This window comes from Drosophila elegans, unplaced genomic scaffold (genome assembly GCF_018152505.1).
Source record: "Drosophila elegans isolate 14027-0461.03 unplaced genomic scaffold, ASM1815250v1 contig_402, whole genome shotgun sequence".
In the NCBI taxonomy this organism is placed as follows: domain Eukaryota; kingdom Metazoa; phylum Arthropoda; class Insecta; order Diptera; family Drosophilidae; genus Drosophila; species Drosophila elegans.
The window spans coordinates 100,526-172,614 of NW_024545789.1; the positions used below are offsets into that span (position 1 = coordinate 100,526).

General features: G+C 38.8%; 1 protein-coding gene, 2 long non-coding RNA genes and 1 pseudogene across 8 annotated transcripts; all 4 read right to left on the reverse strand.

Annotated features, from left to right (window-relative positions):
- Nucleotides 1-1,823: 1,823 nt before the first annotated feature.
- LOC108149200 (transmembrane protein 65) lies at nucleotides 1,824-38,690 on the reverse strand. Of its 5 annotated transcripts, none has more exons than XM_017276625.2 (6): nucleotides 38,241-38,690; nucleotides 3,378-3,500; nucleotides 3,220-3,261; nucleotides 3,093-3,160; nucleotides 2,834-3,037; nucleotides 1,824-2,771 (listed from the first exon to the last, which is right to left on the reverse strand). In XM_017276625.2, the coding sequence occupies exons 1-6, from the start codon at nucleotides 38,533-38,535 to the stop codon at nucleotides 2,676-2,678; spliced, it is 828 nt and encodes a 275-aa protein (XP_017132114.1). In that variant the 5' UTR covers nucleotides 38,536-38,690; the 3' UTR covers nucleotides 1,824-2,675. The 5 variants fall into 5 exon arrangements, with proteins under 5 accessions (XP_017132114.1, XP_017132120.1, XP_017132118.1 ...); XM_017276631.2 differs by lacking the exon at nucleotides 38,241-38,690 and adding an exon at nucleotides 4,766-5,058 and having other exon boundaries at nucleotides 3,216-3,261; XM_017276629.2 differs by lacking the exon at nucleotides 38,241-38,690 and adding an exon at nucleotides 4,766-5,049.
- LOC121467446 lies at nucleotides 24,711-33,232 on the reverse strand. 2 transcript variants are annotated; one of them, XR_005977505.1, is made up of 4 exons: nucleotides 26,175-33,232; nucleotides 25,709-26,102; nucleotides 25,489-25,648; nucleotides 24,711-25,411 (listed from the first exon to the last, which is right to left on the reverse strand). It is a non-coding gene; the product is annotated as an uncharacterized LOC121467446 (long non-coding RNA). The 2 variants fall into 2 exon arrangements; XR_005977504.1 differs by having other exon boundaries at nucleotides 25,709-33,230.
- A 1,451-nt stretch (nucleotides 38,691-40,141) lies between the features above and the next one.
- Nucleotides 40,142-44,533, reverse strand: LOC121467448 (annotated as a pseudogene).
- Nucleotides 44,534-49,618: 5,085 nt separating this feature from the next.
- Nucleotides 49,619-51,026, reverse strand: LOC121467449. The gene is made up of 3 exons (XR_005977507.1): nucleotides 50,311-51,026; nucleotides 49,962-50,245; nucleotides 49,619-49,811 (listed from the first exon to the last, which is right to left on the reverse strand). It is a non-coding gene; the product is annotated as an uncharacterized LOC121467449 (long non-coding RNA).
- Between the last annotated feature and the right edge of the window lie 21,063 nt (nucleotides 51,027-72,089).

A 72,089-nucleotide genomic window follows, 5' to 3' on the forward strand; every position in this document is an offset into this window, starting at 1 on the left:
TAAAAAATAATCGAGGCTGTTTAATTCTTTATAAACTTTTCTTCTTATTACTTATATTTTCTGCGAGGTGCGATGCTTGGCATCGTTTTTTTTTAGAAAGACCACCCACTTTTTAGATTAAAATACTTTTAAATTAAATCTGGTATTCTGATTCCATTTCCACATTTTTGATTCGTAGTATTGTTATGGACTGTAGTTCAAGGTGTCAGTGTCAAATTCTCGATCCGACTCTAAGGACCACTCTGTTAAAAAATAATCGAGGCTGTTTAATTCTTTATAAACTTTTCTTCTTATTACTTATATTTTCTGCGAGGTGCGATGCTTGGCATCTTTTTTTTTTAGAGAGACCACCCACTTTTTAGATTAAAATACTTTTAAATTAAATCTGGTATTCTTTTATCAGAGGTATTCATACAAATATAAAATAAAGAAACATAAATTGACACCGTTATACTTACCGTACGGTACGTACTGATGACGTTTAATAATCTTGCCGATTGGAAATGATGTAGCCAAAAATTTCTATAAAAATAGCCAATAAATAATGTATAATATAAAGCAAAAAAAATATTTTTTTAATTCAGCTCAACTGACTTTAAGTTTGAGCAAAGCATATATAAAAATTATATTATGAGTTTTAATATTGTATTGTTAAGTGTCATAGCTACGGTTCAATGTTTTTAAAGGGACTTAATTAATATGGGTATTTTTATACCCTTGCAGAGGGTATTATAATTTCAGTCAGAAGTTTGCAACGCAGTGAAGGAGACGTTTCCGACCCTATAAAGTATATATATTCTTGATCAGCATCACTAGTAGAGTCGATCTAGCCATGTCCGATTGTCCGTCCATCTGTCCGTCCGTCTGTCCGTCCGTTTATATGCAAACTAGTCTCTCAGCTTTAAAGCTATCTGCATGAAACTTTCTCAAAAGTTGTCTTTCTATTGCAGGTAGTTTATAAGTCGGAACGAGCCGGATCGGAGGACTATAGCATATAGCTCCCATAGGAACAATCGGAAAAATAAATTTAAAATAATTATAACTTTGCTGTTTTTTAATTTTTTGTTTAGTTCTTCGACATATAGTAATGGTTAAATATTTCCGATTTACGGTTTAAATTTCATCAAAATCGGTCGACTATAGCATATAGCTCCCATAGGAACAATCGGAAAAATAAATGAAAAAAAATTATAACTTTGCTGTTTTTTAATTTTTTGTTTAGTTCTTCGAGATATAGTAATGGTTAAATATTTCAGAATTATGTTTTAAATTTCATCAGAATCGGACGACTATAGAATATAGCTCCCATAGGAACAATCGGAAAAATAAATGTAAAAAAATTATAACTTTTCTGTTTTTTAATTATTTGTTCAGTTCTTCGACATATAGTAATGGTTAAATATTTCAGAATTATGGTTTAAATTTAATCAAAATCGGACGTCTATAGCATATAGCTCCCATAGAAATAATAAAAATATATAAAATAACTATTTAATAATTGAGCTGCAAATCATCATAGTTTCAATGTTTTTCAGCATATACTCAAGTAAATCATAATTTAAATGTTTTCAAAAGTATTTAATTCATGCAATAGCTGCAAGGGTATATGAACTTCGGCTTGCCAAAGTTTGCTTTCTTTCTTGTTTTTATCAGAATTTAGTTTTTAAAACAATGTTCAAGTGTAGCTGGGACACTTAACAATAAAATATTAAAAACAACAAATTTACCTTTAGCTTTAATAATTAATTACAACGCATTTGTTTAAACCTATTTGGATTTGGTTTATTTTTTAAATAAGCTCGCTGCAATTTTCACATTTATAATTAGTTCTGTAGAATATATTTATATTTATTTCAATACCAATGGAAAAGTTTAAGCCCAAGGCTGGGCATTTTTAAGCATGTTTACAGGCACATTTCAGTGTGATTTTATGAACATTATACATACATTTTTTTCCCCTTTTTTTAAAATTATTTTTAAGATTTAGTATACATTAACAAATTTTCTAAAATTTTGAAAATGGTGTTAGCCCTTTGTCCAAAATATTATGTTGTTGCCAATAATGCTACAGTTGAAATACAATAAAAGCAAGAAAAGTTAAATGAATTTCGTCAGATGTCCAAAAAAGTGCAATATTAAAACTAAAAGCAGTCTGTCAAATTTGAATACAGAAAACAATTTTACCTGCGACATTATAGCTCACGCCTATAAACTAGGGAGCTTGTGTCGCAACAACTTTTTGGAATATTGACGAAATATGTTTTATGAGATTTCTTAGACAGGGCCGAATCATTGACATGCTAGGAAAAGTAAAATGTTTGAAAAAGCAGAATATCTAGACTATAAGAGCTAGGCAGTTGGGATTAAACAGAACTTGTGATGCAGGGGCAGGTTATGGAACATAAGTTTTAATTTGAATTTTACTCAAGAGCATCGAAATATCATGGAAAAGTTCAAATAATTAGTTTAACATTATAAAAAACATTTAAAATATATTTTGATACTTTGCTCGCATATTACCAATTATTTGATATGTGTTTTGTATTTGAGCCGCGATTCAACAAAATTTGGAACTTGTTTTCTAAGGAAGTTAGTAATTCGTTGCTCTGAATATAAAATCAGAACCAAATGTAACATATATTAAAATCGATAATTTTGTTGAGAAGACAGTTTTTTTAGTCAGCCACGTCTGCTTTATCTTCTTTTTCATCAATTAACCACAGAGGGCACATTCCAAGCAGGCAGCCCACAGTGATGCCAACAATACGTCCCTATAATGTTAAACGTTTTTTTAAGTCAAATATCTATTTTATGGGTTCTTCAGGTCACATACATAACTGGATGACCGCTTACTAGACTTCAGTTCGAATTGCGCTGGAGTTAACTTGGGCTGCTTCAGACCCAATATCTGGCATCCGTTCTCCACGTAAGTGGCCATTGTGATGCCCAGAATATCACTAATGGTGTTGCCAAGGCCAGCTGCTGCCATCGTAGATAGTGTTATAAAGTGGCCCAAATAATATTCAATATATTCGCCCTGCAAGTTCCATTAGCTAGAAGTAGGATTGTTCTTAGTCTGAAGACAAACTTACCGCCATAATCATGATAAAATTGTCAAGAAATCCGAAGGCTATAAAAGGTACTGCATTTACAAAGAAAACTAATAATAAATGACGATTTATTTGTTATTAGGTTAAAAGTACTTGATCCCTTACTTACTGCTGTACAATTGACCTGCGGAGGGTGGTGCTGCTGATTCAACTGAGAATGAGAAAGAAGAAAAAATGTATGTATAAGCCACTGACAAAAGTGATGTTGGGCCAAGTACGTTGTTATTTTCTGCGCACATCAGAGCTAGTAGCTGATTTAGTTATTACCCATTTTTTTTCGCAGCCAATCATCTGGCACAGCACAATAAGTGCCTGCAATGACCTGACCCAATGCCGCTTTATGAGAGAGTCGTCCGAAGCGAGTGCGCCAACTGCCAACGGCCAGCTGGCCTGCAAACCCGATGAAAAATTCAAGTGTCACGGTGGTGTAGATGGGACGGTTGCGTGTTTTTTGTTCCAGTGTTGTTTGTCGAAAGTGTGTAGCCGATTAGAAATATATCGAAGATGGAAATCAAAAGAAATATTAAATTAAAAAATATTAATTTATAAATGGATTAAAAAAAAAATAAAGTTGTTTAATAACATGAAGGTTATGATATTGTGGCAGCCGTTTAAAATTATATTTAAAATAAAAGAAAGAGCTCTAAAGTCGAGTTTCAGTTCTAAGCAGTGGGATAGCTAGACAGGCAAGTGCCCTAAAGCAAAACGATATTCAGAGCCAAGGAGGAATGGTTTCAAAAAAAATCAGCAGGAGCACATTAACGGAGCATTGCCTAATTGGAGTTAAGTTATTATCGATCATCTGCCTTAAGAATCTCAAGACAAAACATTAAAGTCCGTGATTCTGAATAATTAATGATACTGAGCTTGTCCATTACAATCTCTTACTCGGCCTAACGGTAGACTCCTTTCTCCTCGCTCTCATCCAGACGCGGCGGAGTGCAGTACCTTGAAACTTGGTTGATCTGGTGAAGTAAGGCCTTAGAAAAGGAATTGATGTCGTCTGCGGTAGGAAGAGAAGGATGGCCCTGGACCAGGGCAGAAAGTCGGGCACCGAAACATTTTTATCTGAATCACGAGGCAAAAAACTGATTTTGGCGTTTAATATATTTATATAAGCATATATGTTTGCTTACAAATGAAATGGGTCCAATTACTCGTTCGAAACAGCTAACCTCGAATTGCTCTCAAATAAATATCTTAACGTAAAAAACTGGGAGCTGAACAATTTATTTTGTTGATCGTCTCCTTAGGCAGACTTACAACAATGTAACTATCCTAATTAACAGTCATGATGACTGCCTAATCCGCTATGTCGTTTCGATTTAACAGGTTTTTGTTTGAAAACCGAGTTAAACCCCTTTCCAGATTTCTGTCAAAAATAAAAGCCACTAAATAAAAACCTTCGAGTAGCTCCTATACACACACTTCCCTCCTTATCCTTAGGAGGTAATGACTTTCAACATTTAGGACTCCCTTGGCGAACACTGAATACTCGACATCTCAACTCCTTTAGGCCTTTTAAATCCCCAGGACTAGACTTTTTATTTTCAGCACAACAGCAAACACCCCTCTTATAACACCTTTCGAAAAGACAATTTCCCCTTTTTACTTAAAATATAGAAAAACAATGAATAATAATAATAAATAAATACCTTTTCTTAACATGCACCCAACATGCTTGTTAAAAGTTGAGCAACCGTTAGTGGGACTCATTCACTCGATGGTTGTGGCAGAGTTGTGACCTCAAGCTAATAGAAGCGTTAGCCGAAGAACTCAAGGGGTAGTCCTCTTCCATTTACTATGGCTCATGGAAAGCAGCCCTATCAACACTCTCGCAGGTAAGTGGCCTAGTAGTCTTCCCAAATAAAACGGAACTGGTCCTGTCCACTATTAAATAGAGAATACCACCCATTATACAACAAACACGCTCTATCTTTAGCGGCAAAGATCAATACCTAGAGTTTATACTTGAGAAAAACAACTCTGCAAGAAAGGAGCTGGGCGCATCCTTTTCATTTCAAAATTGTATATGATGTTGTTCCAGCTTCATTGTGTGAGCTTCGTTTAGACACATGGTATACTTTTCGTTATAATACCAGCACGCTGCAAAATATTTTACTGCTGCTGATAAATCTTCGCTCTTTTAAGTCTGTCAATTCTTTCTGTCTATTCTCCACTTCATCATTACTCGGATTGCGCTTTCATATCGCATGCTATTATTAAGATCGCCTTTCCTTCCACCAGGTTATTCGGCAATGCATTTTTTTCCCATAGAATGCCACTCTTCTTTGGCTTCTACAAAGGTCGATAATCCCGGACTGGAAAACAATATTTTTTTAAATATTTCTGGTATGCAGCTTAAGGCTGCTCCTGTAAGAATACAAAAAATATAGGTATTGTGTTTACACCCAATGCTCTAAAGGTGGAAGCGTAATTCTAAAAGACCTCCATTAAGCTTTGATGACTCAAACAACTTATATGTTACTTATCTGCTTTGTCTGGTACTTTCTACTAGTTTATCGAAATATCTGTCAATAGGATTCTTTATTAACAAATAGAAAATGTTTTCTTTGAATTACGTAAATCCGTTTCAGCATAAGTTCGTTCAATTTCGGCCCACCATTATAAACTTAGCTGTGTTTTGCAATAACAGTTCCGGTCTTGTAAGAATTGCTCTCAGGCTTTTATTATTGATTTTTTTCTTTCTAGAGAGTAGTGAATACAGTGTGATGGTTAATGCAAAATTCTCCAGCGCCTATATTGCTACTTATTTTCTACCTCAAGTGCTCTTGTGGTGCTGTACATGATACAATCTCATGTGTTTTACATTCCCATAGTATCCATAATGTTCGTACGGGATCTTGTCGTTGGATGCCCTATTTTACTTGGACTAGCAAGCCCTGCTTAAATAAAGACCCAAATGAATTTTAAAAGGCAACAAATTATTATAAGGGAGATAGGCATAATTTGTTCTATAACAAAACAGTGCTGGCTTATTTCTAACTTATTATTAGGTTCATTTAATTTCATGTAAAACTAGCCATATATGGACTTGTGAACAATCCGTTGGCTTAACTGAAATAAATAAATAAATTTAGATTTAATTTAATGTAAAACTAGCCATATTACGTTTTATGAATAATCCATTGGCCAAACTAAATACAAATAATAATATCGTAGGTAATATAACAACTTAACCAGTAAAATTGAATATGGCAATTTTTATGGACTTCAGTGTGTGGAACGGGTCTAAGCTGAACACACAAACAAGAGGCGAAGTCTACCTCACCGAATTGGATATTAAAAATACCTCATTAATTAGGATTTTAGATGGTGCCATCTGTCGAAATATTTGCATTTTTCGCTAATAGCTTTTTTATTAATGATCCAATTTCGAAAAGTATTTTGTTATAAGTATATATATATTGACCGAATAAACATATACAGCTTTACAACTCTACAATGACTTAGAGGGACATGACAGACTTTCACGATTTGTGAGCGTTAGTTTTTCATCAGTTTTTCTAAATATCTGGAAAGATTATTTTAATATTCCACTCCATAACAAAATGGAAACGGATGTCCAATATTGTAGAGGTTTTTTCTCATTTACAACACTAGTGTTCCTCGCTTATATCACCTTATCAAAATAGTTTTATTAAATGAAGGGCACGAACCTACTTGAATTGACATCTATTGTAGTTCCATTGCAGTCAAAGGTTTTTATTACACAGATTTTAGTAAATCGGGTTTCTGAATGATCTATTAACGATTAAAAAAAATCGGTGCGTCCTGGCTGACATGATTACAAGCCTTGTAGAGATCAGAAAACAAAAAATTAACAAATTCTTCATTAATAAATTTGACGCTTTTGAGTTGACAACTTAAAAAAATAATAATAAAAATTACAAAATGGTGTCGACTTGAAACCAATAAAATTTTTTTACCCAAATTTTTTGAATATTTTAAAAATACTTTTAATCAAAATTATGTTTAGATCCGGAGCAGACGCGATAAAGTTTTATAAACAATATACATACCAAATAACGCTTGACTTGAAGGTTTTATTTTTTTGATTAAAAAATAAAACTCGAACTTCAATTTTTTTGAATATATAACCTATTTTTGAAAAAAGGTTCCATTCCTAAGTGGACTACGACCAACATTAAAAATTTTCTTTTGGTTTCTACAAAAACCGAAACCTGCATTAATATTTATGTTTAAATCTCTCCATAACTTGCCGAACTGGAAACTAACACAAGCCAGAAACTAATTGTTAAAAAAGCACAAGATTGGCCCAGCTGATGTTTGCCTGATCAATTCAATGGTTCAATCCATTTTTGTCTGAAGTTTGCAACGCAGTGAAGGAGACATTTTCGACCCTATAAAGTATATATATTCTTGATCAGCATCCGTCTGTCTGTCCGTCCGCTCCTACGCAAACTAGTCTCTCAGTTGTCTTCCTATTGCAGGTTGTTGAACGATCGGGACCGGACGACTATATCATTAAGCTCCCATAGGAACAACCGTAAAAAAAATTAGAACTTTGACGTTTTTTAATTTTTTTTTAAGTTTTTCGATATTTAGTAATGATTTATAATTTTGGAATTACGGTTAAAATTTGATCAAAATTAAAAAATTTGATCAAACAAGACATTTGCAAGAACAGAATAATACCCCGTACAAAACTCCAATGACCCAGCAAACAGAAAAAATTAAATTTTTAGCAAGCATAAGTATCGAAACCCTTTATATCTGAACGTCTCCTATACCCAACAATAGCTGATGAGTTTGAGCTGACGTGCAAACAATCATAGCTAGTCCAATCACTACTTCCAAGGTAGTGCAAGTGTGATGAAAGTTACCAAAACATTTTGTGTTATAGAACTACGACCTTCGAGTGTTTCACGGTTGAAGACGGAATTATTTTTTATAATAGATTTATAGACCTAGATTTATTACCCTAGATTTAGGGTTTTTTTGACAGTCTAAAGGGACTTTTATGGGGAAAGTTTATTGTTTTTTTTTTAAGAATTTTACTATTCAGCTCTGTGTTCTTTATTTAAAAAATTTACCAAATAGAGAAATTGACTTATTTGTAAACAAGACTACAAAATATCGAACACCAACTTTAATTTTCATTTCCGACCCTATGAAGTATATATATCGCTAGGAGAGAATGACGGTTTAAATTTGATCAAAATCAGACGACTTTATCATGTAACAAAAACTGAAACTTCCCTGATTTTTATTTTGTATACCCGTTACTTGTAACTGTAACTTCCCTAATTTTTAGTTTGTATACCCGTTACTTGTATCTGTACCTTCCCTAATTTTTATTTTGTATACCCGTTACTTGTAGAGTAAAAGGGTATACTGTAATCGTTTAAATTATGTAACAGGAATAAGCAAGCCTTTCCGAGCATATTAAGTATATATATTCTTAATATGTTGATGTTGAAAAGCTTTTCAATTATCATTGATAGAGACGTCAGAAGGCTGACTGGCCTGGATGACAATGGCTGTGTCTTGTCCTTTCCGGACTTGTGGATCATTGTAATGACAAACTTTTTTCATTGTTGAGGATAAAAGCACCATTTCAACATGCTGTTAAATATTACAATGGGAAAATAAACTGCACAACCCGGCGCTTTTTTATATCTTGACATTTTATGACTCTGGTCACTTCTTCTGGTTGGAATATGATATGTGTGGTTGCTTAGTGATTGCTGATTATTGGGTGCATAAAGCTATTTGTAGCTAAAAGTGGTTTGAAGACGTTTTTAGGCGAACGGCAAATGTATTTGCCTTCTCTTCGTTGCTGCGATCCCATTCACTGTTTCTGAATGTAAAGGAGATCCACTCTCGATTAGTGGGCATATGCCTGATTTAGCTTTTCAAAGTGGGTATCGTTTACTGTTTGGAGAGATTCGATCCATAAAGCATAATTGAGCTCGATATCTCAAATCCTTTAAAGCTTTAAGTAGTAGGTTCTTGAATAGTTTTAAACGCTCCTTCGAGACTCGTGATCTATAAGATTGCCACTCTCGCCGAAGCCTTCTCTTATTACGATCTTTAATAAATTTAGAAACACAACTGCTGTGACAAGCAAACACTAATGCTTCTACTGAGCTGTCGTTGTCTTCTTTACCAAAAGTGATTAGACAGTCTTACAGGCTTACATACTTTCTGTATTTTAGCCAATCTGTGTTACTAAAAGTTAGAAAGTGTGGGTGAAGTAAGATTGAAGAGTGCTTTGATGATAGATCTGATAAGTGCTCTACGCGTGTACGAGACTGCTGCACTCTTCTGGTAACAGCAAAATCAATGAAATCAGGCTTCTTTTTAGGATCTGTTGGCCAGTATGTAGGCTTGCCCGGAGAGATAAAGTTAAGCTTGTTTCGTATTGTTATTAGCGTTGTACAGCTGTCTTCCTTTAGGGTTGGTGATTCGTGATCCCCAGTGTGCGTGTTTTGTGTTATAGGCACCAGCAGCTATAATGGGTCACGTAGTAAATTAAAAAAATTCTGCTTCGGAAATGAAGAAGCGCGGTGGACTTTATACGGCGGCTATGTTTATGTAGCCGCTTTTGAGTGTCTATATGTATTGATGTTGCTTATAAATAAGTTATTGCCAATGATGGTAATTGGTAAAGCCTAATGCGATTCTTGATTAGAATGTCAGTACATTCATGTGCTTTTACCATGCTGCGAAATTCCATTTGCATTCCAGAATGATAATAGCGTTTTCTGCATTGCTTCCATTGATTTTAACCCATTTGACAAGTGAGCGGTAATTTCAGGACCTTGGTTCGATGTCTGTTACTGCGTTATTCCTGCAGTGGCTTGGGAAGGTGTCGGCCTAGGCCTAGGCATATGAAACGTTGTTATAGCCTAAACAAGAGAAACTCCCGGCGTCGTGGTTCCGTTAGTGCGAATTACTTCCAGGACGAAGTAGTTTTATTATTGTGATGCTTTATTTAGTATTATATAATTGACTTAATTAACAAACTGAGTGTTGTGTGGTGTTTTAAACTTTAATGAGTGTGTCTCTGTGGACTGCTTAGCGTGAGATTTCGGCATCGAGTGACTTTATTAGAGTTTTTCGTTCCTGATCTGTTACCCTCACGCATACATTACCGATCTCTGTCTGTGTTGTCAGAACCGACGTCCACTCCGTGTGTTTCTCTCTTCTTGCTCTTCTGGTTTGTTTCTGATTCCTACATTTGGCCCTTCATAAAATCAGATATTGTGGATGTTTTCAAAGGTCCTTCGCTATCGCCCACTTTCTCCGCATCATACCTGCCATGCTTGTGAACTTTGACGACCTTATAGGGACCAAGATGCTTTCCTTTCAACTTTAAACCCACCCCATACTGAGTACACTTAATCGCAACTAAGTCATTATACCCTTGCAGAGGGTATTATAATTACAGTCAGAAATTTGCAACGCAGTGAAGGAGACATCTCTGACCCTATAAAGTATATATATTCTTGATCAGCATCACTAGGCGAGTCGATCTAGCCATGTCCGTCTGTCCGTCCGTTTATATGCAAACTAGTCTCTCAGTTTTAAAGCTATCTGCATGAAACTTTCCCAAAAGTTGTCTTTCTATTGCAGGTAGTATATAAGTCGGAACGAGCCGGATCGGACGACTATAGCATATAGCTCCCATAGGAACAATCGAAAAAAAAAATAAAAAATTATACCTTTGCTGTTTTTTAATTTTTTGTTTAGTTCTTCGACATATAGTAATGGTTAAATATTTCAGAATTACGGTTTAAATTTCATCAAAATCGGACGTTTATATCATATAGCTCCCATAGGAACAATCGGAAAAAAAAAATACAAAATAAAATATAATTTGCTGTTTTTTAATGAACTTCGGATTGCCGAAGTTTGCTTCCTTTTTTGTTGACTTTCCTTTTTCTTTTTCCTTTTTGAATCGATTGCTTTTCTGTTCTCCCCCTGTCAAGCTTGAATGTTGTCCCTGGCTTGTTTGCGTATCTCTTCACGCTCTTCGTCCAACAGGCTTTCTTTGAGTTGTTAGCACCTGTTAGCAACTTGAACGGCGTTACCTTTGTGCTCCTATGCTCGATATTGTTTATTTGCTGCTGCACTCTACTCACGTGTTTTTACCAATTTCCTTGATTTTCTAGGCTCATCTTTGACAAAATTGGTCCCACGATCTTATGCATTCTCTCAACCTTCCCATTGCCTCGAGGTACACCTGTAGCGATCAATAAATGCTGGATCTTTTCTTTGTCGCAGTATTCCTTGAATAAGTGCGATGTGAAAGCTGCACCCCGATCTTACACGATCCTGAAGGGATTTCCAAATATTATGGCCTGCCTGTCTAGCACCTCCTCAACTCCAGTACTACGCGTCGGATACAACCAAACGTATTTCGAAAATGCATCGACAACTACTAAGATATGATTTTATCTTTTCTTGGTGATCTCCATCTATGTGATAAGTGACTAAAGGTTTGTCCCCCTTATCGATAGGATTTAGATATCCCTTCTGTTTTCCGGATTTTGCGTTAACCAAGATGCACTCCACACAGCTCCTCCTCTCCTGTGTTTCCTTTGCCGAAAAATTACCTTGCTTATGAGCAATCTGTACATTCTCAGTCTCCATTTGAGATGGAACTACCATCAACTCTCTGTCTGGTTTTTTAAACAATATTTGATTGGCGATGTAATAATTCTCATGTCCCTATGTTTCAACTAGATTCCTAATTACATTTGTCCACTCGTCTGCCACCTGAGCTTCCTTCAACTTGTGCACTGTCAGTCAACACAAAACAAGCTACTCGACTCAGTGCGTCTACATGCCTCATATTTCTAAATGATCGATGTTCTATCTCGTAATCGTAGTCTTGTAGATACATTGCCAACCTAGCCACCCGCAACGGACGGGGTTCATCGTCATGGCGAACGCGTTACCATCTGTGATGATTTTGAACTTCGTTACCAAAACATAAATTCGCCATTTTGTTAACGCTCTTATGACTACTTGGTTTTTCTACTAATGTACATGACAGTGTGTAACTGTCCATCGTCTGTATCCTTTTGCAGAAGAACTGCCTCAAAACCAAACTTCGATACATCCGTGTGTATTTCCGTAGCCAATCTAGGATTGTACAGTTTCAAAACTGGTTTGCTAGTCAACACTGCCTTTAATTGCTCGAGTGCTATCTGCTGTAACTCCTTGAACTCAAACTTTACATGCTTTCTCAGCAAATCGAACAATGGCTTAGCTATTACTGCGTATCCATCCACAAACTTTCGAAAATATGATGTCAAACCAAGAAATCGCTGGAATGTTTGATACGGCCTGTGTTTTCTAATCGCTGGGTGTGATCGAACCATTTTCGATAATATATCCTAGAAAATCTACCCTGTTCTGCAAAACTTGGCACTTGGTCCAATTGATTTTCAATTCGTTCTGTTCTGCGACCTCAAGAACTCTTTGCAGCTTTTGTATTCCCTCTACGACATCACTGCTTGCAGCTTTCAGTAAGCTCCAATTGCCAATATCACGCTCCGCTGAGCAATTGTTCTGCATATATATACACTTTCAACTGACTCCATTCAACCGTAAGTGCACACTCTTCAAGTTCCTCGATCCACTGATTAATGTCAGGTAAACCAGTTCCCGGAAACTGAGACACACTCCCCTCTACATCCTTTAATGTAAGCCAAGATCTACCTGTGTTCGCATTTCCTATTTGACTGTTCTGTTCGCTTACAATCCGCTTTTCCCTGGGCGCACCATTCCCTGCACCTGCCTGGTAATTGTCTGAATTCACTTATGCAAAAGATCCATCCTCATCATCATCCACTAATTGTTCTAAGACCTAGCTCTGACAAGTTAGCGCACAATCCTGCCACGAGCAGTGCCAAAATATCTTGCCTGTTCATTTTTACTTAAATATAATTATAGAATATAAGGATATAAAATATAGTGCTTATACAATACAAAAATGTTTATCAAATCCGCCTACACGGCAAAATTAAGTTTGTTATATATACTGGACTTTCAAACTGTGAACTTTACTTTACTTTACTCTACGTTAATGTGAAATGAATGTCAAACCTTAACACTATGTTCTTTAGCTGTTGACACAACGCACAGGTTCGCACTCTGTTAAATTTTAAATTATTTCCTACTCTCCAATAAGACCAACAATAGGTCTCCAAAACGAAATTAGTAAGTGCTGCTCTCCAATTTTCTTTTCTGGCAAAGCGCGTTCTGCCAGCCAAGTTAAAAAAAAACTTGTCTCGCCTCTCGATGTTTTCATTGTCATCCACCAATATTTCTTCAACCGTTTCTTTCGCCAGTTCAGCAGTACAGCCTTGAATTTGTACCGCTGCCTCACCAGAAGTTCTTCTCGCCGTGTCACCAATACAGTTTAGAATTCGTCTCGCTGCCTCACCGGAAATGTTTTCGCCTTATCACCAATACTGATCCAAATGTTCTCGACGTCACATTGGCTGCATCACTAATACTGACTCAGAATATTGGCAGGATCTAGTGATCTAGTGATACTGCTTCATAAATATTTCGAGCTGCAGTTATTTATTGGGTTAGACGTTATTTTAGCTCTTTATAGACAGATCAGCCTTTGTACTTGGCAGTTTCCCCCACAGTTGCTACATTTTTTGGCAGAATGGTCCTCCTTATTTACAGGGCAGGCCTCAGTTGAATGTGCATCCCCACAGGCAACGCAATTCGTGCACTGGGCGGGTCTGTTCCGTTTGCGAGGTTCCACAATGTTGATTTTGCGGTGCAGTAGGTATTGAAGTTTGTAAATTGGGTGAACTTCATTTTTTTTTTTCAAATGCATATTATCAGGCTCATGTTCTACTTTGAACATTGATGGGGAATTTTATTTATGTTTATTATATTCATGGCCGTTTTGACGTCACAGCCCTTGTCTTTAAGTCTCGCTTTTATCTCATCGATCGGAACTCTTGATTCGATTCCTTTAATTACCACTTGAAGTCCTTTGCTACTTTTCAGTTGGTAGGTGTAGTAATTTATTTTGCCGTTGTCCAAGAATAAAGCCACTGTTTGATGGCCCTGTTCAATTTTTACTTGAATCTTGATTTTATTTATATTGCCCCTTTTAATAGACGTGACGTAAAATTTGTTTACGCCAATTTGATCCGTTATATTTTTAACCAATTCAGCACAATTTGCCTGGAAAACTTGTAGCGTTAGGATGAAATTTTATAATAAATACAAATACAAAATACAAATACAAAACATATAGGGGTTGCGGCCTTTCTGGCTTGGACTAAGGTGTGTGGGCGAGACCATCATCGTCGTTTGGGTCGATGCAATATTTTTCTTTTTCGATTGTGGGCTTAATTTCCTTATAAACTGCATATAGCGACCGATTCCAGTTTTTTATAACGATCCGTCTGCATTTATGCCATCTTTTGTTTGGGTAGGTTGGAGCTTGTCAGAAAAAAACTGACGTTACCGGGCGCAGAGTTATTGCAGTTGACGTGGTTGTTGTTAAATTTGCTGTCGTTGTAAAGGAACGATGTCACAGTTTTAAATAAGGGCATTGTGCTGGTAGTTGGTATCTGGTAGTTGTAATTAGCAAATTGTTGGTGTTGGTAAGGTTCTACGAGAGCCGACGTTCGTCATGTTGCTGTTTGCCGAGCGTTGCTCATTTAACTATGTTTTTAGAGCTTGCGCACTTACATGTCGTCCCTTACTTTTTTTACTCTTTTTAATATTTTTTTATTGAAAAAACTTGAAAATGATCATGCCTACCCTGAGTGTCTTTTCGCGAATTAAATTTCGGTTATTTTCACTATATATTCACTATATATATCACAAATCATTTTGGATTAAGTTTTCAGATCCACCCAGTTGGAATCTCATTCAGAAAACAGCGCAAGTTTTTATGTGCGTAAATTCAGGACATGTTTCGATTGGTCGTAAGCAGTTCCCAGTTGTTTCTGCTGAGGCTATAACCTTTCCCGAGCGCAAGAAAGCAACATATAGCACAGCAAAATCACAGTTCACCGTAACAGAGGCATTAAGCGAGCTTCGCTTAACGTATCGGGGGCTTTCCTTTTAGAAGAATTTTTTTTCCTCCAACTAGATTTTGAGCTACAAATGTTTAAGAAGAACTGATGCCATCTAATTGTGTTATCACAATGTTGAGTCTCTTTGTGCTCATCACGAAGATATTTCCAACAACAAAATTATTTGTTCTGCGAACTTTATGTTTTATGGAAACCTGGACACTTTCACACGAAGATATAACGGAATTTCGACATTAAAAGGACAATAAATATAAATCGTTTGAGTAGGAAAAACGGAATACTTATCTTTGCTAAGCTGAGTATTTCGCAAAATGTTTTATTTTTGTTCGAGAACGAGAAATCATAAAACCCGAAGAGCACCTAATAATCGATTGCATTTAAATTTCTTGACACGTAATTTTTAATTGTGTATAGGAATACTGGACGTCGAAAAAGTGCGCAGAATAGAAAATAATAAATTAATAATACTAGGAAATTTAAAGATTTGCAGATCCTTAAGGACCAATTCTCTGGGGGCAATTTGTAATGCATATATTTTATTTGGATTTAACAGCTCTCCAACAAGAAAACACCTTACGAATATTGATTGGAATTTTTGGCTTTCGAATTTGGGAAGCTCCAATTTGGTTAAACTGACAATTTTGTATGAATCTGACCTGTCAATTAGCCAATTTTTTTTCCATGAACATTGGCGGATTTCCTTTCAACATTATCAAAGTTCCCTTTCTTGCTAGCAAATAAAACAGCAAACTGCCGCTACTGCCCTTAACAAAAGCCTATGATTTGCCTAAATTTTCCAGGTAAATTTCTGATCATCATCTGGCCCGCTGCTTTTCCGAATCTTTGTGCATTACTGGTGCACACATTTAATGTCTAAAATCAGTCAAAAAATCATTGGTAGTCAAAAAAATTATACTTATTTAAAAGAGAGAGATGGAAACTGACCAACAAAAGTGTTGAACCACTGGTATGGAAATCAGCTGTGCTGCCCGAAATAATTCAAAGATTGTGGGTTTGATTTTAACAATGTTTTTGCAACTTTTGGCAAATAAAAAGTTGAGAAGACAACAACCCCGAGCAATGTCCACGTTCTTCTCCATAAACTTCATAAATATGACGTCTTGTTTGATGTTCTTATGTTTCCTCCTAATAAATTTAATTTTAACAAGAAAGGAAGCAAACTTTGGAAAGCCGAAGTTCATATACCCTTGCAGCAATTGCAAAAACTAAATATACTTAACAACAGTTGGATTATGATTTACTTGCTTATATGTTTAAAATCATTCAAACTATACTGATTTGTAGCTCAAATATTCGATAGTTCCTATGTCAGCTATATGATATCGTTTTTCGATTTGAACTGTCAAATTAATAATAAGACAAAAGGAATTGAAAAGAAAATTTCAAAATGGAAAAATTACATTTCAAATTTTTTTTTTTTATGGGAGCTATATGATATAGTCGTCCGATTTTAATGAAATTTAAACCGTAATTCTGAAATATTTTGTCATTACTATATGTCGAATAACTACAAAAAAAAAATTAAAAAACAGCAAAGTTATAATTTTTTTTATTTATTTTTCCGATTGTATCTATGGGAGCTATATGCTATAGTCGTCCGATATAGCTCGTTCCGACTTATATACTACCTGCAATAGAAGGACAACTTTTGGGAAAGTTTCATACAGATAACTTTAAAACTGAGAGACTAGTTTTTGTATAAACGGACGGACAGATGGACAGACGGACATGGCTAGATCGTCTAGCCTAGTGATGGTGATCAAGAATATATATACTTTATAGGGTCGGAAATGTCTCCTCCACTGCGTTGCAAACTTCTGACTGAAAATTTAATACTCTCTGCAAGGGTATAAAAAGAGAAAATATTCGTTAATCTTACTTACATTTTGTAGTTTAAATTTTGTGCGTGAATCATCTGCTGCACAAGTAGTGTTCGGAACCAAAGTGGCCAAAGACCATGAAAAAGGTCCCATCACAACACGCTTTTCACAATAAGTAAATTAATTTAAGGCGTAAAAGGAACAAAAACCCTTTTTAACTTAACTTAGATAATTTACACTTCAAACTATATAAAAAAAACCGTAAAGCGCTTGCTAAAAATAAGTCCCTTGCCTTGTTTCTATCAAAATTGGAAAAGGTCTGGGAAATTCGAATCCGTGTAAATCTTTCGGAAGTGAAAACTGGAACAGGGCTGATTGATAATATGGCACGATTATTTCTAAAGCATCTACTGTTTACAGCAGTCCCTTTGGAAATATTTTTTCAGTATAAAAGTCGCATACAAACTTATGTTCCAACATTTAAGGGTTCCGCGTTCCGTATACCCTAAATAACTGACACTATTTTTTTTTAGGTTAAATGCAAGTCAGAACATAAACTGCTTAAAACATGTTATTAAGTGTCATGACTCTTTTTTAAAATTAAAAAAACAAAATTGTAGAAATTATCAAAAAAAAAATATTGGGGTTTTCTAAAGTACTCTATATTATTATTAATTATTTTGTTAAATTAAAATTTTTTATTTTCATATTCGTCACATTAAAGTGATTTTCGTAGAGGGAGAGCTTTAAAGTTTCCATATTTGCTGGATAGCATGAACACTAGGATCCTTTATACTTTAAGCAGCAAAAAGAGTTTACTATAGCAATAAATTTACAAATTTTTCTTCCACAAGAAAAAACCTGGGCTGAACCTCGCAACATAGGCATTGGTAAGTCAAAACAACATAGTATTGTTAATGTTGATCTTAGTGAATTAAATTAAAAATTTGTGCAATCAGATGCTCGTTGTGTAATGAGTACCTGAACCTGCAACCTTTCTGTGATAATAGCTTTAACTTTGTGTGTATTAATAGTTGTGATGTCTTAAAATCTATTCTTAAAGTGAAATCAAATGCAGAAATATTATAATTTTTCTTCCTGGCATACTATGTATGGTACATAACTGACAAATGATAGATCACTTTCTTAGCACTCTTAAACCGTAGTAAAGCTTTCGACACGGTCGACCACAAGATTCTCTGTTCCAAGCTCAGTAACATCTACAACTTTAGTATCACAGCAGTTGCAATAATTAATACGAAAGGAAGCAAACTTCGGCAAGCCGAAGCTCATATACCCTTGCAGCTATTGCTAGAATTTAATTTTTGAAAACATTAAAATTATAATTTACTTGCGTATATGTTTAAAAACATTGAAGCTATGATGATTTGCAGCTCAATTATTAGATAGTTATTTTATATATTTTTATTATTTCTATGGGAGCTATATGATATAGTCGTCCGATTTTGATGAAATTTAAACCGTAATTCTGAACTATTTAGTCGAAGAACTAATAGAAAAATTTAAAAACAGCAAAGTTATAATTGTTTTTGTATTTTTTTCCGATTGTTCCTATGGGAGCTATATGATATAGACGTCCGATTTTGATGAAATTTAAAACGTAATTCTGAAATATTTAACCATTACTATATGTCCAAGAACTAATAGAAAAATTAAAAAACAGCAAAGTTATAATTTTGTTTGTATTTTTTTTCCGATTGTTCCTATGGGAGCTATATGATATAGCCGTCCGATTTTGATTAAATTTAAAACGTAATTCTGAAATATTTAACCATTACTATATGTCCAAGAACTAGTAGAAAAATTAAAAAAACAGCAAAGTTATAATTTATTTTTTTTTTTCGATTGTTGCTATGGGAGCTATATGCTATAGTCGTCCGATCCGGCTCGTTCCGACTTATATACTACCTGCAATAGAAAGACAACTTTTGGGAAATTTCATGCAGATAGCTTTAAAACTGAGAGACTAGTTTGCGTAAAAATGGACGGACAGACGGAGATGGCTAGATCGACTCGCCTAGTGATGCTGATCAAGAATACATATACTTTATAGGGTCGGAGATGTCTCCTTCACTGCGTTGCAAACTTCTGACTGAAATTATAATACCCTCTGCAAGGGTATAAAAACATTGTGCGTGGGGTGCCTCTGGGCTCTCTGTTAGGTACTTTCCTAATAATCTATTAAACTGTAATGTTCATTTGTATGCAGATGACGTTCAAATATATGTAAGTCGACCTTTATGTGATATGTGCCATTGTATATCTATATGTAATACTGAACTAAGAATGGGTAATAAATAAGCGCAAGACAATGGTTTGGAATTAAATCCTCTTAAATCAAAATGTCTTATAATATAATATATAATGTCTTATAATAAAAAGCCCCAGAAACTCACAACCACCCCTGTATTGTCATTAATAATATTTCCATTAAATAGGTACGAAATGCTGTTAACTTATAGCCTGATTCCATTGTCGCATTTAATGTACCTATTTTATGGAGTGGAAATATTTGGTCATTGTGATACTCGGAACTTTCAGAAATTAAAAGTAGGTTTTAACTCCACAGCCAGATATATATTAATTAAAAGAAGAGTCCAAAGCATCTCCAATCTGGCAGTCCTTTTATGACCTGAAGCTCGAACGATGTATAGGTTATAGAACTCTTATCGTTCTACACAAAATTATAATGACAAATGAACCCACTTACCTCGCTGACAAACTTGTGCGTGCCCTTTCAAAAAGAACTCATAATTTAATTTCTCAGAGGACAAGGTTTTGTGTTCTCAGAGACCATTTTATATCAATGCTGTTCGATTGTGGCTCGAACTGCCTCACTACCTCAAAACAATAAGAAGGGCTAATCAGTACAAAGTCAAATTCAAAGAATTTCTAAAACAACAATTAAAAGAACACTTATTAGTATTAAATTAAATTAGTTTTAAATATCATAAGTGAACAACTGTCTAGTGATTAAAGAAATATTGTCTGTTTTAAATTGTCTTGATTATAAACACATAGTGACTAGCGTAATCATTCATAAGCGTAATTCATTCATTCTTAAACTTGAAACGCTAGGGTACATCCAAATAAATAAATAAAATTAAATGATAATTGTCTGTCTTTCGGATTTCGGACGCGAGGTCCCCAATGAGTACGCTTCGCATTATTATCACCTGCTGCAAGGAACCGGTCTCCTAACTATTGAATTAGTGCTTTAATTGGTTTTTGGAGACGGAAAATCAGGGAGAAGAGTAAACAGCGGCAAGTGAGGTCATACCACAGTTTGTATTTATGTTTATTGTTGTAGCCTGCAAGCAGGTTGTTTCGTACGTTCAAAGAACCAATGACACATGGGTGTTGTGGCAGAGTGTGATGACGTTTCTGCGTTTGGGTGTCTGGGTGCCCTTTGAGTAGGGTAGTGAAGAATGTTGACAGATGAGACTGCTGAAATAGTCTTGTATACCGGGCATCCCTTATAGTTGGCATTATGGTTACCTCCGCAGTTACAACATTTTCGCCAATTTCAGCAACCATGGTTTTCCGCTTGTGTGGTTCTTCAACAGATATTTTACGATGCAGAAGGTATTGCAGATTATAGATGGAGTGAACTTTGTTTTTCTTGATTTGTTTCGTTTCGGGTTCAATTTTAAACATAGGCTGCGGAACAGATATTTTACGATGTAGAGGGTATTGCAGATTATAGATGGAGTGAACTTTGTTTTTCTTGATTTGCTTCGTTTCGGGTTCAATTTTAAACATAGACTGCGGAACTTTATTTCTGTTAATTATCATTATGGATCCTTTCACCGAAAAGCCTTCCGATTCCAAAACACGAACTGGTGCAAAAAAGCTTTTATTTTTGTGTTTTAATGCTTTGTCTACAATTCGGTAGTTCTCCTTATTCAGAATCTGAAGTTTGTCAGTGACTTTATGTTAAGCGTATGCTCGCCGATGAGGCAAATAACTGAGTTTATCAGCTCGTTGCTTATTGTTTCACGTAAGTATATGGGAGGCGGCTTGTTTAGACTATACTTCGTCGTCGTTGACAAGCAGTGCAAACTTATCTTCGTAAAGAAAGTTTTAAAACGTTCTCGTTTTTTTAGGTTGCGGGCTTACGCTTTACATTTATATACCTATCCAAACTGGTGGCACAGGGCGGTTTGGTGCATCCTCAATTTGTAATGACGGTACCAATATGCTCAAGTCGGCATTTGTAGGTGGTCGACAATGTGAAACCGAAATCGCGCGCCTTATATTCGAGCTTGTTTTATTGAGTTGGCTGTTTATAGCTGTTTGACTGTTTATAGCATACGGGCCAAATTTCATGTTAATGTCATTATCTGTAATTTATTTACGCTTGTGTTTACCAAACGACCAAGAGTGCGTTTTTCGATTTTTATAATGACTGATTAAATGTGTGATAAAATTGAGCAGAGAAGTGCAAATTTGGAGTGAAAATTCAGCTGAGGAAACGCTGAGGATGTTGTGGAAGACCTTTAGGGATTTTACCATGTCGCAGAAAAATTTTTATAGATGGTACAAAGACTTCAAGGAGGGTCGAACACGTGTTAATGACTTGGAGCACTCCGGACGACGAATAAGTGCACAAAAGTCGTCGGTTAAACTGTTAAGCCCTTACTGATTTGATCGGCATATCAGTAGGATCTGTGAAAACCATTTTGAAAGGCCATTTGGGCATACGAAAAGTCAAGTGATCAATTTCTTGCAAAAAGTCGTCGCGTTGATGTGTGTTAAAAAATGCTTTCTGACTATCAGGACAAGCTCAAATGCAAGTTTACGGGAGATAAGACTTGGATTTATGCTTACGATCCCGAAAAAAACGACCAATCAAGCGAGTATCGTGCTAAAGGCGGGGCCAGACCGAAAAGAGCACTTCAAGATCAAAACACATTTGGTAAACACAAGCGTACACAGTTGTATAACTTAGAGTATAGCCACAAGCGCAGAAATTATAAAAACAATAATTCAGCGCTTGAAAAACCATCCAGCCAATATTTTTTGGCATGCCCTGAATAGAGTCCGCGCCGAACTTGCAATTTTTCTGCTAACGATCGTGGGAAACCTACAACATTAACATTCCACCAACAATGATAATAGCCAAATTGCATCAGCCAATTATAACAAAGAATAGGCAACTGGAACAGCGATATCAGCGACAGGGACCAATAATAGTGAACGTCAGCAGAAGCAGCAACAGCATCAGAGACGGTGACAGCGATGGAGCGACGCGTAGTTATAAATTTTAGTTGTTTGTCATTAAGAAAATTAGTGTAACAAAGCTCAATATAATAAAGTTTAGTTTTTGTAACACAAAATTCTTAACTAAACTTTAGCTTATATATGAGGCAGAACTAAGCACAAGTGGTTATGAGTGGCTTATAGGCGTATTTTATTTTTAATAGTACTGGAATTATTCTAAAGGATTTGCACAGGGTGGCGTAACTTGAGCCGTTTGTATCACCACCAGTCAATACACCCGTTACTCGTAGAGTATAAGGGTGTATTTTTTCGTTAAAAAGTGTGTAGCACATTAATTCGATCACAGTCAAAAGACAAGTCGATCTAGCCATGTCCGTCTGTCTGCCCGTCGTTATAAACGTCGAGATCTCGCAAGCTATAAAAGTTAGAGACTTGGGATTTAACATGCAGATTATAGAATTCATACGCAGCGCAACTTTATTTCAAACCGGACCAACGCCCACAACTCGTGAAATCACTTTGAGACATGTTAGGACTTAGTATTAGGCTCTGTGTGTGTGTTTCGACAAAAGGTGGACACGAACAATTTTAAAATCAAGCTATAAATTTAAAAGTTTTAACAATTATGTTTTGTTATGACGTTAGTGCATATTTGAAAAATGGAGTTCGAGCATAGCAGCGAAGAGCACACACAGTCAACATTTTATAAAAATTCTGATCAAATTTGGGTCTTTTTTGAGTCCTCTTTCCGATCAAAATAGGCATAAATGCGCTTGTTTTCTGATCATCAAGGTTGCTTTGTTCGGGAGAAATTAATATGTTAGCCGGGAGAGTTTCAGAAGAGTCTTATACGGTTAATTATTCTGAAAAAACGCGACTTGTTTTGGAGTCATGCTTTACTCGATTTTGAATGTTTTTCGAGAAATTTTTATAGTTGTAAGCGACTCTTCATGAAGTCATTGCCTTTCAATTGCAGGTACATAATTCGGAGCGAGCCGGATCGGTTGACTTTATCATAAGCTCCCGAAGGAACAATCAGAAAAATTAATGAAAAATATTATAACTTTGCAGATGTTTATTTTTTTTTTTAGTTCGACAAGCCGAAGCTTATATACCATTGCAGCTATTGCAAAATTTAAATATTCTTGAAAACAGTTTAATTTCGGTTTGTATGCGTACATGTCTAACAATATTTAAGCTATGGTAATTTTCAGTTTAATTATTCGATCGTTCCTTTATGACAGCATTTTCCAATTTGAATTAAATTAAAATATTAAATCTGAACTATCAAATTAATATTTCTAAAAGAATTTTCAAAATAAAATTCAAAAATAGAGAAGTTATATTCTGATTGTTTCCAAGGGAGTTATATGATTTAGTCGTCGAACTTAAATAAAGTTTGAAGCGACATTCTGGTATATTTAGACTGTAGTATTGAACTAAAAAAAATGTTATAACAGCAGTTCCTAAGGGAGCTATATTATATAGTCTCCCGATCCGGCTAGTTCCGACTACCTGCAACAGGAAGATAACTTTTGGGAAAGTTTCATGCAGATAGCTTTTATTCTGTCTTCAGACTAACATATTAAAACACATTTTTTTCGGCAAAATTCCATTTTATTTATCATCATAGTCCTCTTTCAAAACGATAAAATCAATCCAACGCTTTTTCAATCTTTCTATACTGCTTTTATAGAACGATTTGTCGAGGCCCTTAAAATGCGTCAGTTTCGGCGATTACTTCCTTATTCGAGTCAAATTCTTACCACGGATTATATTTACGAGTTCTGCGAAGAGCGAGGAGTCGCTGGGGCCAGATCTGGAGAATACGATGGGTGCGGCAGCAATTCGTGACCCAATTCATGTATTTTTGCCATCGTTTTCATCGAGCAATCGCGGCACCCATTTCGAAAAAAGCTTTTTCATCAACAAATGTTCGTGTATTGTGCTGATATCCCTCACTTGTGCTTTACGGTTGTCTATAATGTTTATCCTATCATTTTTCTAAATTTTCTGGTGTAACTGCCTCATTTGGCCGTCCAACGCGCTCAGCATTATCGGTGCAAGTACGACCTCTTTTAAGCTCAGAATACGAACAACAAATGGTTGATTTTGTTGGTGCAGAGTCTGAATAATACTCTTCAAGCCATTTATGACATTGAACAGTATTTTTTTCACCAAATTTTCAATTTTTTGAATTCCGCAAAATTAGAGTCACTTACAGCACTGTAACTTGTAAACTATTGCTTGGATTGTTATGATATTTTGACAGTATGCCTAAAAAGGTTGTCTCTTTTGAATTGATTAAATACAAGTAGCGGAATCTAGGTAATTGAACGAAGTAATAAGCTTCGGCTTGCCGAAGTTTCTTTCCTATCTTGTCGAGTTATATTTGAATCGCATTTCGCTCTTTTTCGACCCAAAATAAAATAAATATTAAATTCTTCAATAATATAGTATTTAATTGATATGTAATTACTTCTTATTTAACGACATATAATATGTGAACTTAAATGATAATTTTGTAATTATTTTGTATTTAATATTATAATGAATTTCTGCCGCGCGGTGCGGCTGTCGCTACGGAAAGTAGAGCCGATACTTTTTTTATTAGTTGTGAAAGCCCTTACTATCAATCTCCCGCTTCACATTGAAGTCAAAACACAAACACCAGTGATTATTTTCCTTTGTGCCTTTATTCCCTAAGGTCAGCACGCGGTCGGGATGTCGACGACTGCCCACCGATAAATGAGAATTAGAGAGAGAAGTGATATGACAGCCGGACTGGCAACTGTTCGTAACTATCGCGAACTTTACAACGTTGTATCGTTATCCGAGTATTTAAAGCTCACTGAAAGGGTTTCCGTAGATCTGGTTACTTTCATTACAATATATAATATTTATAAAGTGCGTATATATTTATTCTAATATTTTACAACTAATATACAGTAGACTATTTTTAAAAACATGTAAACATGTTTTAGAAATTATTTCACATAAATAGTACGTTCTGTACGTTAGAAAATTATAAGAACATTAAATAAATTATTAAACCGCTTCATTTTGACCCACGTTGTTTTGCGCCCACAAAAAACTTTTGCAGAAGTTCATGTCCTTCTCATTACAAATGAATTTTGAGTACCTAAGATAAGAACAAAAAATATATATTTATAAGTTATATTATTATTTACATTTCCTATTACTATAATAATTACTTACTTTTAATAATTTTGACGAGGAAACACTTTTCGCCGCTTAGCTTAGTGCTAGTCCCCTTCCAGCTTTAAGATGAAGGCAATTCGTCTGTAAATATCCTTCGAATGGCTGCCCTTATAAATTGTTTTAGTTCTTCACCGACTGTTGTGACTATACATTTTTTCTGACAATTCATGTTATTAATAAACAAATTAAAATAGGGTCCAATATATATATTACTTACAAATTCCTTCTTAATCTTTTGTAGCTTTAAAATTTCCGCCTTGAAAGATCTATTTTCATTCTGTGAACTTGTGGTGTTTTTAATTAATTAATTAATTAATTATTATACACGCCACACAAGGATGGTCTTTGTTTTCGTATATGCGTAGGAGTTTTCAAAGATCCCAAACATTCGGGTATTAAGTGCAGGGCAGGTAAAAGCTTGTCAGTAGTGTAGTGTTGTTATAGGAGGCGTCCGTGTTAATCACGAACAATAATCCACAGGTTCGCTAGGTGCCGTCTGCGGAGACGTCGTCGACCCAATAGTGTAGCAAGCCGTCTAGCCAGGCGGTTCATGTGGTCCACAAGCGATCTCTGTATCGATTTGAGCAGCTAACCGTCGGCACTCCCGTGTCCTGAAACCACACACGATTTTCGACACGCGGTCGATTTGTCCTTTCCAACAAAGGCGTCGGTCCAATGCTCACCTAGGTAGGTAACCTTGTCTTTAAACTTATGCCCATTCCCATGACGGTAAAGGCTACGCGAACGGCCAGGGCGGAGAGTAAATGTGACGTGCTGCGTTTTGTCGACGTTCAGTGCAATGTTCCACTCAGAAGCCGCAAACTCGAGATTATGTAAAAGCGCCTGGACACGCCGGGAGGCAGGCGATGGGGTACTACAAACTGCAAGAAATACAGTGTCATCTGCATAGGTGGCCAGAAGTGTACCGCGTGCAACTGGGTTTTGAAAATCCGACGTATAAACTGTATACAGGACCGGACCCAGAACGCTTCCTTGCGGGACCCCAGCACGAATTGGGCGTAGTCCAGAACGATGCCCATGGATATCGACAGCAAACTCCTTTTTATCCAAGAATGACACGATTAGCTTCCATATTCCGTCAGGGAAAAGTGGAATTAGTTTGTAAAGGAGACCTTCGTGCCAAACCCTGTTCCAGGCCTTTCGAACATCAAGAAAGTCTGCTGAGCAGTATTTGCGATCTTCCAAAGCACCCAGTACATGATTTACTACTCAGTGCACTTGCTCAACAGAACAATGACGACTTCGAAAGCCAAACTGGTGGTCTGAAAGGGCTTCATCAAACGCAGCTATTGCTAAGAGCCTAGCATGATCCGCATGATCTCAGAACAAGATCGTCCTTTCCTCTTTTTTGGTACCATTGTGACTAGAACACGCTTCCAAGGGGCTGGAAAATGATCAAGGTCTAGGGAGGCATTAATGAGTTGGCAGAGCTGCGAAATGACTGAGCTAGGCAGAGCCTCTGCTACCTTTCCGTCAATCGCGTCTATGCCAAGAGCCATTGTGGAAACTATGATCACGAACCTCATCCTCGCCTACTGGACGCTTATCAACAGAAGGGCTAAAAGAGAGTTCTGACACAGCAGCCTTCCACCTTGCTTTGCCGATGGTATGCCTCGTCCTCTCCAGACGCGGCGGAGTGCATGACCTTTTCTGGCCAAGGCAGCAATTTCTGGCTTCGAAGTATACCAAGATGGAGCAGGAATAGGAACACTTTCAGCAGCTTGGTGGATCTGGTCAACTAAGAACTCAGCAGAGAAATCAACTTCGTCCACGTTAGCAAGAGAGGGATGGTCCTGAGTCAGGACAGAAAGTAGGGCACCGAAACTTCAAATATCCGAACCACGAGGCAGAAGCCTGGTTTTGGTAACGACCGTATGACAGCAACGCAGAAACAATAGACATCAGAGTGTTTTCCCGAGTGCACAAACGCCTGCATCCCCAGAAATTGTGATGGGCATTCTGCGAATGCGATTACCCACAGAGGCAAATCGGTGCAGATATTCATGAGCTGACCAAGAATGACGGTGACCAGGAGGGCAGTACAAAGCACCGAACGAAATTCTGCCAAACCCAGTTACCAAATAGTCTAAGGAGCACTGTGACAATGTTTAACACTTTTAACAGAGATTGCATTAAGTGATGTTCTGGCTAAGATCTATATCTTAACGAATAATTGGTCCTAGCCAAAGTGTTGGACTCTGGTGCGAACATAAGTCGATGTTTTTACATCTGACTTTTTTGTGTACACCGTCCACCCACTATGCCCCTTAGTTTCTAAAATATACGACTTTGCCGGTGCATCCATGACGAAAAATTTTATAATTATCTTAAAAAAATTATTAGAAAAAATTAAGCCCTTCTGTGAAATAATATTAAATTCTGAAATAAATTCTTGAAAGAAATCATGACACAATTTGGCTTTGACCTTCCTTTTTATACGCCAATGAGGAAAACATATTTGGTGTCTGCAACACTAACACTTTTAAGTAAAAGGTGGCCATCAATACCCAAATCTAAAATCTAAATTTGAAAATATTCAGTTCTTAATAATTAAGAAAACAGTCAATCCGTAGTGTATTTTTGTACCCTCCCCAACTATTCTCTGAGTTACTGTTGCAGGAGTCTTTAATATGGTCCTTGCATCTTTTGGAATTTAAATATTACATTTCCGCAATAGTAAGAGCAGTGAATTAATTGCTACAAAGCTTATTCCACATTGAGTTGCTCACTCCTCCCACAAACTAATTTCTTGATATTCACTTTCACTATCACTGGAATCATTTACAAATGTGTCCAATGAGTTTCCGATATGAAAATCAAATCCGTTTTTTTTCTCCAAACAGCTCTGCATCTTTCGCGGCCGTGTGCTCTTGAGCTTTTGTCTTCGCAAATACAAAATTGCCCTTAACCACTTAGCTTACAATAAGTTTTTTTTTGCCAATCTCGTCAATTGTTTTGCTGACACTGTGTTATATGTCTTAAACTTATTTGTTTTACACTTACATTCTTAGCACTTTACTCCTTGTTTTCTCTCTGCTGTGTACTTTCGGAATGAAACCAAAGAAAAAATGCAGCAATTTAGAGCGGGAGCTTAAAATTTATAAGAAGAAGTACCGTTTGAAAATAGTTAACGAGATAAGAAGTTGATTCGCGTCTACCTGTTCATTAATTTAGTAAAGCAAAGCAACACCCCGATAATAACATTTCAATCCCCAAGATAGATTTGCGGTTGCCTTACATGTTGTATACCCTTGCAATGGGTACTATAATTTTAGTCAGAAGTTTGCAACGCAGTGAAGGTGGCATTGCCGACCCTATAAAGTATATAAGTTAGTTAACTAAGTTAATCAGGCGACGACAATGACCGATCGTCCGACAGCTTGCTCCGGCCAAATTGCTGACACAGCGTCTGGCCGGAAGCCCGTGCATAGCCGGCAAGCACTAACCATTGGAGTGGCCGCTATGAGTTTCATTTATGTTAGCTTTAAGTTCAGTTCAGATTTGATATCCAAAGAATAAAGAGCTACTGCTCGTGTAAAATCAACTCCGATAATCTGTCGTTAAAACTTAATTATTGAATAACTGTCTGAGTCCCTAGGCCAATAGGTAAAGAAGGGCAGTCACTTTTCCAACGTAAACTTCCTAATTCCTAATACCGACGAAAGCAGTCGCAAAATACTGCTGATCGTTAGGAATAGCTCCATAACTCGGGCACATCAGATACATCCCAACACTTTGTCACGTTACAACACTAGACTACAGCGGAGACTTCGGGAGCAACAAATTCAGGAAATGGCAGAGGAGAGACTTATTACATATAGGACCAGTTCCCAAAATTCGTCTAGCAGAATCTTTCAGACAGTCGCAGCGAAATATTGCTGCTCGAGCTGAACTTTCTCCTGATGAAAGGGAGGATCAACGGGAACTACAGCGCCGGAGGAGGCGAAACACTGCGAGGGAACAATATCTACAAAACATTAAGGAGGGACCAAGTGAAAGATGTTCATGCTGTGGAGGAACATAGTTTTCATCCCAGGTAAGTGGTTTGAAAAAAATTTTTATAGCTTCTAAGTTCCCCAACATGTACATAGAGTAGGAAATTTCAGAGTCCGTCCGGCAAATATATATTTTGCAGTACATGTCGTCAAGCCCTTTCCAAAGGTAGACTACCATTTCTTTGTCTCGCCAATGGTTTAGACTTTCCAGAAATTTCAGAATGCCTCAAGAACTTAACACGTCTTGAAGAGCACCTTATTTCTCCCCGAATTCCTTTCATGCGCATTATCTCCCTAGGATATGAAGGGCAATGTTGAATTAGAGGAGCAGTGGTAAATGTTCCTATTTCTGTGCCAGACACTGTAAGTGTGCTTCCCCGCTCCTTTGACTCCACTCATGTAATCCAAATTCACCTTAAAAGGAAACTTAAATACTCTCATAATTTTATGACGGAAACTATTCGGAAGCACAATATACAGAAAGCACAATATAGCTTTCAACGGTGACTGGCTTAATCAAGAATGAGATAGGGCAGAATTACCTTTTATCGCAGATGAATCTGACCGAGAAGCAGTTAAAGAGATTTTACGACAACAGTTGTAATCCCAACAAGTCCTCCAACAAGAAGAAGACTTAAATCCTGGCGGTCATGAAAATATATTAGAAAACAACAATACTGAGCTTTAAAGTATTGCAATGACCCCTGAACATTGCCGCCATCCAACATATCTGACCCTAGATGTAGATGTGGAAGAACTATCATTCTCAACTATATATTGCGGTGTAATTTTTAAGGAAAATGTGACCTATGCAAAAAAAAACTAGATCACAGATTCGTTTCTACGATCGTCGCTGTGCTTAGGTACCTAAAGTCCTTTATATTTATTCGTTCAATACCAGCGCCAAAAGCACAGTTCTTCCTGTTTAAGAGAACTGCGGGGCCAGGAATTCTGTCGCTTCAATATGCCGTGCCCTCCAATGTCTGAAACTCTGGTTTTATCCATTGGAAGAAAATGGAACCAATGTTGAACATTATAAACAATTGTTAAAAAAAATGAAGGAGCTTTTAAATTCTAGTTCCGATGTAGGAGCAGCCGCATTTAATAATTTTGAACTTTTCCTGGCCCACCTTGAGATTACATTTGAAGAATATAAGTTCGCCATTCAGTCCAGCCTTAAAAGGCCTCAGTTATTTTTTCGGCGCAATTTTGGGATTACATAGGGCAAAAATGGATATTCAATTTATCCTAGACGAGTTCGACTGTTGCAGCTATATAGTTAACTACATTAACATATCCAACCGTGGCGTATCGCAACTCCCTCACGAAGCAATGACCGAAATAAGCCATGAAAATACTTCTGTTAAAAGAAAATTGCAGCATCTCGGGAGCAAAGTCATAAACGCTACGGAGATATCTGCCCAAGAAGCAGCTTACAACATTTTGGGGTTACACATTTTAGAGGCTAGCGAATGAAATATTTGTATTGACACTTGCCATCCAGATAAAAGAGTGCGGATAGTACGATCTAATAAGGAACTAGCTCAGCTTCCTGACAACTCAACTGCTATCTTTAAGAAAAACTTAGTTGATCGGTACGTATTATAGTCAAAGTGTCTTGCATTATTTGCGGCTTGGTATAAATTCGGCAAGTCAAACGCGCGATCAGAAAGGTCCAACGAAAATTATGATGAATGGATCGACTTGGAACTAGACGATGAAAACGTCATTGGTGAACAAAGTTACCTACTTTAAGATGGGACTGGTAGTGTGAAAAGACGAAAGCATGCATTAATTTTTAGATGAGATCGTTTCACTATAAACTCTTCCCCATCTGATTGTTTTAGAGAGCATGTAATGCTTTTCTTCCCGTGGAGCAGTGAGGATAGGGATTTTAATGAAAGAACATTCGGAAATTATTTTGAAATAATCAAGGCAAACAAAGAGCAATATGATGTTTTTGATTATATGGAATTTGTCCGCGCCAAGGAGGGGCCACTGTCCGAATTATTCGTTAACAGTCGAGAGCAGTTATGTCCAGATGAACTCTCATCTCGCTCTCGGTCTGTTAACAGTCTCCACCCCCGCTCTCCTAGCATTAGATTTAAGTAGAGTAAGGAGTTCTAAGTTCGAAGCCACAAAGTGAAGTCGTGCAAGTAAAGTGAAATAAATCATATGAAATAAAAATCACCAGCATCCTCCAAGGGCAGAAATCCGCCAACCCCCCCAACTTTTCAGAATTGGAGAAAGTTCTTCAAGATTTGCAAAATTTTGATAGAGAAGCCGAACGTTGGACAAAACGTAAATATACTCCAAGATGAAGTTGAAGTAAATAGCTCAGAGGAACCAGAGGTGAACTCCAACTTATTAGACTCCCTCCTTTGGTATCTAGTGACACCCTTTGCTCCTTTACTAGGTCGCTATACTTTAAGCTACGGCAGTATTATGCCCATGTAATTCATAATGATGCAGCAAAAAAAATATTTCTTGAATATGTTGGTGGAGGTGCTGGGCGGGCAAATAAGCTTCCTGGGGCAACTGATTCTGCAAAGGTTTTACTTTGTGCTCCTACTGGAAAAGCTGCTTTTGGAGTTGGAGGTCTTCTTCGCTACAGGTTAATCAACCATCAGGTCCCTTAAGACCCTAAACACTATGCATTGTAAGTTAATAGACACTGAACTAATTATTATAGACGAAATTTACATGGTTGGATCGAAAATAATTGGGTTTTTAGATCAAAGACTTCGTTAACTTTTTAGAACTCAAGATTTAATTTTTGGGGGTAAATCAATTATAGTGTTTGGGGATCTGAAGCGGCGCAGCCCAGTTGAAGATCGTTGGATATTCCAAGGAAATGGTAATAGTCCCTACAATTGCAACAACTATTGCCGGAGATAACCTTTGGAATAATTTTATGTTTTTTGAGCTTACAGAAATTGAATATCATGTCCGAGGCAAACATGACAGACGCAGATGTAGAGCTTCTTAGGCAAAGAGTTTTGTTTAACCTACCGAGATCCCCGATGACGCAGCTCATTAATTCTGCTCTTATGATGAGTTTGCCCAGTATAACACCTTAAAGCTTGCCCAAATTCAGACTGAAGAGTTCTTTTCAACTGCCATAGATACTGTTAAATCAGCAAATATGACAGAAAGGAATAGAGGCAGAACATTAAGAATGGCCCAAAATATGAATCCTCTGAAGCCCAGGGAACAGTAAATAATCTTCAGCTCAAGATAAGAACTAAATACATGGTTACCGTCAGTGCTCATCACGAAGATATTGTTAACGACAAAATTATCTGCTCCGCAAACTTTTTATGTTTCGTTGAAACCTGGACTCTTCCACATTAAGAGTTATGCATAAGGGATTTCGACATTATAAGAAGAATAAATAACAATCGTTTGAACGGTATTGGGAAAAACGGAATACTCATCTTTGCTAAGCAGAGTATTTCGCAAAATTGGTAATATTAGGAGATATTGATATTTGCAGATCCTCAAAGTGCGATTCTCTGGATATAACCTTTTGGAGTCAACAGCTCTCCAAAAAAGCACCTTAAGCAAATCGATTGGATTTTTACTGATGCTCGAAAACCGGAAGCTTTCGCCTTAACTTATGAGACCCCATATAGTCATCATGACGGAATTTTCCTTAGGTATAAATTGTAAAAAAGTATAGGTAAGCACTAAATTGTAAAAATATTAAATACTTTTTAAATAAATAAATTATAATAATAATAAATTGTAAAAATATAATTTTATATTCTTATTGTACATATTTATCTATATTTTTAAAACGTTTAATAATAAATTATACATATTTAAAGGTTGCAGTTTTTCAAAAATAAAGTATTGTCGCCAAAAACAACATAGAAAATAATAAGCTAATATTGTTTCCACCTCGTGGATTGAGACCTTGTCGTGGTGTGGAGCTTAGTACGTGAATTTCGAAATATATATCACTGAAACTACAAGCAATCCTCTAAAATTAAATAATATTGTTATCTACATGTTTATATGATAAAATATTGTCGTTTTACACTATTGTAGAAGGAAATTTTAAGTTTTATTAAAATTTTATTAATATGGCTGTCATAATAATTTTCTTCCAAAATAAATATACAGAATAATTGTTATGACTGCAAAGGGTATATAAACTACGGCTAGCCGAAGTTTGCTTCTTTTCTTGTTTATTATTATATCAAGAATTATATTTTGCGAACATTTACGCCATTTTCGAGTTATTTTCAAGTCATTTTTTAATCATTTAAATGACTTGAAAAAGCTGATTATTGTAAAAGCGAATGCTTACTGGGCACATTCTAATAAATGCACGCACCTAATTTGTGTGAGTTATTTGCACGGGGAACTTGTGAATGTGTGTGCCGAAATTGCTGTCGATTTCACACACACTCACTGTTCGTGTGTGCTCTGCCGCTACTCTGCATAAGATAGTGTCGCTGTCGAGGGGGTGGGGTGCTGCTCGCTCTTTGCTTGTGTTATCAATGCACTTCGGCAAATGGCGCCAGCTATAACCCGATTGTTTCTGGGGAATATTTTTAATGAAATATGTTAGCTGAGTAACGGGTATATAATAGTCGGGTATTTTTTCTGTCATTAACATATGAATTTCACAAAGTGTCACTGTGTTGAAACAATTCTGTGTTTTTAGAAATTCGAATTAACTCTGAGACTCGTCGTACGTTGCAGGAATTTCTTCAATTTCAAGTGTGAGTACTGGTTTACACGTTGCTGGGGCACAGAAGATCAACCTTTTCAGAAAGCATCAAATTCATACAAAAGCTAGGTAATTGGGTGTCTATATACTGAAGACGTTGAAAGATCAGTTGTTAAATAGTGATGAAAATTTGAATCATTACGGAAGGCCGAAGCGTACATAACTACCTGTGAAGTCAAGGCAACCAGCCAAGTCAACTGCAAAGTCGAATCTTCATGATGCAATCCCACTTTTTGGTGGGTTCAAGTTTGAGATGTTAAAATAGAATGAGACGATCGCAGGGCATCTCTACCAACAAAAATTGATCCGTTTAAAGAATCCTTTCCTTATAAATATTTAAATAATCTTTAAACTAAAGAAAACTGTCTGGGTGTATATTCGTCCTCGACGCCCGATTGCTGCTAACGATATCCGGATTCATGTGGTGCCTCTTATTGAGAGCTGTATAGCGGCGACGTTAGACTAAACTACCACTGGTCTGGGCTCTCCTGGAAATCGACTCAAAAGCACCGTTTTACATTAACGAGCAGCTCTCTGTAAAAAAGAAGATGAAGAGACTTTAAACTCTTACAGCAGTATTTACTTAGCGTTCTCTTGCGCATGTAAAAGCGGCGGGTTGCGAAAACTACATCTGCATTCGGAGAAAGGACGATCTAAAACTACTATCTCGGCTCCACCGAATGAGCATAGCTTTTGCTCCAAAACATCTGGGATTCAAAAAATGTTTTATCTTGTATCTTTAAATTTACATTTATTCTCCCTTGTTCACTTGCTCAGTTTTTCAGTTCAGTTGCTTCCATGTTCACTTGCTCAGTTTTTCAGTTCAGTTGCTCAGAAGCTTTCTCAGTTACTTAATGTTCTTTATTCGCAAAATTGTTCTTTTTGCTGACTAGTTCTCTTTTCTCTTAATTTTTCTTTTGCTCATTTTTGCTCTCTTTAATTAATTTATTATATATTCCCAGAGCTGCTTACTTACTATTTTTAATTTAGTCTGATATACTAACATTCTTTTCTTTGACACAATATCATAATTTTACATTTATGTATAATTATTAATTTATTTTGTTATTATTTACTTATTTATTATTTTTGTATTGCTATTTAAAAATGCCAATTTAATAGAGTTGAGCTCGTATTGGTTTTTGCGTGCAAGTCGAAATGGCTAGTAATATAAAATAAGCCATTTCTTCAGCAACTGTCATACGTTTTACAACTGACGGATGGCGGTGATAGCTCACTTTATTAAGAAGGAATCTTGTGAAGCATTTATTGAAAGACATACCAGTAAAAATTACGTCCGCCAGCGTCGCTAAGCTAGTGGGAGCTCTAAACTTAGTTGTCAAAATGGGTTAACAAAAATGCATAAGAGAGTTAAAGCTAACGTGAAATATTTAAATAGCAGCGAAATTATTCTTTAAATATTAAAGAAAATGAATCTGTCAGATTTCAAGCTGGTTCAAGATGGACAAACTCGTTGGAACTCAAAATTTTACATTTTTGAGCGTCTTGTAAAATTGAAAGAGGCAAACATGGTTGCTGTGCCAATTTTTCGACTAGACTCGGTGTTGAAGAAGTGATACCAGTACTGAAACCGTTTTATCGGGTAACAGTTGCAAAAACTTCTAAAAGAAATATTACTATCTCAAGGGTCATCATTCTAAGCAATGTGGTACATTTAAAAATGGAAAAAAAATCTTCAGAGCGAAATGGCCCACCGTTTCAAGATTTGGAAGAAAATGAGCATAAACTGGATGACCAAGAGGTATGTTAAAATTCGAAGAGGAATTCCTCAACAGAATGCCTCTGGTGACATTTATCCTCAATTGTATAACATTGCATTACAGCAAATATGTTTGCTAGCAACGTCTGTTCCTTGCGAAATGTTTTTTTCTGAATCTGATGAAACAATTACAAAAAGGCGATCTCTGTTAAACAAAATAAGGTGGAAAGCCTTATGTTTCTTTACAAATTTTTATGTCAGTTTCTTAACTTAATCAAATAAAATATGTTTAGCAGGGACTGCAAATAAAGATTATTCATGTGTTCGTTTAATCAAAAAATCAACCACTTAAAATCGCCATACAAAAACAATTAAAAACGTCATATTGATTATCTTTGCCAATCTATCCATTTCTTTAAAGATTTCAAAATTTTTAATTTTATAATATTCTTTAAAAATAATAATTATATTTGAGCAAAAAAATAATTTTTAGAGATTTTAGTTGATTAAAAAAAATAAAACTCAAAAATAATCAATATATTTTTATTCTTTTCTATCAAAATAAAACTAATTTTGAAACTGCGCTTCTGTGTGCAGAGTTTGAACGATATTTATTCATAGACCTATAAAATGACCCTAGAGCTACCACCTAAGAAAAAAAAAATTATTATAATTTAACCTTGTAAAAGGCATTATAATGTTGTTCAGATGCTTGTAAGGTAGATTCGGATGATGACAGCTATTGCCCAAAACCAGTGAACCTGGAAACAAATAATGAAGTACTTGAAAAAAATGTTCTTTACCAATATTTATATGAGCTAGCCAAGGTGCACTGTGTTCTTAAGACTTAAGTTAGCGTTGAAATGACATTTTCTGCTTAGGCCCAAAATTTGAATGACCTTTTTTTATATGAAGTTTTTTGTTTTGGGAGCAAGTTTGGGAGCCTGAATACTAAGCCCTATTAGATGCAACCTTTCAAGTGCTTCCTTGGCTATGCTACTTTTTGTTAAGTTAAACAAAAATTAAAAATATATAAATTTAGGCAACTTTTTTTTTTTTGGTGGGCTAGAGTGTCTTTGTGAATTACGGCGGATTCATTCATAACTAAAGCAGCGATCTAAACTAATTTCAAGGATTGGCAATACTTTCGCCAATACCTTCCTAAACTACAAATTGTTAAACGTCCGTGAAATGTCACAGTAGCGTACGCAGAATTTGTTGGAGGAAGTCTTCGATATTATGAGAGCAAATATTTGATTGTTTCGATAGTATAGAAAAATATAGTGGTTGTTTTTTTTTTTGTTTTAGGATAATAAAACACAGCATATAAAAACCGAAGTGTTAATACCCTTTCAGACTTTGCCAAAATTGCTAAAGAGTATAACATTTTAACCGATTTCACCCCATTGTTTCTATGGGAGCTATAGGATATAAAGGTCCGATCGGCACCCTTACTCTTATTAAGGTAAGATTCATGCCAATAGCTTATATACTGGCGAAATATCCAGAAAAACATTTCACCCTATTGTTTCTATTGGAATGACAAAGTGTAGTGATGCGTTTACCACTATCGTTGACTACGGAAACAAAAACCTTAATTTTTTAGCACAAAGATTCAATATATCGATAATATTATTAGTGACCAACACATTTTGGGTTGCATCGAAAACACATCGTTTAAATAATAACTGGAAATTTTTGGCACGGCAAAAGCTAGCGGACCATCCCTTAAATAGATGGTGCTCTGCGCATCTAGGTTATCATTGCTGAAAAAAACTATATGGCAACGTAAAAACCCAGTTGTTTCATACATATATGAAAAATGTTGCTTGCGATTTGTTTCAGGTTTAGAGTTTGGATCCATTGTGTTGTAATCAACTCTGTGGCGACTGACGTTGAGTATCAATTACGAATGTTCTTTCCTCTTCAAAAAAAAGGAACTATTTGATTGCTCCTCTTATCTGAGCACCGCTTAGGTACGCGGATTTGACGAGAAGTTAGCTGTTGCCAAACAAGTCTGCCGAGAACTGTACGCTTAACAGCCGAACACAAGAAAGCCAAACAATACACAACACTAGAACGATCCATCAAAGTTGAAACCGGCCTTCTAGAACACATTTGCTGCATGAAGGGAGTCGCTGTGCACTGTGCGGCTGTCAATCGGACCAAGTATTACTTTCCGTTGCCCTCGACTTGGACACGTAATGACCGTGTCCTTAGAAACGGACATATGTATGTTTAAATTCGATTAATTAAGATATAAGGAACTTACTCTCGTAAAACTTCTTCTCCTTGTCGGCGTCTATTTTGCCGAGGGCACAGCGAAGGTTGCTACGCTCCTCCTCGTCTAGGTTGCATAAAAGCTCCATAGCCTTTTCCGTGGACAAGTGTGTGTTGAACTTAGAGTAGTTGCTAGAAGAAGTGGTGCAGGTGGCAGCGTTAGAGGAGCACGGAAGGTTCAACAGCTGGCTTCCCAATAACTGGCCATAGGGCCACGACTGTTTAATCGGTGAAGAATTGCACTGGCGCACTAGGTTCCAGAGCATGGTATGACAGTGCTGTCGCATTGTTGATTTACACCGGTTTTATTTATTGTCTATTATACAATTTTAATTTCACGCTGAATATTCTTCCTCGCGTTTTGGTATAATCAAGAAAATAAACTGCCCCACACACATGCACTCAAAATTGTTTACACTTCGTATACAAATTCGCTAAGCGTTTTGACGTACAAAATACAGTGTGACCGCGAATTCATTGATATAATAAACGTGCGTCAATTTAACGACGGTAGGTTAGCGACGAAATGGGAACGGTGAAGTTTGAAACAGGTTGTGGTCTTTGAAGATGTGGGGGGTTTGGCGGATTTCTGCCCGTGGCAGTGGTTAGTGGAAATGGCGACTCGCTGGGTTCTTTTTTTTTCAACTTTCATTTAATGGAATTTTTCACAACGTTAAACTTCACACTCTGGCTTCGTAATTAGAACTAACTAACTCTACTTAAATCTAATGTTAGGAGAGCGGGGGTGGAGACTTTTAACAGAACGAGGGCGAGATGAGAATTCATCTGGAATTCTGGAATTCATAACTGCTCTCGACTGTTAACGAATAATATCGACAGTGGCCCCTCCTTGGCGCGGAGGGTTCCTGTGTCGAGTACCACGATGGCCGTCGGGATGATTTGCACACTCCGATGCTGCAACAGAGACGCCACAGATGGAGTTGCAGTTGGCGCTTCGGCCTGGTCGGAATGACGGGAATGATTCCGCAGGCTGGGCGTTGGACCCCGAGAGCGTGAGCCGGAAACTGATGGACGTGACAAAGTTACCGAAGGTCGCACTGGAGAAATTGACTGGGGTCGTGAACTGGAAGACTCGCGCATATGGAGCAACGTGTGGTGGTCCTGCCCACATTTTTTGCACGTGTCTCCGCTGCGACATACTTCTTCGGAATGCTGATGCGCCAGGCAATAAGCGCAGTATTTGTTAATGATAACGGCGCGGAGACGCTCAGAAACCTGTTGCATTTCCGTAGCGGATGGATTCCCCGACAGACTCGGCAGCGGTAGGATCGAGTACCTCGGGAACGTCTGTCGTCCAGAGTTTGGGCGCTGCGAGGTCGTGGAGCCATGGTTTTAATGCTTTAATATAAAAAAAAATAAATGATAAGTTCATTTAGTGTCAATCGTGAACGAATTTTGGAGCATGAGGACAGAAGGAACTATTTTGGAAGTACTGAGGTTGCATTGGCCTCCATAGGAAGAAGTACTAGGTTATGGACGGGACGTTTAATAATTCCTCGAGCGGTACGGATTTCTACTATGCGAACTCTACTATCGGCCCCTGGAAAGACAGATACAACTCTGCCGAGCCGCCAGTCGTTTGATGGCATATTGTCTGCTTTGACGACCACCATATCATCGACTTGTAGATCCTTTGAAGGATTCTGCCACTTATTGCGCTTGTGCAGTTCTTTTAAATATTCCTCTTTCCATCGCGTACTGAACTGCTGATGCAGGGCCTTTAAATGTTGCCAGCGATTTATAATCGACTTAGCGTCGCCCTTAATTTTGGGCTCAGCTGGGGAAAGCAACGGACCCCCAATCAGAAAGTGGCCTGGCGTTAGCGCCAACAAATCAGAAGGATTTTCCGATATAGGAGACTGTGACCTGGAATTAAGGCACGCTTCAACTTTGGCAAGAAGGGTAGAGAGCTCTTCAAACGTGTACTTCCGACTTGACGTCGACTTGTAGAAAAGTGTTTTAAAGCTTTTCACTCCAGCCTCCCACAGTCCTCCCATATGTGGAGCTCCTGGTGGAATGAAACGCCACAAAAGTCCCTGATGGCTATAGGCATCAGTCACAGACTCCTTGATCGCTTGCATAAAATCACGCGAAAGTAGAGTCGCTGCCCCCACAAAGGTTTTGCCATTATCCGAATGAACCCGCTACGATTCGGGCAAATGCTGCGAGGAACTTCTCGGTTTTGAGATCGGAAGTAGGCTCTAAATGGATCGCCTTTGTGGAGAAGCACACAAACACGCAAACATATCCCTTGGTAATGAGGCATGCTCTGCCTGTATAGTTTTTTATTTCAAATGGGCCTGCATAATCAATGCCAGTATATGTAAACGGCCTGGAAAAGGAGACTCTATCGGTCGGAAGATCGCCCATTAATTGTGTCTGTAATCTCTTCTTGTAAATAGTGCACACCTTACAGAGTTTAGTACAGCTTTTACCAGATTCTTGAGTTTAGGAATCCAATACTTCGATCGAATGAGGCGTACCACTAGTTGGTTGCCGCCATGCAGGGAAATCTGGTGTGAAAATAGGACGAGCAGACGAGAGAGCCTACAGTTATATGGCAGTATAATAGGATGGCGCTCGTCATACTGAAGTGCTGTTGAGGCAGTAATGCGACCACATGCCCTTAACAGGCCGTGCTGGTCTAGGAATGGAAACAGGTTGGCTAACGGGCTGGACACTGGAATTGGACTCTTATTGTTTAGGAATTTAAGCTCTTGGGTATATTCCTCACGCTGAGCATATAGAATAAGGGCTCTTTCAGCTTCTCGGATTTCCGCCTTTGTAGGCCGGTCAGCTGGGCCCCTCGGCATCTTGCGGCAGCGTTGAATGAACCATAACACGTACGCAAGGACCCGCAGAGCCTTGTCCAACTTGGAGAATCGTTCCAGAAAATCGACGGATCGGGCCTTTGCGAAATTGACCTTCACAGCACGCTGCTCTAAGTCTGTAACTGGAGTCGCAAGCCCCTGTGTTGGCCACTTGCCTTTTGGCTGTTGTAACCAGTCCGGTCCTTCCCACCAGAGTTGGCTATGAACCAGATCCCGCAGCGAAACTCCTCGGCTGGCTAGGTCCGCGGAATTGTGCTCAGATCGCACATGCGCCCAATGCTCAGCGCTCGTCGCCTGAGTAATCTTGGTCACTCGGTTGGCTACAAACGTGGCCCAGAGGCATGCCGGTTTGTTCAACCATGCGAGGACGATGGTGGAATCAGTCCAGCAGAAAATGTCGGAATTGGAAAATGGCATATTCGGAAGGATAGCTGCGAATTTCTGACAACAACAATTGGAAGGGACACCGTTTTTACAGGTGCGACTCGGGTCTTGGCGGTAAGCAGATGTGTCATAATATTATGTCCTACTTCAACCCGCAAATATATTGCGGCCCCATATGCCTTCTGCGACGCATCACAAAACCCATGATGCTCGATCTTCGTCTCTGGCTGGAAACCAACCTACCTAGGAATACGGATTTGCTTGAGCTCGGAATAACTGCGCAAAAACTCTTGCCATCTTTGATTCATTTCTGTGGGGATATTTTCATCCCAGCCCAACTCTTGCAACCAAATTTCTTGCATAATGAACCGTAGATTCAATCGAAACTAGCGGTGGAACAAAATAGAACTCGTCCGAGGTCGCATTCCACCGAACACCAAGTGTTTTGGTAGTGCTTTCGGAATTGATATCGCGAAAGTCATCGTGGAGTAGGTGCTCGTTAGGGATATCTTCGAGTATGCTATTCTGATTAGCTGTCCACTTCCTCAACGGGAACCCGGCGAGGTTAAAAGCGTGGCAAAGCTCGCTGATAGCAAGTCGAGCCTCTTGTATGCAATTGGCCCCTGCCAGAACGTCGTCTACGTACATAAAATGCCGAATAATATTGCTTGCTTTAGGGAACTCCGTTTCTACGTCGTCTGCCAATTGTTGGAGTACGCGAAGTGCCAAAAACGGTGACGGTTTTTAGCTCGAAATCGCTTACTTGTCCTTCTTTATTCCGAAATAAAATTGTTTGGAACGGCGTGTGCTTGGGATCGACCCAGATTTGACGGTACATTTTTGTAATGTCTGCACTGAACACGTACTGGAAATAACGCCACTTCAAGATCTGAATGGTTAAATCAGATTGTAGGACTGGACCAGCATGAAGAATATCGTTCAAGCTCGTCCCATTTGCTGAAGGGCTAGAAGCATTGAATACCACGCGAAGTTTGGTGGTGGTGCTCTCGGGTTTGATCACAGCACGGTGTGGAAGATAATAGTTTGGAGTATCGTAAGACGGGGGAACTTCTCTCATGTGACCCAGATCCAAATACTCTTGAATGACTGAGTCATATTGCTCTTTTAGTGGAAAGTCTCTTTTTAAACGGTTTTCCTTCCTAAGAAGCTGAGCTAGGGCAATGGATCGCGAGTGCCCCAATTTGGAACCGAAATTTTCGGGTTCGCGAAACGGTAACGTTACCACGTATTTCCCGCTTGCGTCTCTAGTGGTGGTTTGGAGAAAATTGCTCTCGCAATAGGAATCGGATTCCTTTACCCTCTTTGTTGGTATATTCTCCACCTCCCAAAACTTCTTGAGAAGTTTTTCTAAGACCCTGTCACTCGTTTCGGTTATCTGGGTCGTGAAAGCTGCTACCCGCTTTTTTACTGATGCGTTGGACACTGGGCCGGTAAGCACCCAGCCGAAGATAGTTTCCTGTCCTATCAGAGAGCCGCAAATGTTGGTGCGCGTGCCGCTCAGCAACACGGACGATAAGATGTCGGCCCTGTGAACTCTCTAAAAATGTTGGATCTGCCAGGGGGATGGCCGGTAAATCAACCAGCGCATCTCGTGGAATTGGGTACGGCGGAAGCATTCCAGCCAGTTCTGGCAAAACGTAAGCTGTGGTTTCTAGCTGAAGGTCTGGCTTATTAGGGGCTCGAATAGAAAAATGGTAGAGCTTGGTCGCCTGAGCGGAAACGGTTTGATTTAAGCCCGAAACTTGGGCTTGGATAAGGCGGAATGGCAGCTTAATCAGATTGAACAGGCGTTCCGAAATAAACGTTGCCTCAGAACCCGAGTCTATTAGAGCACGAGCCCTGTAATTCGTTCCCAAGTGGCATATATCAATAATGGCCGTGCCTAGCAAAACCGCTCTAGCACCGGTTGCAAAATAGTTCTGCACACTGGGCGGATTTTCTAGACCGTTGGCGGCCGCTTGCACCGCTGGATTTTGAGGGCTTGCAGAGGAACTAATTGCGAAAGTTGACCCACGGGAAATGGGGTTGCCTTTATGCAACAGTGTATGATGCCGACCTCGGCATGTGAAACAGCTGTGAGCGCTAGTACAGTCACGTAGTTGGTGTCCTCTTGCGAAACAATTTAGGCAAAGCTGCTTTTTTTTGATGTAGATTGTTCGCGCATCCACAGACATCTGGAGAAAACGCTGGCATAGGCGCACTCTCTTTTGAGCACAGATCGCAATTCTTTGGTTTAGTCACCACCTTGGCTTCGAAGGAGTTGAGCTTCCTGGGAACGGGTTGACTTATAGCGTTAGAGTGATTGCTGTGGCTGGGTTTCATATCCTCAATCGCCTCTAGTGTTCGGTATCGTTCGCTAAGAAATGTGTTCATTTCATCCCAGGTCGGAATGTCGGACTTGGATGAAAGGGACTGCTCCCATAAGGAAAGGGTCAGTTTCGGCAATCTACTGGCGCACAGGAATACCAGGAGACAGTCCCAGTTCTCTGTGGAAATGTTAGAATGAGCCAGCGCTATCAAACACCCTTGGATTGTGCTCTGTAGGTCTTTCAGTGCCTGGCCAGATTCGGGATTTACGGAACCCAAATTAAAAAGCAGTTTGAGTTGGCTATTTACTAGCAGTCTCTTATTTTCGAAACGGTCTCGAAGTGCTTCCCAAGCTGAATCGAAACCCTCATTTGTAAGAGGGGATTTGGATACGAGTGCCTTAGCCTCGCCGCTACTTTTAGCGTTGAGATGGAAAAGTTTTTCGACCGCTGTCAACCTAGGATTATTGACATTAACTGCGGTAAACAGATCTCTAAATGTTGGCCATTTCAAATAGTCTCCTTCGAAAACCTCAGTATCGCATGGCGCCAGTCGGCCACCAGACGAAAACGGAATGGGCAGGGTATTGGAATTGGCGTTGGCCGTTTGAGTTTTCACTCGCTCAATTTGTTCACTGAGTTTCGCGGTACAGGATTCGTAAACTTCATAGCAGTGCTCATATTTGGCTTGGAGAAGTTCTAACATTGCATGCGCCTCCCCGCCCCCCGCAAGAATTGCGTCTGAGCACACTTCGAACTCGTTCTCTACCCTGTCCCATAATGCCTTGATTTGATCACGTCGAACTTGGCTCTGAAGCCCCTGAAACGTTTATTCTGGCTTCAAATGTGCTCAGACGGTCAGAGATCGAAATAAATTTGTATAAAACTGCGTCGCGTTGGGCCATTTTTACGCTGGATCGCGTGACTTTAATCTGTGGAACTACAGGAGCGTTTAAGGAGCTGTCGCTTTTTGCGTTGGATATCAACGCTTTGGGTTCTTGTTTACCCTGAGACACGCGAGGGGACGCTGATCGTGGACGCTCTAAGCTTACCCGCGGGGTTGTCTTCAAATTTTTCTTATCCCCTATGGGCATGCTAGAATATGGATCAGGAAATTGCCCCTATTCGCCGTAAATAAGAAAAAAATTTATGTTTAAATCAATGGACTTGTATTGATCTTGATGCCAAAAATATTTTAATATGAATTGGTTTAATAAGCAGTAAATAGAAACCTGGAATTTATGGAATGGAATGAATGGCAATTTTTATTTGGAACAAAGCATGTAGGAAATATATCAAAATATATAAATTGTATATATCCAGAGCAGTCACGCAGCTGTGGGATTTGCCAATGACTACTTAGTAACAAAATAGGGAAAAATTAATAAACAATGTTAGTTGGCAAAACACCAAAACAATTTTTATGGTGCATTTTATATATATATATATTATATCTATATCTATATATATCTATATATATATATATATATATAAATATATATATAATACCGTATTTATTATTTAATTATGTTTTGCTTGCCCCTTACTAAAGATGTTTATTATTGCTTCGTGTATGGAATGGCGCAGTTATGTTTATAAATAAAATTCAATAATATTAATATATGCCAATATATGGCTTTTTATATGTGGCGGAATGAATGGAATGTAACAAGAACCCTGTTGAATATTTCCACTGTCCCAAGTGGATTGGTTGCTCAAGCTTTGACGGAATGAATGGAATGTAACAAGAAATCTGTTCAATATTTCCACTGTCCCAAGTGGATTTTGTATATATGTATAGGGAAAAAAATTTACAAAAAAAAAGCAGGTGGAGCTGGAGTATTTCGTTATTAAATTTATTTGCTGCTCCGTCGTGTCATATGTCTGGTTATTTCTCACATATACTTGTTTAATGTTGTTTATGTAAACAAATAATTGACAAAGATATAAATTAATTTGGAATACCTATGATCACTTTGCGTTTATTTTTTTTTACACACATGAACGGCTGGAATGTTTGCTGGTTGTGGACTGTATTGTATTTTGTTTTCGTATATATGTATGTTTCAAGAATATACAAATGTAGATACATATGTAAAATTATTATTTTAAATTATGTACGTATGCGAATATGTTTCCGGAAATGTACGTGGGTGAATATGTTTTGGAATGTACGTATGTGAATATGTTTTCGGGAATGTACGTATGTGAATATATTTTGGAATGTACGTATGTGAATATATTTTGGAATGTACGTATGTAAATATGTACATAAAAATGGAAATGGAAAAACCGTGGAGTCGCAAAATGGCGATCGGTTGGAAATAGCAAAATCGTACTTATCTTTTATTATTCTTGAAATCCACCGGTGCCGCTGGAAATCGCAGATCGATCCGGCTCGAAGGACCAAAAATGAAGATGTGGGGGGATTGGCGGATTTCTGCCCGTGGTAGTGGTTGGTGGAAATGGCGACTCGCTGGGTTCTTTTTTTTCAACTTTTATTTAATGGACACACAACGTTAAACTTCACACTCTGGCTTCGGAATTAGAACTAACTAACTCTACTTAATTCTAATGTTAGGAGAGCGGGGGTGGAGACTTTTAACAGAACGAGAGCGAGATGAGAATTCATCTGGACATAACTGCTCTCGACTGTTAACGAATAATATCGACAGTGGCCCCTCCTTGGCGCGGACAGTCTTTATTTGTAAACATTTCCGCAGTTACGGAAGCAATTTGAGCAACATGTTAAAAGAGAACAACGAATCTTTCTCACAAGTATAATAAAAGTGCACTTGAAAAATTGTTCCAAAACATATTTTTAAATATCTCAGTTTAAACAAATTGTGTTGTACCACAAGATATAGACCTGTTTCAGGATTCAAAAGCTTTCATGAAAAAATCTCATGTTTTTAGGAAATTGCTTATCTGTTGCTAACAGACAGGTCAGCTTCATACAAAAAAGTCAGTTTAACTCAGTTGGCCAATTATGGAATTTTAAGAATTTGTGCATTTGCCTTCCATGGTTTGAACTGGGATCAAAATGTAAGGTTGCAGTCTTATCCTAGTAGATTATTTTTGATTAATTTACTTCCGCTTTTAAATAATAAAATCATGCTTGGAACTATTTAAATCCACAATCTTGGATCACTGACGGATTTCTTAAAATAGTTCTGCTGAACGCGTATGGTCACTGATCATGTTGCAAAAATTCTTCTATCGCTATAACATTTTGTGAAATACTCTGCTTAGTAATGATGAGGATTCCGTTTCTCACAAGACCATTCAAACGATTTCTTTTTATTCTCCTTTTAATGTCGAAATCCCTTATACCTTCGTGTGAAAGCGTCCAGGTTTCCATAAAACATAAAAAGTTCGCGAAACAAATAGTTTTGTTGGAAATAGTTTGGAGCACGAAGAGATTCAACATTGTGATAACACAATAAGATGACATCAGTTCTTCTTAAATATTTGTAGCTCAAAATCTAGTTGGAGAAATAAAATCTTCTAAAAGGAAAACCCCCGATGCGGTGATTGCCCTCCTGCATCCTATGTTAAGCGAAGATCGCTCATTCATTAACGGATTCATTGAAGCTCAGAGATAGCAAGTTTTCTTTTTATTTTATACATGAAGAATTGAGAATTGAGCTGCAGCATTCCCGCTGCTCGAAGGCTGTGTGAATTTCTGATGTTATTGTGTTAACATATTCGATTGTTTCATGGCTTTGACGGAAGCCGAATTGATGTGCCGGGTTGACATTGTGTGCTCCCAGATATGGGTGGTCTTTTCCGGGCCTCGGTACCATTATGATTTTTTCCATTTTCGCGGATAGTAGCCAAAACGCATGATCCCATGGAAGAGTTTACAAATAATCTCAATTGCAGAGTTTGGAAGTTTAATTAGATCAGATTAGGGTGAGCCCTCCACAGAGGATATTTTGTATTGGTTGGCGAAAGTTTTTCGATGTACCGTAGTTGTGCGTTTTCAACGTCTTTCTTCAGGGCTCGGTTTACGTTGTTTTGAGGATGGCGATTTGTTAGTTTTGACAATCCACGTCGCAATCGCATCTTTTTCAGTACAAGCTGTTCAATTTGTAGAATTGTTTTAAAATGGTTGGTTTGCTCGTCCTTCCATTTTGGTGTTGAAATAGTGACTGCTGCCACGAGTATATCTTCAAGAGCATCGGTAGAACAGTCGATGTCCGCTTCGATGTTGAGCTGCGGGGTTAGTTCAATGTGGGAACTTACATACTTTTTATGTTTTAACCATGTGTTTCTGTGCGATGTCAGCCTGTTGGGGTGGTCTGTGGTCTCTTTACTTTGAAGAAGAGTTATTGGCACTGGCGAATGGTCAGATGAAAGATCATTAAGCGCTTTGGCGCTTAATATGTTGCGTGGAATGCTTTTTGTCACCGCAAAATCTATCAAGTCAGGAACTTTTCTGGGGTCTGCTGGCCAGTATGTAGGGCTAGTCCAATTTGTAGCTCAGATTTGTGATTGCATTATACAATTGGGAGTCACCAGTCGTGATCCCCAGTGCGTATGTTAAGCATTATAGTCTCGGGCAGCGATCTCCAAGTAAGTTGTTAAAATTCATGAATCGTCCTTCTGAAATTGTAGAGCGGGGCGGGTTGTATATAGCGGCTATTGAAAGGTTTCCGTTATCTGACTGCACTTACGTCTATCAAAGTGCAGTCAGATAAGTAGTAAGTAAGTAGTTATACGAGTATGACACTATATTGTTTGCCTCATATATTGACGGATTCATTGACGCTCAGAGACAGAGACAACTATATGGACACTGCTTGAGATTTTTTTGGTAATAAGTTCACGGTCACACTGCCATTTTAACGTTAAGTTCAAACTTTATTAATTTGTTTATTATATTATGTTTATCCCGCTAAATTTAACGTTTAAAGGTTTTCAGTTACCTTTAAATGGCAAAAAATATTTCGTATACATTTAAGCCTATTTTTTTTATTCCGTTTTGTCGTCAACTCCAATTAATGTGCAAAATTTTACTTTTTAAATACAATTTTGTTCATTGATGTATCGGCCCCGGTGGTATTTTATCGAATGTTGTTTTTCTTGACACAATTCCGTCTAGTATTTTACTATCGGGTATCTTGTTCTGTCAACTTTCTGCATTCATTGCTTATTGGAATCGTCATACGTTTGCCCTGCTCGCACTTACGTAAAATCGTATAGTTAAAAAAATAAATGAGCTTCTGTTAATCGAAACATGACCTGATTTTACGCACTTAAAAACTTGCGCTGTTTTCTGAATGGGTTCCGGTGGGTCTTAAAACTTAATCCACAGTCCTGTTAACCACATGAAAATGATTTGTAACAAACCTTAGTAAATTGGAAAGGCATATAAAAAACACATTCGATTACACAGGTATGCAGCCAATAACTTCCACGAACCATTCGTACTTTTTCATCATAACTGGTTGCTACTGAGTAAAAGGCCCATACAAACTTTTGTTCCATCAGCTTAGAATTCCGGAGTATGGCTAAGAATACGAAAATCCTATTTTTGACAACAATTTTAATTAAGATGTTAATACATACATAATTAATATATGCTGTTAATACACCACCGCACTGTATTGTCAAATGAAAAATCAGCTATCCCTTCAAATAATCTCGCAGAATCGCGAGTTTCTCCTATACAATTCAGTGTTTCCCTTAATTCATAGCATGTTATATTTAAAAAAATATATTTTTTTCCTTGGAAAATATATTGTAGACAGAGACGGAAACATAGAAGACAATTACAAAAAATTAATGTTTGTGTTCGATATTTTGTAGTCTTGTTTACAAATTAGATAACTTCTGTATTTTGTCACATTTTTGTAAAATTCTTAAAAAAAAACTAAAATTGCCTTTAGACAATTTAAAAAAGCCCGGTTTGCTCTAGGGTTTTGCTGAGATGGCCTTGGGTACGTCCACTGATCCAGAACGACAGTTTCGTAGGTCAGGTTTTCGTCTCAGTAGCTGGAATAAATCAAAAACAAACGGTTGTGGAGAAAAGTTATAGTCTTTTTTTTATATATTTGTTTAAAAGTAGTGTATAATTCTAAAAATACTTATAATTAAAAGATTTTGTTAAATAGGGCCACCTATATAGAGGGCTTCAGAACTCACCGACGAACTCGCATAAACAAACGAATCGCAGCAACAGTCCCTCGGTGAGTCCGTTCCGGGAACGAATACCTGCGCCGAGCAACTAGCTAGCTCCTGCGGCTACCGACACTCTGCTGACGCACTACTCCCGGTGCACTTCCACCCGTTGACGCACCGCATCCAGGCCTATTCCGGCCATCGACGCAATGCATCAGGGCTGTTTTCGACAACTGACGTCCTGCCTCTGCGTCGCGTCCAAATGATCCCTCGCAGATGTTCTTGGCCAACAGGCACCTTTAGCTTTTCTGAAATTGTAAAAATCAACTAATTAATTCATCTAAAAAGAAGAAAGAGAAAGCATTTATTTTACCATCGGTATCACTGTATAGCTAACTCGAAATTAAAACCGTACATCCCCTTTTTTGCCGCATGTCCAACTAAATTTGATTTGGGTCGCGAAATTTAACTATATGTTGAAATTGCTTAATTGTACTTACCCTAATCCACTTCCTTTATTTTCCCGTGGAGCTGCTCAGGATTAGGTAACCCGGGTGTAAGAGCGATCTAATGAAAGACGTCTACATTTGTTGAGTTATCATTTCAAACTGTTTTTATTTCAATATGTTTCTTAGCAAGTAAAATTGGTGTGTTTCGTATTCTATTCTTATCTATGGCCTACGCAGAGACCGCATCTGTTTTGCCCTGAGCGGGAGAGCTATATTTTGACCCCCGCCCAAGTCCTTTGTGTAGTGTGGGAAACATTTCAAGTGATAATATTTAGAGGCTCAAATGGCCTGCACGTACAGATTACAAGTGCAAACAAATGTTCCCTTGGATTTTAAGTAACAGATCGTAATTTATGGCTCTGGCTCGATTGACAAGTGACATGCACAGAACTCATAAAATCTTATATTTAAAGTCATTATCTTATTTCGAATAACCCACGGAGTGACTTGTTTATCCCTAAACTGTGAAAACATTCTAAAGTGCGATAAGGGAGATCACAACTACCCTGATAGCACTTGTAACTAAAATATTCTGTGACCGCTCACAGGAGGTCAAGTGGCTGCTCCGTTCAGCTTATATGTTCATACTTATATTTATGTTTGAACATTCTGCCAAGGGCTAGAAAGAACTATTGCCTTGATACATTAATTCTTCTTATTATATATAGGATTAAAACTGCCATAATTATTAGTCCTGTGATTAAGGCAGCGTGGCCTGACATATGATGAAAATTCAGTCCTTTATTTTCGTAATGGTTTTCTTTTATTTCTTTTAATTCGTCCTTTAATTTGTTTATTTCCTCATTATAATTGATGGCCGGTAATGTTAACGGATTCCAAACAATACTTGGAATCTTACTTATGTTATTTACATAAGAAATTGCTATAGGCTCATAATTTTCAGACTTAATACTATGATGACCTATTAATATTTTGTCATCAGTTCTTATAGTGCAGCCAGATACTATTGTTAGAATTCCTTGCTCCGGCAGATCAATTAACTCTTGTGGAAAATTATTACATTGTATCCTAGCCTTTGTTGGTTCTGAAACCTTGAATATCCAACTACCTTTCTTTTGTAACTCAACCCAGTAAGAACTTTCCTGAGTCATTTTTTTATAATGTAACGTACACACTTAGGTGTACTTAGGTGTAATAATAAATTATAACTGTAGCGTGTAACGTTCGACTAAAGTGCAAAGTACTTTAATGTTTTCAAGGATCTGTATTGGCTGCGCACGCTAAATATTCCGGCTCTAGCTCGTCGGCTTGGGGGGTGGAGGTCTTGCTCGTACAGATCTTGACACTGTCTACTTTTCTTATTAATAATAATAAATTATAACTGTAGCGTGTAACGTTCGACTAAAGTGCAAAGTAATTTAAAGTTTTCAAGGATCTGTATTGGCTGCGCACGCTAAATATTCCGGATCGAGCTCGTCGGCTTGGGGGGTGGAGGTCTTGCTCGTACAGATCTTGACACTGTCTACGTATTACTATTAATAAAATCAGAATTGAGCGTGCATGCGACAAAATCAAAAGCTAGATACTTAACCGGAAGAAAAGATGCATAAATTAGAAAAGAAAAGTTTTGAGAAATTATTGAAAGGGGACAGTGTAAAAGAAAGAGAGAGAGAAATTTGTTGTTTGCGACGCCGCAGATGTAATTTGGCTCGCATATTGCCCAATAGTAATATGTAAGGTTATAGGTGTAAGCGACTGATCGTAAATATTAAATATTAAGTTAGTAGTATGTAAGTTATAGGTGTAAGCGACGCATAATGAATAATAAATATTAAGTTGAAACTGAATATTAAGCCGTAGTTAAGCTAAGTTCCGAACCCGAGTGGGTTCGACACAAGCTCTCTTGTGTCGGAATGGTAAGACGGGGCGGACGTGTCTCCCGCAGTAATTTTCCGTGTAATCCGAGTAACGCCTCGACCGCGCGACGGCACGTGACAAATGAATACGGGTCTCTCGTGCCGGAACAGTAAAACGGAGCGGACGTGTCTCCCGTAACGCGCGAAGGCACGCGGTCAGTGAAGAAGTGGGCTAGTTAGTGTTTGAGGTTAGTGTATACAAAATTCCTATCCGTTAAGCAAAGACGGTGTAGCGGACCCGTAGGAAGATAGAAGATAAATAAAAATAACCTAGAAAAATAATAAAGAGAAGTAAATGATTGAATTCCATGATCGTGATTCTTTTTATTCGTAGTATCCTAGCTTCCTTCCTCGTAGTGCATGTGGCCTATATGCGGACATCCGTCCCGTCTGGTCTAGTATCCTAACCTCCCTCCCCGTAGTATTTGAGACCTGCACGCGGACACCCGGCCCGTCTGGTCTAGTATCTTGGTTCCCCACATCGTAGCATTTGAGACCCGACGTGGACACCCGTCCCGTTTGGTCTAGTACCCTAGCTTCCCTCCTCGTAGTGCATGTAGCCTGTACGTGGACATCCGGCCCGTCTGGTCTAGTACCCTAGCTTCCCTCCTCGTAGCGCATGCGACCGGCACGCGGACACCCGGCCCGTCTGGTCTAGTACCCTAGCTTTCCTCCTCGTAGCGCATGCGACTGGCACGTGGACACCCGGCCCGTCTGGTCTAGTACCCTAGCTTTCGGAGCGTCCCGGCGTCTATGAGAACCTTCGGCGTGACTCCCCAAACGACTCATTCACTCGTTGAATGATACTCTCTAGTCCGGTGTTTCGGTGATTTACAAATTTCTTGTAAAGGACTCCTGGATCTGACTGAGATCTGTACCCCGGCCAGAGAGCATCCTTACAAGTGGCGCCCGAGCAGGGACACCGAGACTAGCTAGAGAATCACCCAAGTGGCTTAAAGACCCACTGAAGAAAAAGAAGGGTAGAGTCACCCGAACCGATCTCCGGAAGGATCTAGAAGACTTGAGAAGGAAGTTCACACCAAACTAAATCGAAGAGGATAACCAATGATGAGTAACCCTAAGGAATCTGACGGTGAGTACGAAGAAGCCGATTTTGTTAAGAATCCAGGTATAGGAGTCCGCTGGATATACGCTCGTCGAAAAGACGAACTCAGCTCTCTCGCCCTGGAGTTTGGTTTTAAAGCCGACGGAACCGTCGAGGAGACCAGGAAGGTATTCGCCAACCTCGTCAACACAGGGTCGTTCCCACAGAGCGTGTGGGACCGACTGGCTCAGTTGCAGGAGCAATATAGTAGCCGGGCCCCAAGTCCGAACCCTCCAGGCAGGAACGGTGAGACGGGACAGTTCGCAGAATCCCTCACCATTCCCATGACGTCCGGAGCCACATCGATCGGGACTCCAGCCCGCCATCGAGGGATCCACCCAGGATCGACGCACGGTACCTGGATGCCACCGGTAGACGCCCGCTTACCCGCCGACATACAAGGACAAGACACACGGAGCAGCACGGCTCCAACTCCAAGATGCACAAATGGAATTTACGGTTCGATGGGAGTTCGGATCCGTTGACTCTCATCGCCGCGCTCGAGGAAAAGATGACGACTTACAGGATAAATCCAGAGGAGGTACCCCGCGTTATGTCAGAGATCTTGGAGGGCCCGGGGGCGCGGTGGTTTCGCACGAGCCACCTACAGTCGGCCTCATGGGGAACTTTCAGGAGGGAATTCCTCGACTTCTTCCTGCCACCTCGATATTTCGAGCGGTTGGAAGATGAGATACGGACCCACGTGCAGCGGAGAGGAGAGCCTTTCAAGACCTACTTGATCGAGCTCAGAACCAAGATGCAGCAAGCCGGTTATCGAGAAGAGGAAGAACTGTACCGGGCATATGAAAACATGGCTCCAGAATACCGACTGTATATTAAACGCAGTGAATTCGCGACTTTGACACAGTTGACCCATATGGCCACAGAATATGAGAGTGTCAAACAACTCGAGACGACTCGACGCGAGCCAAAAGCAACCATGGATAGGAAGCAAGATGAACCTCAACTTCGCCGATCGCCGAACCCATTCCGGAATCCGGTGAATTCAACGCAGACAGGACACGCGACCCACCAGATGATCGGTCAAGGAACCTCTCGAGTGGACATACGGCGGGCTTGTAATCGCTGTGGAGAGAACGGACATCTCCAAAGGAACTGCCCCAACCCACGTCGGGATTTCTGTTGGGACTGTGGGCGATCAGGAGTTTTAACGATAGAATGTTGCCGTCGAAATGTGTCGGGAAACGGAGAACGCCTCCGCCGGAACCCGGGTGCGGCGGAGACGAACGGAGCAGCAACCCGACCCCAGTAAAACCCCCGTTGAGATTACACGGCGGGCTCATCACAGCAGCGATAGAAGTCGGAGGACAACGTGTGGACGCCACCATTGATACAGGGGCATCGAGGAGTTTCGTCAGTGAAAGTTTTACTCGACTGGCCGCGCGTGCAGACGAGTTACAGGATGTTGTCACTAGAATAGCGTTGGCCGATCGGTCATGTCTGGATGTGACAAAGCTCTGGCGAACCTCGGTTACGTTGGCCGGCACTACGGTGCTCTTACCCATGTTAGTAATGCCCACCATGTTAGATCGTGTAATACTTGGAATGGACTTCCTCAAAGTAGCGGGAACTCAGGTGCGATGTGGTCGAGCTACACTCGACTTGCAAAACGAAGCCCAAGCGGCTGGAGACCCTTTCTTACAGCCAGTACTTATAAAGGCGCGGGGCAACCATTTGGGAACTGCCAGGCCAGAAGAAGCAGAGACACCCAGTCCTATTCCTACGCGAGCTATGACCCCGAGCATCAATGCCGGCGCGCCCATTAGGATGGGGACGGTAGAAAATGAAGAACAGCGACAGAGCACATTATTGAGTCCGGCGCAACAAAGCTTCATCGATCGGGAACTGGCCTTATTCGAGAAACTGCACGGGGTGTCTCACGTCGCCGAGCACACCATCGTCAAGCGCGACGACAAGCCCGTAAAACAAAGATATTATCCCCGGAACCCCGCGATGCAACATATCATCGATGCCCAAGTAGACGAACTGCTCCGTGACGGGGCCATCGAACCCTCCAGAAGCCCACACAGCGCTCCCATCGTATTGGTCAAGAAGAAAACTGGCGATTGGCGCATGTGTATAGATTACCGTCAGTTAAACGCACACTCAGTGCCCGACGCCTACCCAGTCCCGAGAATCAATCACATTCTGGAGAAATTACGCCACGCCCGATATATCTCCACGTTGGACTTGAAGCATGGCTATTGGCAAATTCCCATGGCTAGGAATAGTCGCCAATATACAGCGTTCACGGTCCCTGGGAGAGGATTGTATCAATGGAAGGTCATGCCCTTCGGGTTGCATTCTGCCAGCGCCACGTTTCAACGCGCTCTGGATAGTGTAATCGGCGTGGAAATGGAACCGGTCGCCTTCGCTTACCTAGACGATATTATTATCATAAGCGCGACAGAAGAACAGCACTTTACTCATCTCTCGGAAGTTTTCCGCAGATTGCGGGCTGCGAATTTAAGGATAAATCCAAAGAAGTGTGGCTTCTTCAAGCAGAAACTCGTCTACCTCGGCCACGTCATCAGCAGTGACGGAATTCAGACTGATCCCGAGAAGGTGTCTGCGATCAACGGGTTGAAGGCCCCCTCTAACTTAAAGGAACTCCGCCAATGGATCGGGATGGCCTCGTGGTATCGGCGATTTATCCCTAGCTTCGCGACTATCGTGCAACCGATGACCGCGCTACTAAAGAAAGGACGGAAGTGGACCTGGGGACCAAAACAGCAAACCGCCTTGGAAGAAATGAAAAGATGCCTGACTACTGCTCCCGTATTAGGCTGTCCGGATTTCGACCAGAAGTTCATTTTGCAAACAGACGCGAGTGACGTCGGCTTGGGCGTAGTTTTATCACAGGGCTCCAAAAGTCAAGAAAAGGTCATCGCATACGCTAGCCGCCGATTAACTCCCGCGGAACAGAATTACACTACCACGGAGAAAGAGTGTCTGGCCATAATCTGGGCAATCAGGAAGATGCGGTGCTACCTGGAAGGGTACCGATTCGAGGTCGTTACTGACCATCTAGCTCTCAAGTGGCTAAATTCTATTGAGAGCCCTTCTGGCCGAATAGCGCGTTGGGCGCTAGAATTGCAGCAATTCCAATTCGACGTACGCTATCGACGAGGTAAATTGAACGTCGTGGCCGACGCACTTTCTCGACAGCCTTGTGAGATACTGCAAGGTGCTGTCGAAATACAGGAGGAACCCAACTTTCCGTAGAAGCCGCGTCTTACGTGAATGTCACGATTCCCCGACCGCAGGACACTTGGGAGTCCGAAAAACGATCACGCGTCTGACCCAAAGGTATTTCTGACCCGGTATGTATCGCGACGCGAAACGCCATGTTCGCCATCGTGAATCCTGCCAAAAGTTTAAGACTGAACAAACCAAAGCGGCAGGTAAGATGCTAACCCGGGTCGTCAGCGAACCTTTCGACATTCTCTGCGCGGATTTTGTAGGCCCGCTACTCCGGTCAAAACAAGGAAATACCATGCTTCTGGTGTTTCACGACGTATTTTCGAAATGGGTAGAACTGATACCACTCCGGAAGGCCACCGCAGTTCAAGTGCAGAAAGCGTTTCGGGAACGCATACTTGCACGAGTGGGCATTCCTCGGAAGTTCGTATGCGACAATGGAACCCAATTCACAAGCCGGGTTCTAAAAGACTATTTCACCAAGCTCGGCGTAGAAGTCCAGTACAGGGCTCCATATTGTCCACAAGAGAATCCCACAGAAAGGACCAACCGCACTGTGAAGACGCTGATATCCCAGCTGTCGGAAGGCGACCAGAGATCGTGGGATAATATGCTGCCAGAGATATCCCTCGCGATCAATAGCAGTATATCGGATTCGACGGGTTATAGCCCCGCGTTCCTAACTCAAGGACGGGAACCACGCTTGCCTGCGATGCTGTATGATGAACTCACCCCCGGATCGGCGGTCGTGCATACAGGTCCTGAAGACAAGGCGTCTCACCTCAAAGGAATCTTCGACATCGTACGAGCGAATCTTCAGTGAGCGTCTCAAGACCAGGCGAGACATTATAACCTACGAAGGCGAAAATGGAGACCCACGCTCGGCGGTCAAGTTTGGCTGCGACAGCATCCCTTATCGAAAGCAGCCGAGGGATTCGCCGCCAAACTTGCTCCCAAGTATGACGGTCCTTACACCGTTACGAAGTTCACATCTCCGAACTTGGTACGCCTACAACGTCCCGGAGATCGACGGCGACGGATCGCCAACATATCCCAGCTCAAACCATACTACGCAGAAGCCACTCCAGACAGGATCGATGACAGCGTCGCCGGACTGAGTAACCCGACACAGTAAGCAGCATGCAGCCGCAGATAAATTTAATATTCATTGTATAACCACCGTATAACCATTGTATAACCACTGTATAAGCCTCGTATAACCATTGTAATAGATTAAGACCGAATCCTTTGTTAGCTACGCCGTCACGTAGGGAACTCGAAGGTTAGTTTACCGGCGACGGGCGCCTTTTTATCGCGCCACGGGAAGAAAGGGGGGGGTGTAACGTACACACTTAGGTGTACGATACAATTTTTGAATAGTAATATGTAAGGTTATAGGTGTAAGCGACTGATCGTGAATATTAAATATTAAGTTAGTAGTATGTAAGTTATAGGTGTAAACGACGCATAATGAATAATAAATATTAAGTTGAAACTGAATATTAAGCCGTAGTTAAGCTAAGTTCCGAACCCGAGTGGCAACGCCAGCCGATTTTTAGTGAGTAAAGAAAATACTAGAAATTAAGAAATATACTAGAAATCCCGAAAGTAATTTTCCGCAGTAATTTTCCGTGTAGTTCGAGTAACGCCTCGACCGCGCGACGACAAATGAATAAGGGGCTCTCTTGTGTCGGAATGGTAAGACGGGGCGGACGTGTCTCCCGCAGTAATTTTCCGTGTAATCCGAGTAACGCCTCGACCGCGCGACGGCACGTGACAAATGAATACGGGTCTCTCGTGCCGGAACAGTAAAACGGAGCGGACGTGTCTCCCGTAACGTGCTTGCCGGATAATCCGAGTGACGCCTCGACCGCGCGAAGGCACGCGGTCAGTGAAGAAGTGGGCTAGTTAGTGTTTGAGGTTAGTGTATACAAAATTCCTATCCGTTAAGCAAAGACGGTGTAGCGGACCCGTAGGAAGATAGAAGATAAATAAAAATAACCTAGAAAAATAATAAAGAGAAGTAAATGATTGAATTCCATGATCGTGATTCTTTTTATTCGTAGTATCCTAGCTTCCTTCCTCGTAGTGCATGTGGCCTATATGCGGACATCCGTCCCGTCTGGTCTAGTATCCTAACCTCCCTCCCCGTAGTATTTGAGACCTGCACGCGGACACCCGGGACGTCTGGTCTAGTATCTTGGTTCCCCACATCGTAGCATTTGAGACCCGACGTGGACACCCGTCCCGTTTGGTCTAGTACCCTAGCTTCCCTCCTCGTAGTGCATGTGGCCTGTACGTGGACATCCGGCCCGTCTGGTCTAGTACCCTAGCTTCCCTCCTCGTAGCGCATGCGACCGGCACGCGGACACCCGGCCCGTCTGGTCTAGTACCCAAGCTTTCCTCCTCGTAGCGCATGCGACTGGCACGTGGACACCCGGCCCGTCTGGTCTAGTACCCTAGCTTTCCTCCTCGTAGCGCATGCGACCGGCACGTGGACACCCGGCCCGTCTGGTCTAATACCCTAGCTTTCCTCCTCGTAGCGCATGCGACCGACTTCCGGACACCCGGCCCATCTGGTCTAGTACAATAGCTTTTCTCTTCGTAGTGCATGTGACCTGCGCGCGGACATCATTCCCGACTGGTCAATCGTACCGCCATCCTTTCTCCTCAATCCCCCCTCGTGTCTGACAAATCCTATCCGGCTTGGCCTCGCCCGAAGGTCCAGCCCGGTGGATTTTTGGCATCCGATACATCGAGAACGACTTGCGCGCGACGCAACCCCCCGGTCCTACTCTCGCGAAATAGTATCCTGGCCTATCCGGCTTGGCCTCGTCCGAAGGTCCAGCCCGGTGAATTTTTGGCCTACGACACGCGGAAAGCGACTTACGTGTCCCAATCGCGGAAGTGATCAGCGGGACTACCCGGCGCCCCCATACTCGCGAAACCGTTCGTCTGGCTTGGCCTCGCCCCAAGCTCCAGCCCGAGGAATTTTTCACCCAGGAGCAAGACACGGCGTGACCAGCTCCGACACCAACTCTCTCTCCCCCGGCGTCTATGAGAACCTTCGGCGTGACTCCCCAAACGACTCATTCACTCGTTGAATGATACTCACTAGTCCGGTGTTTCGGTGATTTACAAATTTCTTGTAAAGGACTCCTGGATCTGACTGAGATCTGTACCCCGGCCAGAGAGCATCTTTATAATAAACACATTTAGAATGACTATTTGGCTTAAAGGGTGTTATCTCGCACGTATTGTCACTTACGCTACTCCAGATACCTTCACATATAACATTATTAGTTTTCCATTTTTGACACTTATTTAAAGTAGCTTCTGTCATTAAGTGATAGGAATCAATTTCAAAATTGTAAACTAAATATTTTGAATTTAAATCTGCAATAATTAGATCATTTTCGGTTTTTACTGGCATTGACATTACTCTAAACAAATGGGAAGGGTGTCGACCAAGTAAAGGGGTTTTTACATTTTTAATTAATTTATTATCTACAAAAATTCCTTTAGCCGTTAATAACGTGTAAATTTCCTTTCTTTCCGTTTCAGTTCTTTTACCTGGTAGTACTAATGTTTCTAGTAATGCATCCTTTATCCGAGCTATTTCGGATTTCAGTTGCATAAGCTTCAATATATTTGGATTTAATCTACCATGGTTAATATCTATAAGTAGGTTAATTACTCCTGCCTGAATCTTTTCGCATTCCTCAATTAAAGAACCTAACTGCTGAGTTACCATAAAGAAATTAATTGACTCTTTATAAACATAATAACTTTCTTTCAAAACCTGTGTTATATTTTCTATTCTCGTATTCATGCTTCTAAAATTTGAGTTGACTTCATCCGTTGTTCTTTTAAGGATATTGAATGTCGACTCAACAACAGAAGTTTGCTTTTTTACTAAAACTGACGTATTTTCTTGATTCTCTAAGAGGTTTTTCATGTTGCTCTCTAGGTTTTCCCTATCTTCAGCGTCCATTACACCAAACAGTATGTGATACAGAGAGCCCATAATCTCAAATGGAGCTCGCTTTAATCTCTTCCTATCTTGGGTCATAAAAAGTTTATTATTTTCTTCCAAATCTGTAATTTGTCGTTGAGTGTTATCAAGGACAGTATAACATTGATCTTTAAATCCATGAAGTTTACCACACACCACTCTCATTTTTTTATTCAAAATCTTTACCCTTTTTATCATATCAAAATACGGATCCATGTTATAATACACAATTAGATCCCAAGATGATGCTATGACTTCGACGTTCCCCATTGGATCTAAATAAATTGACGTAGTGTTTTTGAATTTTTCAATTGACCATTTTTGTTGCCCTTGTGCAGGCAAGCTTGCATTAGACACTTGGCAAACTAACAATAGGAATAACATTATTGCCATTACTCCAAGTTTATGGATTCTAGGGCTATTTCGAGTCCCCCTTGTCTGTTTCAAAAGACTAGGTGATTCACTTTCTTCGGCCTGAATTCCAGTTAAAGGGCAAACTTTTGTAATCGGTCTTAAAATTGAACCGTCTTGAAGTTTTACTTTCACTATTCTGACTCGATCGTCTTTTCCTTTATGTACCTCTTCTACTCTTCCCAAGGGCCATCTAGCAGGGTGACAATTTTCATCGTTTAATAATACAATTTGACCTTTGTTAATATTTTGCAATCCTATTTTCCATTTATTTCTTTGTTGAAGTGTGTTTAAATAGTCATTCTTCCATTTATTCCAAAATTCCCGTTTCATTTTTTGGATCAACTTCCATCTATCCAAATTTCCAAGTTTTTCTTCGGAAATGGTTTCAATAGGTCCTATAGTGGGCCTTTCTATCAGAAAATGACCTGGTGTTAAAACTTCTAAATCGTCAATGTCAGTATTGGCTGTATAAAGGGGTCTAGAATTTAATACAGCTTCAATTTGGCATAAGAGAGTGGCCATCTCTTCATAAGTTAGATTATTATCCCCTATTATTCTTTTAAGGTGATATTTTACCGATTTCACTCCGGCCTCCCATATACCTCCAAAATGAGGTCCTGACGGGGGTATAAAATGCCATTCAATTTGTTCGTTCTCTAACACGGGAATAATTTTAGTATTTTCATTAAGTACTTTCTGTAAATCTTCATTCAATTTCCTAGAGGCACCTACAAAATTTGTTCCATTATCAGAAAATATTTTTGCACATTTTCCTCTTCTGGAAAAGAATCTCCTCAGCGCAGCTATAAAGGCATCTGAAGTCAAATCACTAACAACTTCTAAATGGATAGCCTTCGTTGCCATGCAAACAAACACAGCAATATAGCCTTTATAGGATTTTTGGCCTCGATTCTTTGAACATCTTATCTGATGGCATAGTCTACCCCAGTATTTAAAAACGGGTGGGCCATAGTAACTCTATGCTTTGGTAAATTTCCCATAATTTGTTCTGCTGTAATTTGTCTATATCTTGCACATTTGACACACTGCCCTAAGTATTGCTTTAAGCTGTTCCTTAATCCGAATATCCAAAATTTTCTTTGAATATAATTTCGCATCAAATTAAGTCCGCCGTGTAATGTTTCTCTATGTGAATCTTTGATAATTAATGAAGTTAAATGACACTTATCTAGAATTATCGGATGTTTTGTATGAAATTCGGCGCTGGAGTTCTGTAATCTACCTCCTACTCTTAATAGTCCGTCTTTATCCAAAAATGGATTCAATCCTAATATTTTGCTTTTAATTTCAATATCTTTTCTAAGTTTTAAGCAAGTTATCTCCGAACTAAACTGAATTTCTTGTTGTGTTTTTATTATAAATACCCTTGCTAACTTTATTTCATTTACTGTCAGATATGCTGGAAATGATTTATTTTTTAATTTCATATCAATAAATCTTAGAATATATGCAATAACCCTTTCCAGTTTACGCATACAGGAGTACCTTTCTATTAGTGAAAGTATAAAGTGTCTTGGTTTCTCTATTAAGATAGTACTGACAATAATACTATCTGCTTCATCTTCTATTGGCCAGTATTTTTCCGACTTGGCTAACCATTGTGGTCCGTTCCACCAAATTTTACATTCTAATAATTTTTTCGGTGTTACACCCCTTGATGCTGCGTCTGTTGGGTTTTCTTCTGATCGAACATGTCTCCACTCGATCTCCTTAATTTTCCTTATTTCGTCAGTTCGTCGTCGAATAAATTTGTCTTTATTATTCCCATTTTTAATCCATGCAAGTGTGATTGTTGAATCACTCCAACCATATGCCTTCGTTTGACTTCCAATTGCTGTCCTAACTCTATCTATTAATTTCGAGAGGAGATGTGCAGCACAAAGTTCTAGTTTAGGAATGGTTTTTCGATTTTTCTTCGGATTAACTTTGCTTTTGCTAGCTATAATCATCGAAGAGGTTCCCACCTTAGCATATACTACAGCTGCGTATGCTTTATCGGACGCATCAGAAAATCCATGAATTTGAACTGGCATTTTATCTTTGGATTTCACCCACCTTGGAATTCTTATACTTTCAAGAAATGTTAAATTTTCTTTAAAGCTTTTCCATTTATTGGCATCTGAATCTGACAAGTTCTGATCCCATTTTTGCTCTGTTAACCAAAGTTGTTGCATAAATAATTTTCCAATTATTGTCACTGGAGATAACCTGCCTAAGGGGTCATAAATTTTTGCAAGTGTTGATAACACTACTCGCTTATTAATTTTAGTACAGGGCTCACTGTTAAAATTGAATTTAAATTCATCTTTAACAGGTTCCCATTGAAACCCAGTGTTTTTATGGATTCATTTTCTTGAATCTCAAATATTTTATTTTCTTCTTTGCTTTCCAGAGCCTCAACTATTTCTGAGACATTGGAAATCCATTTTCTTAGATTATAGCCTACTTTTTCTAATTCAATGGTTATATATTCCACGTGTTGTTTGGCTTCCTGTATGGAATTAGCACCTGTCATAAGGTCATCCATATAAAAACCATTTTTAATTATATCCTTTATTGACATATTTTCGCATTTATTTGAAATTTCAACAAGCACTCTTGTAGCTAAATAGGGTGCTGATGCTGTACCGTAAGTAACCGTTGTTAGTTTGTAATTTTTTAGTTTTTTATTTGGAGAGTCTCTCCAAATAATGTGGAAATAATCTTGATTTTCTTCATTCATATTTATTTGCCGGTACATTTTTTCAATGTCCGCCGATAATACAAATGGCCATTTACGCCATTTGACGATGATATCAAAGATATCTTTTTGGACTCTTGGTCCAACCCACATAATGTCATTTAGACTTTTGTTGTTTGTAGTTTTCGCTGAGGCATCGAAAACTACCCTTAATTTTGTTGTAAGGCTAGATTCCCTTACAACACCTTGATTGGGTAAATAATATTTTCCGTCTTTCTTGGTCTTTATCATATGTCCCAAGTCAATATATTCATGAATGAATTTTAATAACTTTCTTTAAGTTTAATATTTTTATTAAGTTTTCTTTCTAAATTATAAAATCGCGCTATTGCTTGCGCTTTGGAGTCTCCTAATTCTTTTTCATTTTTAAATGGAATTTTGACCACATATCTCCCATTTTATCTATTTTAGTGGTCTCTAAGAAATGTCTTTCACAAATTTCTTCCTCAATGTCATTATAATCATTTTCCATTTCCCAAAACCTCTCTAAATCTCCTACTTCTATAGTAGTAGCCACTATTAATTCTGCACCTTTAGATTTGGTACAACCGGATATAATCCATCCGAATTCGGTATTCTGCCCTAGTAGTCCGTCTATTTTAACTACTCCATCTTTTACAATATATGGATATAAATCCACTCCTATAATAATATCTACCCTACTTGGTTTATTAAAGTGAGGGTCCGCCAACGTATATTTTGTCCACTTTGACTTATCAACATCTAAAGTTTTGATCGGTAAAGCCTTCATTAGTTTCGGAAGAATGATAGCTTCCATATTCAGGGGGTTTTTTGTATCGTCGCGCATTTTTATAGTTAAATTAGCTTTGTGCTTTGAAGTACAAGTGTCTGAACAGGAACTAACCTCGGTGATAGTTTGTTTACGAGATAAATTTAATATTTGTGTAGCTTCTTCTGAAATTATGGTGCATTGCGATCCACTATCAATTAATGCCCTTAGGTTTTCATAGCCCCCTTTATTTGATTTTACTTTAATCAATGCGGTAGCTAGAAATGCTTGTTCCTTAGTAACACAGGTGTTTACTTTTTCTCTTTTTTTCAGTTGAATCATGGAGCATGGTGTGATGTGGTTTTTTGCAAATTGAGCATAAGTATTCCGAGTTACACTTCTTGAAAACAGAATGCTTAAAACATCTGTTGCACAAGCGCTGTTTTCAAATAAACTCCCCTCTTCCTATCGGACTCATTCCCCTAAACTTATAACAATTTGTTACAAAGTGTCCAACCATATTACAAAGTAGACAACTTTCCTTAACAGTGGTATTTACCACTTTTTTAAAAACTTTCTTTTCATCATTTAGAGTTGAGCTAAGAGAACTCACACGTTGCTCTAAAAATTCCATTACATCGCTTAGTAATTGAATTTCCTTGGTTTTTTTACATGCGTTTCGTATAATTGAAGCGCCTCTCTGTTGAATTTTCGGATGATAATGTGTACGAAAATAACATCAACATCCTCATTTAAATTCGCTTTTGTTTTGATTAAATGAATTGATTCGTTTATTGAATCAATAAACCATTTAATCTGTTTTGTTGAATCGTTGTCTAGAATGGGCAACTCGAATAAACGATTCAGCTGATCTGAGAATATTTTTCTCTTATTTTCATACCGCTCGGTTAATAGTTCCCAAGCGGCAGTATAATTTTCAGCAGAACCTGTTAGAAAGTGAGCAACCATACTCCTTGCTTCGCCTTTAAGAGCGGTTTTCAAATAATTAAATTTTAGAGATGAGCTCAGATCATCTCTATTATGAATTATTTCTTTAAATAATTCAGAAAATAGGTCCCAATCTTTTCCTTCTCCAGAAAAGGTGGGAACTTGTATTTTTGGTAATAGGGGAAGGTCATCAACTCTATCCCTTACCAACACCCCATTATTACTTCGTATTGTCACATCGGAAGATTTTATCCTTTCGACTAGGATTTCTAACACGTTTTTAACGTCAAATTCTAGTTCTTCGACTGTTTAGTCGAAAGATATGTTGTTTTCATATCTTTTTAAGAACTCCTTTATTTTATTGCTTGTTCTATTCCATAAAAATTCTATTTTATTAGCTCTTAGTAGGCAGTCTTCACGGCTAGCCCTATTGAGCTCCTTAATGGATTCCTTTAAATACTTGTTTAGTTGTTCGACATTTTGGTCGAACACCTCTGCCAACTTGTTTGGGTCACTCCCTGCTGCAGTTTCTGTTTTGGTTTCAGAACCAACTTTTAAATTTGAAAATTTACTTTTTAGGGTTTCAATAACTTTACAAATCTCTTCAAACCATTTTTTGTTGAAATAGTCATGAGACTACTCCACATTTTATTAAGGATCCATGATTCACAACAAATCTAGCTTTGAGGCTATCTAATTTTGAAATACTTTCGCTTGTTAATTGACCTGCTTCAATTACTCTAATTTCTTTAGTTAAGCTTGCCTGTGCTTCAAGCAGCTTTATAATAGTTTCGGACAACATTTTTTTTTTTGGTATTTAGGACTTTAAATACTTATAATCTACTTCTTATTTTTATCTGCTACAAAAAATATTTTAAAAGTTAACTTATCTGCTGCTTCGATGACTGTTGCTTCGATGTCGTTGTTTTGACTGGGTTGTTGCCGCTTCGATGTCCTTGTTGCTGCTTCGATGTCCTTTTTGGTTGTTACTTGTCGTTGGTTGGCGAAATTTGGCTGTTGCTTCGATGTCTTGGTTGCTGAGACTGGGTTGTTGGTGCGATGTGGTTTATTTGGTTGTTACTTGATGTTGGTTGGCGAAATTTGGCTGTTGCTTCGATGTCTTGGTTTGACAGGGTTGTTGTTGGTTGTTTAATTTATTTATTTTTGTTCTAACCACTTCAGGTTCGAGTTATTGAGTTCGTCCTTTTCTGTTCCCGTATAACCGAACACCTTTTTATTTTTTTTTTTAACAATTTACCAATGTTCTGGCCTTGGTAACGCCCACGTCGCGTAACACACCCGTGTAATTTTTCAGAATTTTGTGCCCGTTTGGCTTATTAACTTTTGTTTTTTAACAATATTTAAACTTGTGAATTTTTATATTTTTTTTTTTATTTTTGCAACCTTTAGCTGATTGTGCGCTCGCAACAAATCAAACTTTAAGGTGCTGGTTTCAAAAACTCTGAGTCTCTTACCACTGGTGGGGGAAAACTACAGAGTGCCTCGAAGGACCAAAATGTTACCTTTAGCTGATCGTGCGCTCGCAACAAATCAGACTTTAAGGTGCTGGTTTAAAAACTCTGAGTCTCTTACCACTGGTGGGGGGAAACTACAGAGTGCCTCGAAGGACCAAAATGTAAGAGCGATCTAATGAAAGACGTCTACATTTGTTGAGTTATCATTTCAAACTGTTTTTATTTCAATATGTTTCTTAGCAAGTAACATTGTTGTGTTTCGTATTCTATTCTTATCTATGGCTTACGCAGAGACCGCATCTGTTTTGCCCTGAGCGGGAGAGCTATATTTTGACCCCCGCCCAAGTCCTTTGTGTAGTGTGGGAAACATTTCAAGTGATAATATTTAGAGGCTCAAATGGCCTGCACGTACAGATTACAAGTGCAAACAAATGTTCCCTTGGATTTTAAGTAACAGATCATAATTTATGGCTCAGGCTCGATTGACAAGTGACATGCACAGAACTCATAAAATCTTATATTTAAAGTCATTATCTTATTTCGAATAACCCACGGAGTGACTTGTTTATCCCTAAACTGTGAAAACATTCTAAAGTGCGATAAGGGAGATCACAACTACCCTGATAGCACTTGTAACTAAAATATTCTGTGACCGCTCACAGGAGGTCAAGTGGCTGCTCCGTTCAGCTTATATGTTCATACTTATATTTAGACGTGTTCATGTTTGAACACCGGGTGACTTCGGCATCCGAAACCTGTGCCGTAATCAGCGCTGGCCAATCTGGCCAATCATTTTGATAATCATATCTGAAGTTGAATAATTTCCAAAAGGTTACCGCTTTGACCTCTTTTAAAATTAACCGGCGGTCCGAAATGAAAATTGTCGAAAGATTGTTCGATCGCTTTTCTCACTGTTTCTGTTGGGGCTTAACTGGGTGCTGTAATATTTAATATCTGGTTTGAAAGACAAAAATAACACGCAGGCTCAATTTCAGTGGACGTTCCGTTGTCGATGCATTATTTCGGTTCACTCTTAAGTATTGCATTATAAAATTGTTAAGTAAAAAACAATTGCTTAAGACTTTAATCATACCGTCTACAACCCGAGCAGATCTATCTTTAGCTGGACATTTGGGTAAATCTGCATTCATGAACAAAACAATATCGCGCTCTTTTAAATTACTAAACTTCTTAACCCACTTACGACATTACAAAATAAATTGTCTGTATTCTTTTCTACACTTAAACCAAATAATACCCGCAAGTCTCTGAGAAGCCTTCCACATGCTTAAAAATTGTAATTCATTATCTGATACATCACAGTGAAAACTTTGGCCCATTAATAAATCATTTGGCATAAATAACTCTGTATCAGGTAAATCAGACGGAACAAACAATAGTGGACGACAATTTATCATGAATTCCATTTCACAAAACAATGTTTTAACAGTATACTCTTTTGGAAACCGTTCCTTAAGTAAATAAAACCATTTTTTTCATGAACTGCTGTTGCGGTTGAAGTCGAAAATAGGGCGCAAGTACTCAGATCGACGAACAGTTTCGCCAGCAAAAGAACTTTATTCTTTCCAGTGAGACCGAAGTTTTTAGAGTTCAACCAAGTACGTGTGCCTCGGTCATACTGTCAATCAGCTGGGCTTGTTTTTATTTAAAGTGTTCGCCGGTTATTTGCCTCTCGCGGCGAACGGTTTTCGTCGATCTGAGTACTTGGCTTTACTCAAAAATATCCCCAGAATACCCGAAAGACTGCCATGGATTTCGCCACTGACTTAGATCGCTGAGAGAGTTTTAGAAAACGATGGCGGGAATAGGGATAGGGAAATTAGAGCCGAGCGGTCGATTTGAGGATAACCGCCGTTTCACTTAAACTTTTTTTGTTCATTAAAAGCTTAGCCCCACCGGGGACCCTAATTAAGTTAACCTTTGTGATTTGTGGTGAACATTTACCCGGTGGACCTAACGACAAGGCAGAAACGGCAGTGCCAACAGCGCTAACAGCTCTCGCCGCGGCAACAGCGCCAACAGCTCTAACAACTCCCGGCAATATCACGTTCTGCACGCTGGAATCCTCGGTGAGCACGTTCCACGTACCATTGGTTGGCTGGGTTCGCAGTGTATAGGACATTAACAGCCACCAATATATTCCGTCGACTTAAATTATATTGCTTAAGTTTGTGTTGTTTACTTTTTTGTTAGATTTGTGAGACTTCGTAGTTATCGATTTTATGTTGCGGGCTGTGGCGTAGGGGAGAGAGTCCTGTTGAGCTGGCGGCACTGCCACAGGGAAAAATTCAGTTCGTAACACCTCTCACAAGCTCCTCCCATGCGAGGCGACAATGGTGGATTGAATGATCATGATCACCAATTGTCCGTAATCACCTTGAAATCTTCACTTGCTCGTTTAAAGTCAGTCCTGTTATACACGGAATACATTAATAAACGCATTGCAAGTCATGTCCTCTGCTGTTTCTAAATGAACAGCCAGGGTGGCCATACAAGTGAAAATTACCCCATATCGTTAAGCATGACTCCAAAACCTCGATCGGACCAAATTAATCAGTTAAAACTTTCAGGAAAGCTTTTTCTGTGGGTTCAACTCTACATTTAGAAAGCTGTGCCATTACAGCAGTTTGTGGATTACGAATTATTTTCTTTCATTTTATGTTTTGCTACATCTAACTATCTAATATTTCATTCGAAGATTGGAAATGAAAATGTGATAATTTTCTTGATGATAAAAATATATCAGTAGCGTTCTTATTGTATGGTCGTTACTCAGTAGGATCGGGTTATTAGCGTTCATGTCATACTTTATGTCATTCAAATTTTCTAATCTACCTTTCAGTGTAAGCACCCGTCACTTGTAAAATGTAAAAGCAATGATATTTGAATTCCATACTGATTCTCCTCTTTGTACACTGACAATCATAGCTCCGAAAGGAATCCGATTGCATCTTTCTGTATTAATTATTTAGCTGTAAGCTCGCCCGAAGGTCGAATTTCTTTATTACTTTTTAGATTGTCACCAAGCTGTTGCTCGTAATAACGTCGTCCAACAAGAGAATAATATTAAGGTTTGCTTGAGTCATGAAATTCACTTACTCGTTTGTATCTTCTTCTACCAAATTGCTGAGGTACAAAGGTTTTATTTATCTTACTGCTTAACTTTAGCCAGTACAAAATAATTTAAGGGCCCGTCCGCAAATATTTGTTATATAAAAGTTTAATTAAAGAAAATAATACTCTTCCGTTAAAAGAATTTATTATAAAACAATATTTTGCTGATAAAAGTAGCAAAAACACAGATTTATTATTTGTGAAAAATAGTGAGAAAAGCTTGGGATTCGAAAATCCTGAGAGCGCTGAAGTAGAAATATCCGTCAATAAAAATACAAATATCTTTGGAATTAAAAATTCTGAGAGAGCCGACGTAGAAATATCTGTCAATAAAAATACAAATATCTTGGGAATTAAAAATCCTGAGAGCGCCGAAGTAGAAATATCCGTCAATAAAAGTACAAATATCTTGGGAATTAAAAAACCCGAGAGTGCCTACGAAATAAATACCGTCAAAAATCGAATAAATAAAAGTCGTTTGAAATGTAAAGATTTAAAGCCCGCCGTCGTTGAGTTATCCGACAAGCAACAGATAAATAATATATGTACTGTTCAATTAGACGGACTTAAGAAAAAAATAGTTCACTATATTGAAAAAGAGCATTCAAAGATAAATATGCAAATTCCTTTTAGGACAGACATCAAGGGGGAAATAAATTTTATTCACGACAGGCCAATACGGGAAACAATATCGGTATGCTTTAAATTTATCACCGACTTTGTGAATAGTGATTTAGTGGAATGTTAGCAGAAGAAATTATAAGGCCTAGCCGAAGCCCTTGCAGCTCACCAGTTCTGGTAGTCCTAAAGAAGGGAGAAAATCAAGACGGAAGCCGTAAATTAAGACTTGTCATTGACTACACAAAATTAAATGAATGTACCATACCTGATAATAATGCAAGACCCATCATTCTATCTAATTTGGGAAAAGCAAGATATTTTTCAACAATAGATTTAGAATCAGATTTCATCAGATATTAATAAAATCTGATGTCGAAAAAAAATAATTTTCAATAAATAATTGGAAATACGAATTTTTAAGAATGCCATTCGGACTAACAAATGCACAAAGAATTTTTTAGAGAGCAACGGACGACATCCTAACAGAACAAAATGGGAAAACATGTTATGTTTACATGGACGACATTATAAAATTCTCTTATTAAATTGAACAACATTATATAGACTTCAACAAAATTATAAATATATTATTAAGGGCAAACATGAAAATCTTTTAAGAAAAATCAATGTTTTGTTTTCTAGGATAAATCGTATCTGATAAAAAATTGACACCAAGGAGAGAAAGAAAATCTCATTGCTCAAGTATAACTAGTTCAACCGGACTATGAAAAAATTTACCCTGACCGCCAACGCTTCAGACGTCGCAATTGGTGCAGTATTATCTCAAGAACTTAGATTTTGAGTTGCAGATTTTGGGTTTTCTTCCTCTTGCTTAGAGGAATTTTTTTCTGTTTTCCTTCACTTTGTTAAAAGTTTTAGGAAATAATATGGTTTGATTTTTGTATTTTTCATCTGCCAGTTCTTGACCGCACTTTTATATTTTCACTTGCACATTATTGCACTGGATCGCTTGAGTCGTTGATTTTAATTTTACTTTTTACTTTCACATGCAATTTGTTGCACTTGGATCACGTGAGTCTCGTTGAGTTGGGCGACAATTATAAAACCGTTAAGTATTTATTGTATATTTTTATTTATTTCCATACGCCATGCAGAGTTATTTCTCTGGAGTACAATTTTTGACTAAACTAAAGAACCTATCCAACTGCAGCTTGAGGCCTTTGCCTGACTGCAGCGGTGTCGCCAAGGTGCCGGGTCAGCGTTTTGTCCCGGCCCGTGGCGATCACTCGCTCCGCGAGTGCTCTAGTCTGACTCCGGGCACTTGCACCCGGAACGCGCGGTCAGCGGTTTTCTCGCTGCGCGTGCAGGCCACCGGATAT

What these genes read in the sequence shown, in the direction of transcription:
- LOC108149200 (XM_017276625.2), bottom strand. Translation starts at nt 38,535, where the DNA reads ATGCGACAGCACTGTCATACCATGCTCTGGAACCTAGTGCGCCAGTGC. An exon ending in ATTTTATCATGATTATGGCG is followed by an intron (nt 3,038 to 3,092) that starts GTAAGTTTGTCT and finishes TGGAACTTGCAG; the next exon opens with GGCGAATATATTGAATATTA. An exon ending in GTAAGCGGTCATCCAGTTAT is followed by an intron (nt 2,772 to 2,833) that starts GTATGTGACCTG and finishes TTAACATTATAG; the next exon opens with GGACGTATTGTTGGCATCAC.